The sequence below is a fragment of the Hippopotamus amphibius genome, chromosome 6 (assembly GCF_030028045.1).
Source record: "Hippopotamus amphibius kiboko isolate mHipAmp2 chromosome 6, mHipAmp2.hap2, whole genome shotgun sequence".
Lineage (NCBI taxonomy): Eukaryota > Metazoa > Chordata > Mammalia > Artiodactyla > Hippopotamidae > Hippopotamus > Hippopotamus amphibius.
Genome location: NC_080191.1, coordinates 119535514 through 119607602, shown reverse-complemented (window position 1 = coordinate 119607602; position 72089 = coordinate 119535514). Strand labels below are relative to the sequence as shown.

General features: G+C 39.3%; 2 protein-coding genes across 3 annotated transcripts; one reads left to right on the top strand and one right to left on the bottom strand.

Annotated features, from left to right (window-relative positions):
* The first annotated feature begins 22275 nt into the window (after positions 1–22275).
* Positions 22276–52760, top strand: COPB2 (COPI coat complex subunit beta 2). Its single transcript, XM_057738540.1, has 22 exons — positions 22276–22402; positions 26549–26686; positions 29898–29984; positions 30188–30314; positions 31181–31329; positions 35646–35792; positions 36611–36710; positions 37355–37497; positions 37724–37923; positions 39235–39345; positions 41688–41776; positions 41866–41972; positions 43029–43172; positions 43805–43935; positions 44196–44403; positions 48555–48665; positions 49683–49897; positions 51327–51419; positions 51509–51689; positions 51875–51943; positions 52097–52168; positions 52399–52760. Exons 1-22 carry the CDS (start codon positions 22400–22402, stop codon positions 52489–52491), a joined length of 2718 nt encoding a protein of 905 aa, XP_057594523.1. The 5' UTR covers positions 22276–22399; the 3' UTR covers positions 52492–52760.
* A 580-nt stretch (positions 52761–53340) lies between these two features.
* On the bottom strand, positions 53341–68076 carry MRPS22 (mitochondrial ribosomal protein S22). 2 transcript variants are annotated; one of them, XM_057738541.1, is made up of 8 exons: positions 67878–68076; positions 62569–62732; positions 60984–61148; positions 59002–59145; positions 58602–58685; positions 57229–57374; positions 54440–54548; positions 53341–53469 (listed from the first exon to the last, which is right to left on the bottom strand). In XM_057738541.1, exons 1-8 carry the CDS (start codon positions 68047–68049, stop codon positions 53374–53376), a joined length of 1080 nt encoding a protein of 359 aa, XP_057594524.1. In that variant the 5' UTR covers positions 68050–68076; the 3' UTR covers positions 53341–53373. The 2 variants fall into 2 exon arrangements, 1 of the variants encoding a protein (XP_057594524.1); XR_009054269.1 differs by lacking the exon at positions 53341–53469 and adding an exon at positions 54998–55152 and having other exon boundaries at positions 54456–54548.
* Between the last annotated feature and the right edge of the window lie 4013 nt (positions 68077–72089).

Here is a 72089-nt window from a genome sequence, read left to right as displayed (position 1 = left end):
AAGAATTCAACAAAAAAAACCCCTGATCTTTGGTGATTTCAAGGTCATGAAAGACAAAGGAAGTCTGAGGAACAGTCTGAGCCAGTCAGAGAACAGGGGGAAATAATAACCAAATACAATGTGGGATCCTGAACATTCATGAAAAACTGTGAAGCCTAAACGGGGTCTTGAATTTGGTTAACAGTATTGTAGCGATATTAATTTCCTGGTTCTGATAAACAACAGATGTTTTTACAGAATGCTAACAATTGGAAGCTATAGGTGAAGGATATACAGAAACTGTACTATTTTATGATTTCTCTGTGAGTTTGAAGGTAGTTCAATACAAAAATTTAAATAAAAACCTGCTTGCTTAAATTTCTAGGAAAGTAGTTCACAATTAATGTAAGTTGCTTCATAAATAATACAAAACATTACTTGAACAAAGTACTGATACTTTTAATTAAGCTTTTTAGTTTGAGGTAAGTGTAAATTCACATACAGTTGTAAGAAAGAATACAGAGATCTCATGTACTTTTGCTCATTTTCCCCAATGATAACATCTTGTGAAACTATAGTACAAAGTCACAACTGTACTGATACAGTTGAGATACAGACGTTTACCATCATCATGATTCCTAATGATGCCTTTTTAGCCACACCTCCCTTTATCTCACCCATGGTCCCCTTACCCCTGGCAACTACTAGTCTGTTCTCCAAGTCTACAAAGGTGTCGTTCATGCATACATACTGTAAATCATGTAGTGTGTAACCCTTTGGAGTTGGCTTTTGCACGCAGCATCATTCTCTGGCAATTCATTCAGGTTGTCATCTGCATAACCAATAGTGCATCTGGTTTTTTTTGTGTGTGTGTTTTTATAAATTTATTTTTATTTATTTATTGGCTGCATTGGGTCTTCGTTGCTGCACATGGGCTTTCTCTAGTTTCTGCGAGTGGGGGCAACTCTTCATTGTGGTGCGCAGGCTCCTCATTGTAGTGGCCTCTCTTGTTGTGGAGCACGGGCTCTAGGCGCGTGGGCTTCAATAGTTGCAGCACATGGGCTCAGTAGTTGTGGCTCACGGGCTCTAGAGCACAGGCTCAATAGTTGTGGCGCACAGGCTTAGTTGCTCCATGGCATGTGGAATCTTCCCAGGGCAAGGCTCGAACCCATGTCCCCTGCATTGGCAGGTGGATTCTTTACCACTGCGCCACCTAGGAAGTCCAGTGCATCTGTTTTTATTGCTGAGTAGTATTCCATGGTATGGATGGGTCACAGATTGCTTAACCATTCATATGTTGAAGGACACCTGGATTGTGTCCAGTTTGGGAGTTATTACAAATAAAGCTGCTGTATATATTTGTGTATAGGTTTTGTGAACTTAAGTTTCACGTCTCTGGGATAGAAGCCTAGAAGTACAATGGTTAAATTGTATGGTAGATGCATGGTTAGTTTTTTAAGAAGCTGCCAAACTGTCTTCCTGAGTGGCCTTACTGTTTTACATTTCCACCAGCAATGTATGAGTGGTCCATTTGTTCCACATCTTCATCAGCATTTTAGCCATTCTGACCAGTGTGTAGTGATATCTCCTTGCGGTTTTAATTTGTCTTTTCCTAATGGCTCATGGTGGACACCTTTTTATGTCTTTATTTGCCTTCTGTGTACTCTCTTTGGTGAAATTCTCTTCATGTTTTTTGCCCATTTTATAATTGAATTATTTGTTTGCTTGTTGAATTTTGAGCATCCCTTATATATTCTAGATACTAGTCCTTTGCCAGATATGAGGTACACAAATATTTCTTACAGTCTGTAGCTTGTCTTTTTATCCTTTTAACAGGGTCTAACAGAGCAAAAATTTTCAATTTTGATGAAGTCCAATTTATCAATTTTTCCTTCTATGGATTATGCTTTTGGTGTCAAGTCTAAGAATCCCTTGCCTAACTCTAAATCTGAAGATTTTCTCCTATTGTTTCTCAAAAAACTCTATAGTTTTATATTTTACATTTAAGTTTTGACTTTATTTTTATGCAAAGTGTGAGACTTAGAGTGAAGTTCTCTCTTTTCCCTCGATGAATATCCAAATACTCCACTTTCCTTTGCTGAAAATCCTGTATTTCTTCAATTGAATTCTTTTCGCGCTTTTGTTAAAAGTCAGTCCAGCATAGTTGTGTTCATCTATTTCTGGGTTCTCTGTTCTGTTCCACTGATCTATGTGAATATCCCTCTTCCAATACCATGTGGTCTTGTTACTGTAACTACATAATAGGCCTTAAAAAGATTATTCCTCTCACTTTTTTTTAATTGTTTTAGCCATTGTAGTTCCTTTGCCTTTCCATATAAATTTTAGAATAATCTTGTCTATATGTACAAAATGCTTTGCTGGAATTTTGATAGGAATTGCAACTATATACAAATCTGTGTATCAGTTTTGGGAAAGTTGGCATCTTCACTATGCTGAGTCTTCTAATCCTTGAATGAGGGCTGTCTCTCCATTTATTCTAGATCTTCTTTATTTTATCAGTATTGTGTAGTTTTCGGCTTACAAGTTCTATACATGTTTTCCTACATTTACATCTAAGTATTTAATTTTTAAAGCAATTGTAAATGCTATTGTATTTTTAATTTCATTGTCTACATGTCCATTGCTAGTATCAATATATAGCAATAAATTTTTTGTATGTTTATCTTGTGTCCTGCAAATTTGCTGAATTCACTTATTTGTTATAGTTCTACGGCGATTACTTGAGATTTTCTACACAGACAACCATGTCATCTGTAAATAGAGACAGTTTTATTTCTTTCCTTTCCAATATGTATGCTTTTTATTTTTCTTTTCTTGCTTATTGCTTGAATTAGAATTTCTATCACTACGTTGAATAAGAGCAATGAGAATGAACATCTTTGTCTTGTTCCTGACCTTAGGGGGAAAGTATTCAATCCTTTGTCATTAAGTATAATGTTCGCTAAAGGTTTTTACAGATGGTTTTTATTAAGTTGGGGAAATTTTCCTCTATTCCTAATTTTATAAGAGGTCTTATCATGAATAGGTGTTGAAATTTGTCACGTGCATCGATTGATACCATCACACACACACACACACACAAATTGATACTATCATGTGCTTTTTTTGGCTCATTGATGTGGTGGAATACATTGATTGACTTTCAAATATTGAACCAGGCTTGCATCCCTGATGAATAAACCCCACTTGGCTCTGGTGTATAATTATTTTAATGTATTGGTGAATTATATGTGGTAATATTTTGTTGAGGCTTTTTGTGCCTAAGTTCATGAAGGATATTGGTCTGTAGGGTTTTTATGTTTACTCTTGGTGTTATCTTTGTCTAGTTTTGGTATTAGGGTAACACTTGCTTTGTAAAATGAAATGGAAAGTGCACTATTTTCTTTTTTCTAGAAGAGACTGTGTAGAATTAGTGTTAATTCTTCTTTAAACATTTGGTAGAAACCATTTGGGCCTGGAGACTTTTCTTTGGGGAGTTTTAAAATTATAAACTCAATTTTCCTAATAGTGATAAAGCTATTCAAATTGTCTATTTAATATTAGGTGAGTTGTGGTAATTTGTGCTTCTTTTAGAAATTGAATCCATTTCATCTAAGTGGTCATATTTATGTAGAGTCTTTTGTAGTATTCCTTTATTATCCTTTTGATGTCTGCAGAGTCCGTATTCATTTCTGATGTTGGTAACTTGTGTCTCCTCTTGTGTCTCCTCTTTTTTTTTTCTTTGTCAGTCTTGCTAGAGATTTGTCTACTTTACTGATCTTGTCAAAGAATGAGCTCTTTGCTTCATCGATTTTCTCTATGATTTTCCTGTTTCATTTCATTGATTTCTGCTCTTATCTTTATTACAGTTGACCCTTGAACAAGGCGGGAGCTGGGGGTGCTGACCCATCACACAGTAAAACATCCACATATAACTTTACAGTTGGCCCTCCATATCTGGGGTTCCACTGCCACGGATTCAACCAATCACAGATCGTATACTACTGCAGTATATATTTACAGAAAAAAAATCCGCGTGTACGTGGACCCACGCAGTTCAAACCCATGTGGTTAAAGGGTCAACTGTATTTCTTTCTGCTTAAGCATTTGGGTTTATTTTGCTCCTTTTGCTAGGTTTCTAGATTCAATTTGAGATTTCCTCTTTGCTAATGTAGGCATTTAGTGTAATAAACTTTCTTGTCAGCACTGCTTCAGCTGTGATCCACACATTTTTATGTTTTATTTTCACTTTCATTCCTTTCAATATTTTTTTTTAATTTCCTTTGAGACTTCTTCTGTGATCCATTGATTATTTAGATAGGATTATTTAGTTTTCAAGTGTTTGGAGATTTTCCTTTTATCTTTCAGTTATTGATATCCAATTTGATTCAATTGTCATCAGAGAACACACTCTGTATTATTTCAAATTCTTTACATTTTTTTCTTTAAAATTTTTGTTCTATGGCCCAAGATATGGTTTGTCTTGGTGTATATTCTGTGGGCATTTGGAAAGAATGTGTATTCTGGTATTGAATGGTGGAACGGTCTATATGTTTTGATTAGATCCTGTTTGCTGATGTTGTTGTTCAGTTCATAGAGTTCTTTTATGTCCTTGCTGACTCTGTCTAGTTGTTTTTATCAATTGTTGAGAGAGGGATGTTGAAGCCGCCAACTATAATTTGTTTCTCCTTTCAGTTCTGTTAGTTTTTGCCTTACATAGTTTGTGGCACTATTTTTCGTGCATGCACACTTGGGATTGCTGGTCTTTTTTATTGCTAATATCATTATATAATTTCCCTTGCTGTCTCTGGAAATTTCCTTTGCTCTGAGGTCTGTTTTATCTGATATAATATAGCCATTTGTGTTTTCTGTTGACTAATGTTTTGTATGATATATCTTATTCCATCTGTTTCCTTTTAATCTGCCTGTATCATTATATTTGAAGTGAATTTTCTATAGATAACATATAATTGGGTCAGTTTTTAATCCACTCTGCCAATCCTTGCCTTTTAATTCATGTATTTAGGCTATTTACATTTAATGTATTTATTGAGCTGTCAAGACTTAAGTTTTTTTGTTTGTTTGTTTTCTATTAGCTGTTTTTTCTTTCTCTGTTTCCTTTTTCCTGCCTTCCTGTGGGTTACCTAAACTTTTAAAGCAATTCCATTTTGGTTTATCTATAGTTATTTTTAGTATATCTCTTTGCATAGCTTTTTTAGCAGTTGATATAGGTATTATATTATGTGATGTACACAACATCAAAGTCTACTGATATCATTATTTTACCAGTTCAAGTGAAGTGTAGAAACTTTACCACCCTTTACATATTTTTACCCTCCCTCACCTATGATATAATTTTCTTAAATACTTCCTCTACATACATTAGAACCATATTAGACAGTAGCCTTAATTATCAAACATACTTAGGAACTATAACAGGAAAAGGAAAGTCTATTGTATTTACCCATGTTTTTGCTTCCCAGTTCTTTTTTTTCACCCTGATGTTTCAAATTTCCTTCTTTTTTTTTTATTTTTTTTATTTTTTTTATTATTATTTTTGGGGGTACACCAAGTTCAATCATCTGTTTTTATACACATATCCCCGTATTCCCTCCCTTCCTTGACTCCCCCGCCGGAGTCCCCCCCACTCTCCCCACCCCAGTCCTCTAATGCATCTTCCATCCTGGAGTTGGACTCCCTTTGTTATACAACAACTTCTCACTGACTATCTATTTTACAGTTGGTAGTATATATATGTCTGTGCTACTCTCTCGCTTCGTCTCAGCTTCCCCTTCACCCCCCACCCCCCTAAACCTCGAGTTCTCCAGTCCATTCCCTGCATCTGCGTCCTTGTGCTTGTCACTGAGTTCATCAGTACCATTTTTAGATCCCGTATATGTGAGTTAGCATACAATATTTGTCTTTCTCTTTCTGACTTACTTCACTCTGTATGATAGACTCTAGGTCTATCCATCTCATTACATATAGCTCCATCTCATCCCTTTTTATAGCTGAGTAATATTCCATTGTATATATATGCCACATCTTCTTTATCGATTCATTTGTTGATGGGCATTTAGGTTGCTTCCATGTCCTGGCTATTGTAAATAGTACTGCAATAAACATTATGGTACATGTCTGAACAAGGACGCAGATACAGAGAATGGACTGGAGAACTCGAGGTTTTGGAGGGGGCAGGGGGTGAAGGGGAAGCCATTCTTTTATAGTAGGTCTGCTGATGACAAGTTTTCTTAGTTTTCCTTCATCTGAAAATGTCTTGATTTCCCCCTCAATCTTGAAGGTTATTTTTGCTTGATACAGGGTTCTGGGTTGACAGTGCCTTCTTTCAGGATATGACAAGTGTTTGCTACTTCCTTTGCCTCCATGGTTTCTGGTGAGATATCTACTGTCATTTAAATGATTTTTCATCTATAAGTGTCATTTCTCTTGCTGCTATCAAGATTTTTTTTCTTTGGATTCAGTTTTTAAAAGTTTGGCTGTGACATAGTCTTGGTATGGATTTCTTTGGGTTTATCATGTTTGGTGTTCTCTCAGCTTCTTTAATCTGTGGGTTTATGTCTTCTGCCAAATTTGGAAAGTTTCCAGTCATTATTTCTTTGAATATTTTTTCAGTCTTATCCTCTTTTTCCTCTCCTTCAAGGACTCTGATAACACAAATATTCTTCTTTATATATTTTGTTTCTTTACTGAGACTTTCTTTTTATTTTTCATTTGTTTCAAGCATGTTCATAATTGCTCACAAAGCATTTTTAAGATGGCTACTTTAAACTCTTTCTCAGATAATTCTGGTAATCTTGGCATCATGGTGTTGACATCTATTGATAGCATTTTTCCACTGAGTTCGAAATCTTCCTGGTTCTTGGTATGATGGTGATTTTCAATGGGAATCTGGACATTTTGGGTATTATGTTTGACTCAACCTTATTTGAATCTTCCATTTTAGCTGACTTCCTCTGACACTGCTCTAGTGATAAGGGGAGAAAAGGGGCAGCTCATTGTCAGTTGCACGTAGAAGTTCAGGTTCACTATTTAGCCTCCTTTGACACCTAAGAGCAAAATGGGGGAAGCTCCCTGTTACTGATAGGTGGAGGTAACAGTTACAGCTCCCCACTAGGCCTCCACTAATACCTCTCTAGCTGGGAAGAGTAGGAGTGTCTCATTGTTTATCCCCACATGGCCTCCACTAACATCATAGGGGTGGAGGGGCAGGTGGTCACCTTACTGCCCACTCTCCACTAATATCACTCCAGCACAATGGAGAGGCACCTCCTTACTGACAGGTGGAGGGAGAAGTCCAGGTTTCCCACGTGGTCTCCACTGACACTGTGGAGGGGTGGGCTTCTTTATCATCCAGTGAGGATGGAGGATCACACTCTGTGCTGGCCTTCTCTGATACCACTGCAGCAAGAGTGTAGGGACACGTCATCACAGTCTGGCAAGGGTGGAAGTCTAGGCTCACCCCTTGGTCTTTGCTGGCATGAGTGGGGTGGGGCAGCAATTTTTTCTGTGGTGTTTGGCTAGAGTAGAATAGTTATCATCTAAAAGTTTTCTGTCTTTCTAGACTGCCTCTTTCCTAGTCCATTGGCTATTAAGAACAGCCTCTGGGCTCTTTAGGCTTTTTTTCGTTTGTGCCCATTGGTGTTTCCAGATTGCTGGCTTCTTCAGCTCCAAGTCTGGGATGTATAGTACAAAAAGAGAACCGAGGGATCTCACCATTGTGTCGTTACTTGGGTTTTTGTGTCCCTAGCTGGTCTCTCATACTTAGGGAGAAGATTAGGGAAAAGTCCATCTGTTTTATTTTCCTACAAGAGGAAGTTAACTACTGATATTTACAAATTTTAAAACATCCAAATTGTTGAATTCTCTAGTCTACATCCTGTGTCCTTTCTTTTCTCACCTGCACCTACTCAGTGACTAAAAGGGACTTCTTTTATGTCTGTTTTTATACATCTCATCCCTGGGGTAGTAATCATAGAGTATATGAATAAGCAGATGAGCGTGGGGAATTTTAGGATACAAAATAAAAAGAAATATGAGGTGCAAAAAAATGGGGTTAATATTTTTTAAAATGGTATCCTCATTTCAAATGTATTATATTTATAACTCTTGCAGCAATCTATGAGTTAGGTATCATTATCAGTTATCAGTTAGGTTTATTATCATTGAAAAGACTGAGGTTGCTAGAGGTGGCAAACGTCCCCAAGGTAAGAAGAAGATGTGAAGAAATTGAGCCTGCTATACCTGTCCCTTTTATTAGTAAAAGCAAAGATTTTCCCAGAACCCTCACTGGCAGACTTCTATTTGCATACCACTGGTACAATAACTATGTAATATGGCCATTCCTCACTGCAAGGAAATCTGGAAAATCTAGTCAGTGTTTCAAGTGGATGCTATAAGGGGAACGTTGAGAATGGCTGTTGGGTCCACCACCCTGCAGGTTTGCCATAATCCATAACTGTTAAACAACGGCCTCTCCCTACGCTAGCTGACCCAAATCTCCAGGGAATCTACTTTATTTATAAAACGCATACTCAATATGCTTCCATGTATGGGAAGGGTTTTTTGTTTGTTTGTTTGTTTTTGTTTTTTGCTCTGTTGGGTCTTCATTGCTGCACATGGGCTTTCTCTAGTAGTGCTGAGCAGGGGCTACTCTTCGTTGCAGTGCATGGGCTTCTCAGTGTGGTGGCTTCTCTTGTTGCAGAGCACAGGCTCTAGGCATGTGGGCTTCACTAGTTGTGGCACATGGACTCAGCAGTTGTGGCACACACGCTCTAGAGTGCACAGGCTTCAGTAGTTGTGGCACATGGGCTTAGTTCTTCCATGGCATATGGGATCTTCCCAGACCAGGGATCCAACCCTTGTCCCCTGCATTGGCAGGCAGATTTTTAACCACTGCGCCACCAGGGAAGTTTGGGAAGTTTTCAAATAAATGATAGGTCTAAAGAATATTAAACCTAACATCTTCTTCACATCTGGGAATCTGTGAAAGATGTAATGACCAATACATGGTATGGTAGAATTTTTATATTTAACCAAGGGGGCATGAATTTAAGCAGGTTAAAAAGCATGATATCAGGAAGTGAGCACTATGGGCACTATTAGACACCACCTGCATTAGTCAGGGTTCTTCATGAAACAGAACAAATACGTGTGTGTGTGTGTGTGTGTGTGTGTGTACATATATATATATAATGTGGTTTATTATGAGGAATACAATTATGGAGGCTTAGAAGTCCAGTGACCTGCCATCGGCAAGCTGGAGACCCAGATTAGTCAGTGATGTAATTCAATCTGGATCCAAAGGCCTGAGAACCAGGGGAGCCAAAGGTCTAAGTCTCAGTCCAAGGGCAGGAGAAGATTGATGTCCCAGCTCAAACAGTCAGGCAGAGAGCAAATGCTCCCTTCCTCCACTTTTTTGCCATACACTGGGGAGGGCCATCTGCTTTACTCAGTCCAACTCAAATGCTAATTTCATCTGGAAACACCCCCACAGAAACCCGCTCCCCCCCGAGATGTTTAGTGAAATAGCTGGGCACCCGTGATCCTGTGAAGTTGACACATGAAATTAACCATCACATTACCCAATACCCTGAAAGTAACAAGAGCTCTAATGGCCATATGCAAAGATGGATTGACTGCCCTCTTTGTCAGCTTCAACTCCTCTATTGAAGGAGCCAGTGTGTTCTCTGGATCTGTCTAGAGTCAAGTTGCAAGTTGTCACAAATAGTTTGGTGACGATGTCATCTGTTCCTAAAGTGCAAGGAAGATCCACAGGGGTAGGGATAAAGGGAGACACATTCTGTAAACCATGGCCAGGGCTAAGTGCCTTGTTTGGCTATGTTTTCCTTCAAGGTCACTTGGCACATAGAGAGCAGTCAAGGTCAGGATTTGAGGAAAAGCTCTTCCACTCCACGTGATTACTAATTGCCCAAGGAGCAAATCACAGTAGAAATAACAGGCAGATATAAGACTCCAAATGTTGGTGATAACTGTATTTAACCTTTCCTAAAGGAACATTAGCACAGCTTTAATATTTTGATGGGGGGGATCCCCAACGTGTGAAAAAAGAAACAGCAGTTGCTGACAGAGTCACTTTCCACCTGAGGGAACCGTGCCAGAATCAATTTCTACTAGGAGAAAAGGGTAATGAGCGTGCATTGTGGATTACAGTCACATTCAACATCACATTCTACGTTTCTAAAAGCTTCTCTGGACAGACTGTAAATTACCCTGACCTTAAAGAAAATGTTCACACTAAGGCTTTGGTTTTTATGAACATTCCACCTGGACAGTCTGACCTGGCTTCCAATAACATAAGAAACAAGCCAAGAAACCAGCTGAGCCACACAGAGCCAAGGGTCAAATCTGGTTTGATGATTAATTCAGACTGTTTCCTTGCCACCCATATATCTAAGAGAGAAAAGAGCTTTATTTCCATAAATTATAACCAAAACCACACCTAATTTGGAATGGCGACTTGCTACCCCAAAATTGCTTTGGCTATCGTTAAAAATCGACGTGACATCTGGGGCTTTCTTTCAGGTTTCAAAACTACAGTTGAGAGCCCCATACCATCTTTTGTTTGTGGGCAGGTTGCTGGATACTATAATCAGCAGGGCTCTTGATTGAAAACAACAGGCACTAGATCTAAGTACGTATCAGATGCATATTGGCTGGGGAACAAGGCCCTCCCATGATTCCAGCAAGGATGTGGTGTGCGCAGCACAGTGCCATGGGCACTACATAGGCATCACAGCCCTGCATCCTGTCCATTGGTGCTACTGCAGCTCATCACCCTGGACATGCCCTCTACATGCTGGATTCCACTGCGAATGATCACCATTGACAAGTCTCTCAAGATTCAGCTGGGACAGGAGCACCATACAGTTTGTACTGAGGCCACATGGCCATGCTTAAGTTCAAGCTGCCAGGGGGTGGGGAAATCCCTCACATGGGAAGGATATACTGAGCAGCCAAACAATAACGCTTACTGTAGATGAGTTAGAAAAAAAATTAAAATAGCTCCTCTCACTTGATATCCAGATAGATAGATAGATAGATAGATAGATAGATAGATAGATAGATAGATAGATATGGTGTATTTTATATATACCATATATCAGTGGGGAGGGGGGAAGTGTGTGTGTATGAGTGTATGTATTTTTTCCGGAAATCAGTCAATAAGTATTTATAGATAGTAGGTTCAGGTGTCCTCATGAAGATTTTATTTTCAACTCCTTAGCAATAGAAGACCAGCTAGAAACCTTTACATGGGATTTGCACTCGGTGCTCTTCCAGTCTGCCAGGCCCAGTGATTTGCACCAGTTTCCTGCCCTACACACCTCAACCCCATCCTCCAACCCATTTCTTCTTGGCCCTTTTATTAAACATTTACTTCTGAGCTAGGTGCTATAAAGGGATACAATATAGAAAGATGGGAAGGGGACTAAAATTTACCAAGTGCTCATTTATTATTGAGTGTTCTGGGACCTGGCTAAGTTAACATTATCCTTATAATAGGTAGGGCTGTTACCTTACAAGACTCATCTGGATTTGAGGTCCAGCTCTTTTACATATTGTGACCTTGAGCAAGTTAGTTAGCCTTTGTAACCACCAGATTTCTCATCTATAAAATGGAGATACTTTCAGGATTGTTGGATGAAGCACCAAATTCTGTGGCACATGGCCAGCTGTTGTTACTAGCCATCAGTTGAAACCTGGACCATTCTTGAGTGCCTCCTCCTCCCAGAAGCCTTCCTCAATCTCCCAAGGCAGATGGTACCCCACACTCCTCCTTTTGTCTTTGGTTTTCACCTTCTCTATGGGGCTTAATACAGGCAGTTAAAACTATTGGATAGCAGGAATCTTCACCATATCCCCAGCAGCACCTAACAATGCCTTGCACACAGTAGGTCTTCTATAAAAAGCCATTGAATTGAAATAGTCTAAATTCTTCATGGCAAGCTATCCACTTAGCAACCTAAATGTGCTAGTTGTCTACATTGCTCTTTCTCAACAAAAAAAAGGAGATGATTTGCACTTAGAGTCACGCCAGCAAGGTTTGGATTCCACATTTAGCATATTATACAAAATCATGACAAAAATAACCCTTAAACACATCCTTAGAAAGGAGCCATGCTGGAGACTGACATACAGCCTTTCCATAAATCCAACACAGCCACTTCTCACTTTGATTAGTTAAGTACTGGAGGACACAGATGGATTGCATTTAAGGATAAGTGATAGAAATATCACCTGTTTTTAAACCCCAGCATCTCATCCAATGAGGGAACAGGTTCTCATCATGGGTGGTACTAACGAACTGACGTGTTTGGAAGGAAGAGCAAATTCGCTTCTAGTTTGTGTTCATTCCAAGAGGAGAGAGGTACTGCTAATATTATTTAAATTATTTCTTTATTTCTGAGCTCAAATAGCTGAACTTGTATAAATTTAAATGTATGATGCAATTTCACTATGTAGTCACAGGCTAAGGAACTCACTCTGTCTTAACTCACAGGTGAATCCTACTCAGGGTTTTGTTGTACACTTTAGCCTTCAGCAAATTGCAAATGAGAATGATAGGGAATAAGACAGAGGGAAAATACTTGATCTAAAAATGTTCTAAAGCTGCTTTAAGAGCCCTTTTCACTATAATCTTGACTGTTGAAAGATGTGGCTAAATTTCTAGTCTTTCTGCTTTCTCCCTTAATATCGAATACAAGATTGATGTTCCTCCTTATCCAGGGCTCTTAGGGGTTGTGTACAGCTTGCATTTCTCATTGGTGTTCCATAGATGCCCTCTTAGCACTGCCATTGGTCCCAGCTTCCTATGAGAACATGACCTTCCATGTCCAGAGTACAGGGGAAGGGCCTCTTGTGTAAGCACTGCCGACACCTGTAGGGTGACCACTGCACTCTGCCCTTCATTCTTTACTTGTTTAGCCATGAGGCTACAAGCCACTAAAATCTGTAGCTAGCCCCCTGCTCATTCTGCTGTAATTGGAATTTACAGTGCATTCAATTTTCCTGGGTTTGGGGTTTTTTTTTTAAGCAGGCAAAATAATTGAATAAAGTTCTTTAAAGAGTACTCACCCTGGATATGTTTGTGAAGACAATGTTTTTATTATATTATCATAAAATCTTTTTATGTTGAAGTAAGCTCAAGCACCTTTAGGCTAGGGTTGGTGTCTTTTTTATCTGGATCTAGAACGCTACATGATTCCGAGCAAATAATAGGTCATCAGGAAATGTTTATTAAATTTGATGACATTGCATCATAGGCTTGGTGCTTGGATTTTTTACAAGGGTTCCATGAAATCTTGAAGCTGTATGAAAAGTACATGTATATATACATTTTCCTCCTTGGGAGAATATTCCGCTCTAATCTGGGAATACCAGTGACTGCTGTAAACCTTTCCCTTTTATTCTGACCCAGGTGAGAGAGGCACCAGTGGTGTAGAGAATGGAGGGAGAACCTGAGACAGATGATTGAACAGAGGTTGTTGGAGAGTCAAGGCTGAGAGATGCTGGTAGAAAATGGGCACATGAAGGAATGTGGGGAAAATTCTTGCCAGGTATGTCAAAATGTTACCCACATCACCCATAGATGGGGGCAATTTTCAAGGGCACTGCAAAGGGTTCTGTCTCACCTTCTTTAAAAGCATAAAGTTGGTATGCTCCTTGCCAATTCCGCCTAGATCTCTTTCCTCCATCCTAAATCAGAACAACTTAACATCATTGTTGTTTTTCGTGCTCAGAATGCATCCATTAAGACCCAGTTATAAACTCCCTTGAGGCTTCTGGTTTCTGTTAATAGCAAGCTGGGTTACTCAGATCAAAACTCTTGCTGATATATCCAGAGAAAACCATAATCCAAAAAGAAACATGTACCATAATGTTCACTGCAGCACTATCTACAATAGCCAGCACATGGAAGCAACCTAAATGCCCATCAACAGATGAATGGATAAAGGAGATGTGGCACATATACACAATGGAATATTACTCAGCCATAAAAAGGAATGAAATGGAGCTATATGTAATGAGGTGGGTAGACCTAGAGTCTGTCATACAGAGTGAAGTAAGCCAAAAAAAGAAAAACAAATACTGTATGCTAACTCATATATACGGAACCTAAAAAAAAAAAAAAAAAGGTACTCATGAACCCAGTGACAGGGCAAGAATAAGGATGCAGATGCAGAGAATGGACTGGAGGACACAGGGTTGGGGGGGCGGGGGGCAAAGGGGAAGCTGGGACGAAGTGAGAGAGTAGCATAGACATATTTACACTACCAACTGTAAAATAGATAGCTAGTGGGAAGTTGCTGTATAACAAAGGGAGATCAACTTGATGACGGATGATGCCTTAGAAGGCCAGGACAGAGAGGGTGAGAGGGAGTCGCGGGAGGGAGGGGATATGGGGATATGTGTATAAAGACAGCTGATTCACTTTGGTGTACCTCAAAAGCTGTTACAAGAGTGTAAAGCAATTATATTCCAATAAAGAGCTTAAAAAAAAAAAAACTTGCTGAAAACAACAAAAAATACTGCTAAAATAGATTTAAATAAACATCACTCACTACCTTAAAATAATCAAAGATTTGAAAACACAGTAAAGAATTTCCAGGTCAATATCTGGATGAAAGCCTACTATCAAAATGGTAGGAAGATTGCTGTACGATCAAAACCCCTAAGATCGTCTATCATTACTGCTACGGCCACTAGGGGCTAGACGGGCACAAGCCAAGGCCTGAGATGCACAGAAACTGAAGAGTCTCATAGGACACTTTCCCCAAATTAATACATACACAGATTGAGGATAAACCAGATCAAAACCTGCCCCCCTTCCCCCTGCCCCTCAACCTCGGGGGACTGCAGGAAAGCCTGCCATGGTAATAAACAGGGCAAAAGAATTAAAGAGAAAAGGAACAAAAAGTCTTCAAAAAGTTGTAGCAACAGAACACCTTATCGTGGATTTGTCCTGTGGGTACACTTAGCCTGGGTGGGCCAGAGGCGTTCAACCCATGAATTTGGTGTGAAAAGATCTCAGTTGTTACCAGGTGCCTGGCAAATTCAAAATAAAGCCTCTCTGGAGGGGGGCACATTCAAACTAGGCTTCAGAGTACCCCATAAATAAAGACAGTGACCAGTTATCCAATCAAAGATAACTAAGCACCAAGGGAACAAGAACCAGCAAAGCAACAAAGAGAAGAAATATACCCACAGAGAGTTCTGCTATGAGAGCCAGGTTTAAAAACCCAGGTTTCCATGTTTATGGAAATAAATGACAACCTTGAAAATAACTGTAAGGAGACTGAAAGGTTACATACTATATCTGAAAAAAGAACCAAACTAAAGATATAGTGATTGAAAATTAAAACTTAATGATTACATTTGCAAAATATTGACACTATAAGGGAGAAATAATGAACTGGAAGGTGGGGCATAAGACCTTATATAGAATGCAGGACTAAGAGAAGACAATGGAAAAAATACACAAAAGTGTGTAGAAGATGTGGAGAATGTGGTACAAAGTTCTGACGTTGGCATGCCAGGAAGAGACAAAAGAGGGAAAAGCAGATAGGGGTTGAGACTTTTTCAGAACTGATGAAAGATACCTATTCACAGATTTAAAAGACTCAGTGGATTCTAAGCAGAATAAAATAAAACCCATGCCTAAACAACTCATAATGAAACTTCAGAAAACCAAGACATAGAGAAGATCTTAAAGCAACCAGAGAGAAAAGATTATCTTCAAAGGAGGAACTGACAGTGGACTTTAACAGCAAGTCAGAAAAGGGTAGACTGATACAGCTTTAATGCGCTGAAAGAAAATTAGTGCTAACCTAGAATTCTATACACAGTCACACACGCAAAAATCATTCAAAAATGAATTTGGTCCCTTTTCTTAGAGTGCAGTCCCCTAGAAAATTCTGGACACTGTGAGAGAAACTTGAAAAACCCATGTTGACTGATGCACTTTAAAGGGATGGGCTAGGTGATGAGTTTATGTTTGAGAAAGTCATAGAACAAGGCCCTGTAATGGCACACATAGTTGGTGGGAAAGGGAGTAGGGGGTACCTGAGAGGTTGGAGGTGATTGCCAAAGACCAACCAGGCTTACCTTATAATTTGCCCTACTGTGAATACAGCTCGTCGGTGTCAAATACCTGCATTCTCCTTTCATTGATTCCTCAAATAGATGCATCAAGGATCAGTTCATTATCCTTTCCTTACAGGCAGGGTAGATGCTCAAAATACTTAACAATACTAAGGCACCAGCACTCATCACCAAAAGAGATGCCTAATATCAGACTAGATGCTGGCTGTTGCACAAGATCAGGGACCTGGTGGTCCTATTGCATTGTAAGTTGTTACCCCTTTAGTGGCTACAATAGGGAGAAACCCAGGGGAGAGACCTGATCAGCTTCAGCTAGGATGGTGGAGACATTCAAGGTAGCCACTATCTAATAACTGGAATATTGATACATTTGGGGGCACACTAATACATACGTGCTAAACACGAGCCCTTCCAGCCCTTCCACCAGACTCCTTGGTGGGTCTCATCCTTCCTCTGTGCCCTGATCACTGCCTCACCCGTCCCCCTTGCAACTTTAAACCTTTCCACAAAGCTGCTTCCTCGTCTAGTTCTACCAGGAATACTCCTTAGCAAACAATCCTTTCTCAGAACCCTCAGACAGGGATTGCATATTCTACCTTGGCAACTGTTCACTCCTGGATATGACTGTACCATTTGGTTGCACATCACGTAGGCTTTATAAAATGAAAATCAAGATTTATGCAGAAAATGAGAGATATTTCTTTGCTTTATAGTCAGATTCAAGCTAAGCTTCCTTCAAATAAGTTCCTTTGCTACATTTTATATTTGTATAAGTAATTTATTTTCTTCATTACACAGCATATGTTTATAATAGAAAAGTTAGAAAATATAAATAACCAAAAGCACCTATAATCTTTTTCTACCTCCTTCAGGTATTTTTACCTATATATGTATGTATGTATGAATGGATATATACATGTGATCCAATTAACATTCATTTTATATATAAATCTCTTCAGGATAAAGTTATATCTGTATTCATTGTCAATGTCAGATGCACCAAAGTGTGGCCATATTTAGCAAAGAAAACACTTTCCTCTTCCTATATTTGGATTTTAGTGAATGGGTCAAGCACTATCAGTGTGAAGTTGCTTTGACATCAAATGAAAAGTAGTGTAGCAATGCAGCTCAATATGATTTGGATTATCATCTTCAGGTACAAAAGCACATCATGAGTTCAGAGCCCAAGGACTTCATTTTTAAACCTTGGGGCTTGAACTATATTTGAATTCAAATTCAGTAATGCCCTTAGATCAACCTGAGCTGACAAATTCTTTAGAAGAAAGTGGAATAAGGCAATTTGATGGAAATTATACTGTGCAGAGCCTTGTCACTCCAGATATTTCACTTTGACATTAAATTTATTTTCAGTTAATTTAAAAGTAACCACTATATGCCGGATATCCAGGCAATTTGTCATTATTATTCATTTATTTATATGCAGCACTATCATTTACAATGACATAATTCTTAAGGAAACATCATTGCTCTAAACCTATCAATTTGCCTATATAAAACTTTGTAAAAATCCTTTCTCTGGAAAGAAAGTTAAGCACTGGTTGTCAGACAATGTTTCCCGGGGACCTCTGCGTACCATGAACACGTGGGCCTCTGCTTCTGGTCCCCTCACACCCACCAGGATCCTTGCCCTGAGCCCCAGGACCCTCAAGTTTATACAGCATTTTTCCAAGCATAATAAAGCCTCAACAAAAATTTGCTGATTTAAGGTGGCTTCCTGAGGAAAAGAACAAAGCATGCTGTAAAATATGCAGGAAGAACTACTTCATCGACACATGAAAGAAAAAAAAAATTCTCTTAATATATCCTGTAGCCACACCTTTTGTCCATTTCATTTGACCAGAATACAGAATCACAGACTCAAAATTCTAAAGAAACTTGTAGAAAGGGAGTTTAAAGTTCATTTTTCCAATATTGTTTTGTAATGAAATTGAGACCCAGAGAATTCATTTCACAAGACAGCCCTACATCAAAGAAATCTCCAGAACCTACTGGACATGACTTAACCATGGGTGGTCTTAGCATCCCACACATGAAGAGCTGGATATAGAATGTTCAGGGTGTGGACCACTATGGAGAGTTTGGGGAGTTTTGTGAGAAACTCCCAAAACTTTGCTGCCATATTTACAATGTCTAGCAATTCCCGCCTATGAAATCACCTCCTTCATTTATTCAAAGCTCACTTTAAACTCTGCTTCCTCTAAATATGTTTATTAAAAAGATATGAAGTTAATGAAACTTTTAAGAAGGTAAAAGTATACTCATGTTAAAAACATGACTATTAATCTGGATATTTACACTTTCAGGTAAACAAAAGTGAATATTCCCTCTATCCCAAATCCCACATCAAACTCACATGGAGTAAATTTAACAAATTTAAAATTTTTAGATGGTAATCATACAAAAAGTGCACAGCACATTGTAGTTGATCGATGCTTTTGCAGTCAGTCAAGGCTTTGCTTCTAAGTGACAGGCAACCATAAGCTTCATTCTTCTTGGAAGACAACTCTGGTTCTCCAACTCAATTTAGTCTCCTGCTGGTTAGTATGTGATTATGTGGTCAAAACTCTCACTTTCATTCACTTCAGGCAGAAATCCTGCTGAGAACCTTAACATTTCCTTTAATAGGGAAAGTAACTGACATGCAATGATGAATCAGTAATAGAGCATGAAAATTACCCTACTTAACATTCTTCAGTGGTTCCCTAGAGCCTTCAGTGTAAAGTCCAGACTTAAACTGGCAATCATGGACTTTCTGGATCTGAGCTTCATCTATCTTTCTAGTCCCATTTCTCAGTCCTCCCCCTTCTTACTCTCTGGCCCAAGCATGCTAAACTGCTTTTAGCTCTCTGGAAAAACTGAACTCTCAAGTCTCTCCACTTAAAATGCCCTGCATATACTCTCTTGACATTTGTCTGGCTAGCTCCTACTCATACTGCAAAGGTCCATTTAGTTGCATACATCCACGTGGAGTGTTATCATGAATTAATGTCAACTACACCCCAAATACAGGAACAATCAATCCACTTTTCATTGAGACATCAACATTTTGTCTTCTTATGACTAAACTTTTGGTAAAATAGTTTATACCCACCAGTTCCACTTTATCATCCAATCATTTCTTAATCCCTTGTAAACCTGCTTCCTCTAGCATTACTCAACTGAAAAAAAAATTTTTTTAAGGCTACTAGTGTCCTCATAAATCATCTAATTCATTGACAATAGTTTTTCCCCCCAAATACCAAGTTTCCTTATGTTCTCTAAAGCCATCTCGACTGCTAGTCACCCTGTTATATCCTAACTCCCTTTCCTTCTGTGGCATACATTTTTCCTTGCCGTCTTATGCTAATTGTTCCTTTTCTGTGTCATTTACTGGCTCCACTTCTTCCTCTAATTAAAGATATTCCTCTGGGTTCGCTAGATTCAAAACATTAGCATTAGGATGCCTCCTAATCCCTTAACTCACAAAACAAACTCAAATTATTTGTGTATCCTGTTGATCCTAGCTTCTTAGTGAAGTAGGAAGAACTCACAGTTCAGTAAAGAGAGCACTTGTTTTTTAGATAAACTTGGGTTCAGATCTCAAGTATGCCACCAACTCTTGAGCAGTGTGGCATGGAGCATATCACATAACCCCTATGGGCCTCAGTGTCTCATCTGTAAGTTGAAGAAAATAATGACTATCTTTCAGTGTTACTAATATGAATTGCAGTATGCAAAGTGCATATTTCAATGCTAGATACAAAATTGGGCACTCAATGAAATCTATTCGTTATTACTGGTATTTCCACACCCACTTCTCCCAAACTTGTATACTATAGTATCTCACTGCTGTAACTGATTTCTTCATACCCATCAACAAAAGATAAATCCTTTACAGTGCATATATGAACATGTTTCTTTTCTGACTTAATTGTTCCCAACTGCTTACTGAATCAAAGCCAATTCCTTCCTATTTAAGTAAAATTTCAGATTTTAGCCCCATCCTTCCTTTCCCTTCTCCCTCATTACCCTTGTAAATGAATACCACTCTCCAAGCAAACTGGACTTTTTGTCGTCCAAAGGTCCAGCTCAAATTCTGTCTCCTTTATGAAACTTATCTCCCCAGCTGGATACTGTATCTTGAGTATTTTATTGGTACGTCTTATAAATTGTAACCTCTTTGAAGGGAGAAACTAGGTTTTTATTCATTCTCCTACTCACCACTTCGCTAAATGATGAGACATATATATTCAAAAACTACCAACTAGACTTTTCCTCAAGGAATTATTTTCACTTCCTCAACTTCTCATGGAGGGGTGGAAATAGAATAGGGAGGGAAGAGTGTATGCAGGGTACTGACAGAGGCACTGCTGGCTGAACTTCCACTTGGAATTCTCCCAGCAGCAGCAAAAAGGCACCGTTGAAACAGTCATCCTAGAAATTGACCATATAAGACTTTAAGATCTGTTGATGACTTGCAATCAAGTTCTTGGGAAACCCTCTACCAATTGGCTAAGCTTGTCCATATTTTTTTTCTTCCCCAGAGTCATTTTTCTAACCTTCTAGTCTTCTCTAAACCAAAGAGTAAACAAAAGATTTTATTTTAAACCTACAGTTGAACACACAGGAATATACACACATATATTTAATGTTATTTTATGTACTAGTTCATTTTCGAGAATCTTATTTCTTTAAAGTGAAATTTCTTTCAACTCAAATCCAAGACTAAATTTTTATAGGTATAACCTTCAGGCAGCACCTAGTATAGTGCTTTGGATATAGTACAAATTCATTATGTAATGGTTGAAAGAAGAATGAATTTAAGTGGACAGCTCCAGAACTTAACGTTGGTTAACTGCCACAGAAAAACTGAGAAAATATATAGTCAAAGTGAGTGTGATACTTAGGGGTTCAGCATCTCATCAGTGCCAACTAGGTAAACCCTTGGGTGCCTGGTTGTGTAAGACCCACAGAGGTTACACTGGCAACAAAGCTCCTGCTAAAAGCCAAATTACCTGATGTAGAGTCCTTATGTCTCCTTCTGAATATTACTTTGTACAAACACACACACACACACACATTTTTTTCTTTCCTTCTGATAATCTAAGAAAGGAAATAATAATCTAAGAGGTTTAAGAAATCTCCAAGGCTACTCTCAGGCCTGAGGTACACGTTTACATGTAGCAAAAGGGCAAGTGTTATTTGGCTCACGGTGTTTGAAAAATAAAATAAAATTTAAAAATAAATTCATTTTAAAAAGTTGTAAGTAGGAGGGTGGTGGTAGGCAAATGATCTAGCACTTTATTTTGCAATCCCTATGGCTCAGGTTCTCATTCTAGAGTTCAATGACCTTAATGAAGACGGGACTTCGAGGAAATATCAGGGTGGTATCAAATTCCGACTCTACTATTTACTATGCGGCTTTGTGCGGGACACTTTAACTTCTATGAGCCTTAGTTTCCTCATCAGTAAAACGGAAATAATTCAGATCTGATGTGAAGATCTGAGAGGAAAGTATCCTGGCACGCAGCCGGAGATCAATAAATAGTCACACATGAATGAATAAAGCGGTCGATGCTCAACAGAAGGAGCTCGTGCAGGGTCAGATACTCCCACCTTCTGGGGAGCTCAAGAGCTGAAGGCTCTTCGCCGCCCTTCGACCTCCGAGGCCTGAAGCTCAGCCCGTAAACCGGCCCACATCTCTCCAGCCTCAATCAACACCCCGAGCAGGGACCGCAGAGGACCCTCCGGGCCTCGTTCTCCGGCCCGCCAGGCCACAGTGGGCGTAGAGCCTCGCTTCGCCTTCCCTTCTCTTCCCCTCCCTCTCCTCAGAGTCAGGATGAGAAGCAGCCTGACAGCGCTTCCCAGCCCCTGCGACGCAGCTCCGCTATAGGGGAGTTTCTCCGGCCGTTAGCATTCGGATTAAGCATTTCGCTCTTTCTCATCTTTTCAAACTCTCGGTTTCCCAACTCTCGTCCTCGCTCAGCAGCCCTGGGGCACCGCGTGGGGTAGCGGAGGCCACACCCCACCTACCACAGCGGCGCCGGATCAGCTCTGGGCAATTTGGAGGCCTCGTTGCCTAGGAAATTGGGGCGGGGCTTGGGAAACGACAGCCCTGCGCCGGGTTTGCGCAGGCGCTCGGGCACCTGCATCCACTCTCGCGAGAACTGCTCCCGGAAGTTCCACGTCAGTCAGTCGGCCGGTCAGCGGGTCGGTGGGTCTCTCCCGGACCACTTCGTCGGTAGCAAGTGAGGGCGCCCGAGTTCGGACCGACGGAGCCATGGTAGGTCTAGGCCCTGCAGGAGGGAGTGGGGTCGCTGCGGCCAAGGCCAGTTCCTGGGGCTCCTGGCCTGGGGACCGCAGCCAGCAGCGGCCTGGGCTCCCGCTGCTGCCGCCGCCGCCGCCTCAGGCCTTGCGGGGTCCCGGTCCAGTTTGAATTCTGGGAGGGAGGAGGCGGTGGTTGCTCTGGGGGAGGCAGTGCCTGGAATTGAGGGGTCCCCAACTCCTCCGGTGCTTACGGCGTTTGCCAGAGTTCCTGCGGTCTGCAGCGAGGTCCTTGGTGTAGGGAAATACGAGAGGCCGAAACGTTGAATTCCGTAGAAGGCTTTGACGAAACTACCTCATTGAGCCTTTAAAACGGTGACAGCTGATTGTGCACTCATGTTGGGCTTGTGGTGGTATCGTACGTGCTGACCGCAAACTACGAACTTAAACAGGCAAGCCCCCCGTCCCCCCCCAGGAAAGTAAATAAAGTGTATAGAGTCAGAAGTGGAATTTCAGATGCTTTGGGATCCCAGCGTAAGTTTCTAGGGAGAAACGGAGAGTTGGGGAGTTGTTTATAAAACTGGTTGGCGTGCTTTTCTGCGTTTGCAAACATAGTGGCTGATAAGAATGACAGCATATTTTTTATTGTCACCCCCAAATATGCGCTAAAATACTTTTGCACAAGAATTATAATTGTAAGAAAAACAATACGATAGTGTGAGAATTTCTTTCCAGAAACATGTAAGAAATTCAATATTTTGTATTTAGACATTTTCCTACTTTTTTCACTTGTTAGGAAGCACAGGTTCAAAGATTTTGGAGCTTGAAGACCTTAGGGATTAATAAGTCCAAGTTCCTTACCTTGCAATTAAAGGGAAAAAAAGAAGACTTAAAATTAAGGTAGTTTAAGGCTAATTGCTGCAGAGTTTTAACTACAGCAGAATTTGATTCCTTGGGGAAACTTGTGAGCATTATGGATACTTCCAGGAAAATGCATAGAGAAACACAACGTTGCATAAAATTTCGGTGGGTTCACTCCCAGATACCACCCTCCTCCCCCATCCTCATCCATGAAACTTTCTTGGGTCTCCAGGTTAAGAGCCCCTTAACAATACTCAAGTCACTTAATTATGCCACCTCCTGTTACCAGCCATCTGCTGTGGGATGTGCTGTGCTTTCAGTAATGGACATTTTTGGAAACAGCCCGTGCATCTGCTAATTTAGTTTTCTTTTGCAATCTTTAAGAAGATTTTTATAAGTATTTCATTCTTGAACACATTTAAAATCTTTTATGTAACATACAAAATGTGAATTTATTCATTTACCATAGATTGTTTACTGTGTGCCATGGATTTTGCTAACATTTGCCTCCTGATTCTCACAACAGCTGGAGAGTGAGTTATAAATGCTTATGGAGTGGTTACAATAGGCCAAGCACTGTTCTAATTGTTTAACACTGAATTTAATTTTCATTATAGTAAGAGGTAGATAATTGTCAGTAGTTTTACATATGTCAAACCTGAGAGAAGTAAACTTGCTCACTGTTGTACGTTTGAAATGAGTGGTGGAACTGAAGTTTGAGTCCATCATGATTCTTTAGACCTCGATTATACTATCTGTCCTTCAACCCCTAAACCCAATTATATAAGGTGCTTTGAAGATAAACACATGAATACGCAATGACCCTGCCCTTAAGGAGCATCTACTCTAGAAATCAAAAAGAGACATGTGCACAAATGTTAAATGTTAAAATTAGATCCTGTAGGAAAGGATACTTTTGGTAGGGTAATCTGAAAGCTTATAGTAGTGGCAGTAGCATTTAAGTTGAGTCCTAAATGCATCCAGCTTTTGGGAGATACAGGAGACATTTAGAGTTGAGGCTGCAGTATGAATACCTTACTCATCTTGGTATTCCACAGTGCCTAGTATAATGTCTCATTCAAAGTAGGCACTAAGATCTTGGGAGAAACACTGCAAGAACTCTTGACGGTGCTTTTTAAACTTAGATTGTGCATTGGGGGTATGTAGAGTTATACTGGGGTCGCTCAGTCCCCTGGGCCACCTTCCTGAAGCATCATTTTTACTCAGTAATCAATATTTAAAACATTTTTTTAATGGTAAAATATACATAGTTTATAAGTGTACAGTTTCCTCATTTACTAGAGGAAAAGTATGAGATGTGCTGGCTTACGTTATAAGCCCCCGCCATGGTTTCTGGCATATAATAGACACATGATGTTTGTTGACTCTGTAAAGACCAGAAAAAAAGTTAACATTTGTGATGATAATTAATGGGGCAAAATTCAGAAATGGATGAAGTAAAAGGTCCTGCTTCAGCAAGGAATGTGAAGATGATGGTTTGAAAGTAGAAAGTTTGAGATGGAGAAGAAGTTATGACAGTGGGAACATTTTTGTTGTGATTGTAGAGAAGAGTGAGAACTTGTATCTTTTAAAGGAAGGTAAGAGATATAGGTTGTTGCCAAAAGTGAGGGAGGCCTGTATAGAAGTCAGAACAAGGTTCAAAGTAGTGACCCAAATTTGATAGAGATCCAGGACGCCGTGTAAGGTGTTTGCTTTGCCTCAGGAAGTTATCTCTGCTGACATCATCTCGCAGTCTTCATTTGTGTAGACAAGTAACATTAGACTTCTGTCCCATTTATGATCATCACGGAAGACTGCAAAAATAAATTTGCAATAACTCAACTTGCCAAATAAACTTTTAGGTTGTGTTTAAAACCTGGTGAAGGAGAATCATATTTTAAATCGGTCTTCCTCAGATCTGCTTCCAAGAGAGAATTAAGACTACTGCCCTAAGTCATCATTGTATATAATGAATTCACTTTTCTCCTAGAAAGGTATCCTTGGAACAATTGAGAAAATAGTTATTCAGATCATTTTCTTTCTGTGGTTTAGATGAGGAATCCAGGTTGAGAAAGGCTGTTAAAAACTATTAGTATTTTATGACTCGAGAGAGTATTTTAGCTTTGGTTTAACATTGTTCCAATTTCCTTTTGGTTCTTGTAACTTGAATACATTATAAACATTCCGATTTGGCTCCAAAGCCCTTCATGGACATGGATATAACCCGAATTGATTCCATATTACATTGCCTAGCATTTACTAATATTATTGCCAAAATAAATCTATTACTTTTCTCTGGAGAACTCAATTTTTTAAAAATAATTGAGGTATAATTGACATATGACATGATATTGGTTTTAGGTGTCCAGTATAATAATTTGACAGTTGTGTATATTGTGAAACAATCACCACAATAATTCTAAACATCTGTCACCATATGTAGTTACAAAAATGTGTTTTTTTTCTTGTAATGAAAACATTTAAGATCTACTGTCTTAGCAGCTGTCGAATATGCAACACTATTGTTAACTACTGTGCTGTACATTACATCTCCATGACTTATTTTATAACTGGAAGTTTGTACCCTCTGACCCCTTCGTCACCCATTTATCCCCCTTCCACACTCAACTCTGGCAACTACCGATCTGTTGTTCTCTGTATCTGAGCCAGGTTTTGTGTTTTGTTTTGTTTTTTGCCATATACATCAACCAAAACAATGTATCACAACATATCGAGGGCTGAAGCAGATGTGAGAAACTGTCTTCTATTGTCAGAATTTAAGTAGAGTTTTGCAAAAAATGTGAAACATTGCTACTCTTCTCACTGAATTTCTTTTGAAACTGTAGTTAGCTTTCATAACAATATCTTTTTTTTATCATAACAATATCTCTTAAGTTAACGTGATGGGTTTAGTTTGTTTTTGAAAATGAATTAATGCATAAATATTTTAAAGTTTTCTCAGTTTTAATTTTTAACATGGTAAATATTAATAAATATAATCTACCTAAACAGAACCTTTTTAGTGTCCTCAAAAATTAAGACTGTAAAGGCATCCTAAGACCAAAAAGTTTGACGTGTGCTGCTATAAATTAAAATTTTTTAAATACTCATATTTTTTGTATATGTGAGTGAATAAGTGGATGCTTTAGACTTCAAACTGTGTCTACAGTTTAGCAAAGTAGAAACTGAATTGTTTCGTAGGCATGTTAATGCACTGTTTTTAGTTAAGATCTCAAACATGTTTTATTTGGCATAGCAATTTAATGTTTGTTTTTTGTGTGTTTTTTTGTTTGTTTGTCCTTAGCCTCTGCGACTCGATATCAAAAGAAAACTAACTGCTCGATCCGATCGAGTTAAGAGTGTGGATTTGCATCCTACGGAGCCATGGATGTTGGCAAGTCTTTACAATGGCAGCGTGTGCGTTTGGAATCATGAAACACAGGTGGGAATTTTTAAGGACTTTATTAGAAGTACTGTGTTAGACTATTTATAATGAAAGGGAAGAAATATAACAGAGTTCGCTATACTCCTATATGCATACTGCTTTCTCAGATAGCTTGGTACAAAGTATAAACTAACATTTTTGAGGGTAGAGCTTGTGGGAGAAACTGGGGCTCATTATATCCAATATTTAAGTGTTAATTAAGTTCTGGTGGAGGTAGTATTAACTCTTCTTTGAAATTAAGGAAACTGACACCAATATAAGATCACTTGCTCCAGATAAAAGTATTTAGTGGTATTTAATTTTCCATTCAGTGAGTATTCTAACAATCTTAAGAATGGGATTTTTACTTGTATTAATTTTTCCCCAAGTGCTCAGTATAATGCATGATGCAGGTAACTTTGCAGCCATACAAATTATAGATTATGTCAGAGAGATTTGTAGTCAGCTTCTCATTACATGTGAGAATATGCCTTTTACATATTATCTGTCTAAAATCTTTCATCTGAGTAGATAATAGGTCTTTCAACTTTATCTTATCTTTTCCAGTCTTTCTTGGCCATCCTTAATCTTTTTCTTTCAAAGTACAGAACATATAGCCAGCACTATACCATACAGTTTTGTGTTCATTTATATGGCAATTATTCCCAACATCCAAGGTTAAGTTCTTAAAATCCAGATAAAATTCACATTTGAGGGGTTTAAGATGGCAAAAAGAGGCCTTAGGGAACCAAGTTCAGGAGTAAACCTAAAAACACCCTTGCAGCTTGTATCACTCTAATGAAACAGTTAGGACTGCACACTCAACCAAGACCCCACCAGTGACATTTTATTCTTATTAACACTTTGTTCTCTGTGGTACCTGTGACCTTATGTGACACACAGTAAGTGCTCAGTAATTATTGGTTAAAATAGTGAATAATAGACTTCCCATTTATCAGTATATCACTAATTCAGAATTTCTGTCTTCTGCAATTTCAGATCTTTATCTTGTGAATTTCTTTTGCTTTGATGTGGATAGCATGCTTGCTAACTACTTTTCGGGGTGGGGGGAGATTTACTGTATCCAGATGTTTAAAACCTTTCTAGTTTAGGCTTAACAGATATATTGGTGCCTGCCCCACCCCCACCATGCTTGCTAGTGCTTGCTGGATTCCACTCTATCAGCTCCATTTAACCATCTCTCAGCTCTTGTCATTTCACTATAGTTTGCTCTAATGCCTGGGTGTACTTCTCTTATCTTTCTCCAGGCTTTACTGTAACATAACTCTGCTTTATGCGGGTCATCTACTTTACTTCATTTTTCTTTTGTACCCATCTGTGCCCTCCTTCAGGGCCATCTACTTCCCCTTTCATAATTCATCTCATTGGTAATTTTTTATTTAATTTCTTTCTTTCCTTCAAGAATGGAGGTTCTGTGAGGACAGGGATTATTCTAGTGTTAATTACCATTGTTATTCCAAGTGGGTACCTGGCAATCAGGCTCATAGTAGATACTCAGTCTTTGTTGAATGGTTGATCTGTTTTTGGTTCTCCCTGCTTTTCTTCATCTATTTATCACCAACAGAAGTTACTTGCCACTTATGTATAATGAAGCAAAGTTCTTGAAAGAGCCAAAAAGTTTTTTGGAAATAAATTTAAGTGTACTTGAATTTCAGATTAGGAGATATTATATACTCCTTGAAGTGATGGGTGCAGTGGTTAAAAAAATCAGTATGTTGGAATTTGAAGCCATCCTGCCAATTAAATGATGTGGGCCCACAAGCCTTTTCACTACGTTGAGGCTCGGTTTACTTACCTAAATGAAGATGGTATGTTGCCTTCCTTACTTTGCAGGATTGTCAGAAGGATTAAATCAAATTAGATAAAATTGTGTACAAGACCTATAAGGCACCATGCAAGTGTTTCATTGTTTTCTTGCGTTTGGTAGGTGGTTTATATGTTGAGTGTGTAGCGTTTCCTCCTCTTTAGCTTGTTTAGCTTCTGGAGTGGGAAGACCATCCCTTAGGTCATTTGTGTCAGCCACAGTACTTAATGTGGACCTGAAACATGACTGTTAGTTCTGTAGCTGCTTTATTTTTTACTGCTTAGCAGGTCCATGAATTTGTTGGCTCCTCACGAGCTTTCGTGGATTTTTTGTCCTCTTATAGGTTGCGTGTTCTGCCTGCTTTCAGTGTATCACAGTCAGCTGGTAGTGGTTGTACAGGCTGGAGCTGATGTCCCCACTTGTTCAGTCTTTGTCTGAAGAATCTTTGAAGTTTTGCTCAGGAAGCCAGAGTGGGCTCAGCAGTTCATATGAACCAGTCCCTGTTTTTAAATTTGGTACACATGGTTAATCAATCAGAATATGTTCTTTTCATTATTCTCTGGTACAAAAAGAGAGATTGAAAAGTGCTAGTTTGATCTTCAGAATTTTAAAGAACAAGGCATCAAAGTGGGAGTACAAAGAGATGCAGTCATCTCTGCTCTTTCTAGAAGGGTCTCCTAGATTTCCACCTTTATCCTGTGTATCTGATTCTATTCTGAGCAGCTTTAAGGGACACCTAAATCATTGTGTTCTTATACTTCATTAAAAAGAAACAGCATCTGTATGGAAGCATATTGCTGAAGTGTACAAAATAATTGTATCTTGTTTATAAGTTTATTTTTTGAGTTCACGGGTTTAATTTTTAAAAGAGGAAAACTAAGCGCTAATTCGTTCAACAAGTACTTATTACACATTGGTTGTTTTTCAGCCACTGTTCTAGGCTCTAGGTATACGGTGGTCAACAGGATTCCCGCCCTCAGGGGGCTTAGCAGGAAAGATCGACATTAAACACTTAATTATGAAGGTGCTATGTTGTGAAAGTGGAGTATAAGGTTCTCTGGGTGGCTTTTCAGGCAGAGGGAACAGGAGCAAAGGTAAGGCTGGGAGTAGCCAAGGATGAAGCTAGAGAAGTAGGGAAGAGCTGGAGCACAGAGGTTGGGGAACGTCATCTTGTGGACGTTTGCTTTCTTTTATCTTTTATAAGTATTTTAATTTTGAATCTGTTAAAGAAAAACTGATTGGCCTATTTTTTTCCATTTGACTGTTGAGCTTTTATGTTTTAACCTGAGAATATTTTAAGATTAGTAGTGATCTAAATAATTGGATGTTTTAAATATAACAGAATAGAATAGATTTTTCAGTTTTCTCATAACTCAAAGTGTATTTTCTTATTAAATTTTTAAGACACTGGTGAAAACATTTGAAGTATGTGATCTTCCTGTTCGAGCTGCAAAGTTTGTTGCAAGAAAGAATTGGGTTGTGACAGGAGCGGTAAGTAATTATATGAATTTCTAATCCTGTTTCTGAATTGGCCAGTGAATACTTAAATGTATTGCAGAACTTTGATTCTTCCTTTGTTTTGTTAATTAGTGCAGTGTTTTGAACCCTGGACTTTGTAGCTTGAGCCTATAATATACTTTTTTGTATAATCTACTTCATAACAGTAATGATGGTTTTTAAATTTCCATTTCTAGGATGATATGCAGATTAGAGTGTTCAATTACAACACTCTGGAGAGAGTTCATATGTTTGAAGCACATTCAGACTACATACGTTGTATTGCCGTTCATCCCACCCAGCCTTTCATCCTAACTAGCAGCGGTAAGAGATGCGCCCTTTTGGTCGTGTGCGTCTCTGAGTAATTCATTTTCATTCACTGAGACATGTAATTCTTTTACTGCTGTTACAAGTAGAGTTCTAATTCCAAGCAGCCTTTAAACTATTTAAATCCATTCATGTGCTATCAGTGCTGCTTGCTTTTGTATTTTAGTAAATATCAGCTCTGTTTAGGATTTGTATAGCAGTTGCTCTAATTCCTGTTAGGGAAGACCCGAAGGTCTAGATGCTGAAACATCTGCTGAACAGAAAGCTAATTTACATGCTGACCGGGTGAGTTTTTGGCAGATTGCCATATACCCTAGTCAGTTTTATCTTTATATTCAGACTACTTTGCTCTTTGGTATTATGTATAAAACAGTGGAGCTTTTGGAAGGCAATTAAAACAAGTTGCACTGAATTGATAATAGCTCTTTGAAACATTTTAAAGTTAGAAATTGAGAAATAATTAAAAACTTTTTTTTAAAACCTACCTTGTGTTAAAAAAGAAATGCTTATTTCTGAAATAGTCGTTGCCTTCATTATTCAGTCATACTCAGACTCTCATCAGACTTCCTTTACTCTTTCGTCATTCTGTAAAGCCCATTGAGTCTGTCTTAAATTTTTTCCATGAAATTTATATATTTGCTATTAGTAATCTCTCTTATCTCCACCCTTTAGAGAGTTAAATTTATTCTTAGAATAAATAAGCATTTTGAAAAATCTATTCAATTCTAATTCTATTTCTGTAAGTCATGAAATATATAATTTGTGTTAGATTTGCTGCCTTAAAAGGCACAGAGACTCTGCACCTTAGTTCTGAGTGAAAGAAATAGAAATTGCAACTAACTGGAGACTTTCTTTTGGTCTAGATGACATGCTTATTAAACTCTGGGACTGGGATAAAAAATGGTCTTGCTCACAAGTGTTTGAAGGACACACCCATTATGTTATGCAGATTGTAATCAACCCCAAAGACAACAATCAGTTTGCCAGTGCTTCTTTGGACAGGACTATCAAGGTAGGGGGTCCACTGTTTGTGTCAGTTATGATTGTTGGTGAAATATAGTTGTATTACATATTTTACTACTGGCTGCCCAGAAAGTTATTCCTGTCTGAGAAGTTTCTCTCAAAAGCTCATTTTGAAGCAAAGAAGGACTTCTCATTTTGATCCAAAAGGGCATATTCTGTTTAGAAAAATAATGTGGCAACGTGGTGCTCTTAATAGAGGAGTATTTTTCCATGTGGAAGCAATATGGTGTAAGACTTTAAAATCTCTGCAAACCCAGGAGAAGAGAATGCCCGTATCTTCTCTAGGTCACTGTTTCCTCTCCTTTAGTGTATTTGTTGTTGACTTCTGCTGATTATTAATCTATTTTATATTTAAATTTCATCTGCCTCCATTCTCTTTTTCTTACTCCATTTCACCATAGTGCTGCCAGTTATCTTTTTAAAACATGGATTCCATCTTGTCAGTTCCCAGTGGAAGGATGAAGTCCAGATGCCTTGGTGTGGTATACAAGGGTTTCCAAGACTAGCCTTAGCTAATGTTACAAGATATCTCCTGTAACCCTGGTCTGCTCACCATTTTCTAGAGAAGCCATGAGTGTTTACAGAACCTTAGCTAATTCAGCTGGTCCCTCTGCCAGCAGTATTCTTTATTCTCCCATTTTGATTTCTTTTCCTCTGGAAAATTACTCATCTTGCAAGGCTTAGCACAGTTGTTTACTCTGAGAAGCTCTCTTCAGACATCCATTTCACCTCTAAACAAAGCCAGTCATGCTCATCCTATTCCTTCCATTGCTTTTTGCTTCTCTTATGGCCTTCACGTTGAATAATAATGAATATGTCTCTGGAAATCTTTATCCCTGAAATGATGTTTGGGGTAGGAACTGTGTTACACCCCCACCCCCAAATGTCAGCAAGCAGCACATTGCATTGCCTGTACTTGATTAATACTTGTTGCAGTAAGTGCAATTCCTTTTTCTACTGTAATATTTAAAATATTTCTGTGCACATAGATTTAAAATTGTACATTGTGTTAACTTTTGCTTACATGTATAGGCTTACATCTATATAACATTTTTATTCATTTTCCTTTAACTTATATGGAATGTTATATGCTATTTGTCTGACAAATTATTATTATTTATTTTAAAAACTTTTATTGAGATACAGTTAACAGACAATAAACAGCATGTATTTAGAGTGTACAATTTGGTATCCCAATCTCCCAATTCATCCCCCCCTCAACCCTCCCCACTTTCCCCACTTGGTGTCCATATGTTTGTTCTCTACATCTGTGTCTCTATTTGTGCCTTGCATTTCCTCTTTCATAGTTGTTAGCATTTGCCTTATGTATTGAGGTGCTCCTATATTGGGTGCATATATATTTATAATTGTTATCTCCTCTTCTTGGGTGGATCCCTTGATCTTTAATGTCCTTTCTTGTCTCTTGTAACATTTTTTAAAGTCTATTTGATATGAGTATTGCTACTCCAGCTTTCTTTTGATTTTCATTTGCATGGAATATCTTTTTCCATCCCCTCACTTTCCGTCTGTATGTGTCCCTAGGTCTGAAGTGCGTCTCTTGTAGACAGCATATATGTGGGTCTTGTTTTTGTATCCATTCAGCCAGTCTGTGTCTTTTGGTTGGTGCATTTAGTCCATTTACATTCAAGGTAATTATCGATATGGATGTTCCTATTACCATTTTCTTAATTGTTTTGTTTTTGTTTTTGTAGGTCCTTTTCTTCTCTTATGTTTCCTGCTTAGAGAAGTTCCTTTAGCATTTGTTGTAGGGCTGGTTTGGTGGTGCTGAATTCTCTTAGCTGTTGCTTGTCTGTAAAGCTTTTGATTTCTCCCTCGAATCTGAATGAGATCCTTGCTGGGTAGAGTATTCTTGGTGGTAGGTTCTTCCCTTTCATCACTTGAAATATATCATGCCACTCCCTTCTGGCTTGCAGAGTTTCTGCTGAGAAATCAGCTGTTACCCTTATGGGAGTTCCCTTGTATGTTATTTGTTGTTTTTCCCTTGTTGCTTTTAATAACTTTTCTCTGTCTTTACTTTTTGTCAGTTTGACTACTATATGTCTTGGCATGTTTCTGCTTGGGTTTCTCCTGCCTGGGACTCTCTGTGCTTCCTGGACTTGGGTGGCTATTTCCTTTCCCCTGTTAGGGAAGTTTTCAACTATAATCTCTTCCAATATTTTCTCAGGTCCTTTCTCTCTCTCTTCTCCTTCTGGGACCCCTATAATGCAGATGTTGGTGCATTTAATGTTGTGCCAGAGGTCTCTTAGGCTGTCTTCAGTTCTTTTCATTCTTTCTTCTTTATTCTTTTCCACATGAGTGATTATCACCATTCTGTCTTCCAGGTCACTTATTCTCCCTTCTGCCTCAGTTAATCTGCTATTGGTTCCTTCTAGTGTATTTTTCATTTCAGTTATTATGTTGCATATATCTGTTTGTTTGCTCTTTAATTCTTCTAGGTCTTTGGTAAACTTTTTGATCTTTGCATCCAGCCTTTTTTCAAAGTCCTGGATCATCTTCACCATCATTATTCTGAATTCTTTTTCTGTAAGGGTGCCTATCTCCTCTTCATTTAGTTGTTTTTCTGGGGTTTTATCCTGTCCCTTCATCTGGTACAAAGTCCTCTGCTATTTCATTTTCTCTGCCTTTCTGTGGCTGTGGTTTTCAGTTCCACAAGACGAAATACTGCTGATACTGCTTGATACTGCTGTCTGCCCTCTTGTGGAGGAAGCTACCTAGGAGGCTTGTGCCTGCTTCCTGATGGGAGGGACTGATGGTGGGTAGGGCTGGGTGGGCAGAGTTCAGTAAGACTTTAATCCAGTTTGGTGGGTGGAGCTCAGTAAAACTTCAATCTGCTTGTCTGCCAATGAGTGGGGCTATGTTCCCACCCTGTTGGTCGTTTGGCCTGAGGCCACCTAGCACTGGAGCCCACAGGCTCTTTGGTGGGGCTAATGGTGGACTCTGGGAGGGTTCACGCCAATGAGCACTTCCCAGAACCCCTGCTGCCAGTGCCCCTGTCTCCTCGGTGAGCCACAGCTGCCCCCCACCTCTGCAGGCAACCCTCCAACACCAGCAGGTAGGTCTGATTCAGTCTCCTATGGGGTCACTGCTCCTTCCCCCTGGATCCTGGTGAGCACACTTTTTTGTGTGCCCTCCAAGAGTGGAGTCTCTATTTCCCCCAGTCCTATGGAGATACTGCAATCAAATCCCGCTGGCTTTCAAAGTCTGATTCTCTGGGGATTCCTCCTCCAGTTGCTGGACTCCCAGGTTGGGAAGCCTGATGTGGAGTTCAGAACCCTCACTTTATTGGGTGGACTTCTGCAGTATAACTGTTCTCCAGTTTGTGAGTCACCCACCCAGCATTTATGGAATTTGATTTTAATGCGATTGCGCCCCTCCTACCGTCTCATTGTGGCTTCTCCTTTGTCTCTGGATGTGGGGTGTCTTTTTTGGTGAGTTCCAGTGTCCCTCTGTCAATGATTGTTCAGCAGTCAGTTGTAACTCCGGTGCTCCTGCAAGAGGGAGTGAGCGCATGTCGTCCTACTCCGCCATCTTGATCCTATCGCGATCCTGACAATTTATTATTAAATGTTATATGTTGAATATCTTAGGGCTTTGACTTTATTTTTTTTCCTTTCAGTGGATTGTCTTTGCTTTTTTCATAGGTTGAAAACATTGAAATTAGTTTTAAACTTTCTTCACTAAATTAGGTGTATCTTGAAGACAAAAATTGTCTTGTCTTTGGCTCTAGTAAAGTTTGTTTACATATCTTTATACTCCCCACAGTGCCTCCCATGTAGTATTCATACAAAGTAAATATTTGTAAAGATAAAGCTCAATACCAGTACTGTAGTAATATTTGACTACTTTCCCATACTTTTAAAATTGTGGTTAAGCAGTAACTTTCTCTTTTTAATACATCTTACTAAGTCCACTTTCATTAGCTTTGTATTAAATCTCTCATAAAGTTATTTCCTAATCTTAAAGTAGCATTTCTTAGAGTCAAGATACCTGGGGTGTCTGTTAAAAATCTAGGTTCCTGGGCTTCATTGTAGATCATTGAATCGTTACCATAATCTCTAGGGATAAAACCTGGAAATTGGCATTTTCAGAGAATGCCATAGTGATTCTGCCCCCTAGAAATTCAAGTAAAGTGAGAAAGAACAAAAACCAGTGCGTGAAAAAATGAGCGTTCTTCAGCTTCTCTTGTGGGCTTTGGCATGTATATGACCTGTCAGGGGTGCGGTGGAGCTGCCTTCTGAAAAGCAAGGCCCCATATTGACTGGCAGATGCTGTTGCTCTCTGAAGGTGTGGCAGCTGGGCTCCTCGTCACCAAACTTCACCCTGGAGGGACATGAGAAAGGCGTGAATTGCATTGATTACTACAGTGGTGGCGACAAGCCATACCTTATTTCAGGTGCAGATGACCGTCTTGTGAAAATATGGGACTATCAGGTACAGTTTTTTCATAACTTACTTGCATATGTTAGATATGTTTCTTACAGGATAGTTAAAGCTTGGGCTGTTGAACTCTGTTTATATGGCATAACTTACAGCATTGGCATTTGCACCTAAACTGTGGTCCCAGAATCCCCTGTGAAAATGACAACATATGCCTATTAAGATTTTAAAAATAAAATGCCATCATGTTTATTTTTCATTTACTACTAGAAATTAGAAATTTCAAGATTTTTATTAAAATGACTTCTTACATCCTCTAGTATCCTCATTGGCAGACTTCCATTTACATTTGAAAAGTAGCAGACTAATGAGTAATGTCATGACATCACTAAGGTACAGTCATTTTTATAGACTCCTGTAAACCTGGTTATGAACTTGTTACTACACTTTTTATCTCCAAGATTTTGTTAATTTTTTTTTTGTTTCTTACATCAACATTTCCACAGTTAATAAAATGAGGCCTAGAAAACCAGTTGTACTGAGATACTCAAATTTGTGTTTAAGTATAGGATAAAAATATTAAAGACATTATCTTAGGAATTTGGGAGAATAATACTTAGATGAAAACCAGATCTTTCAGGGTGTGTGTTTTCTTCTTTAAATGTGATAGTTACATTTACGTCTGCCTGTACTATGCAGTAATTAGAGAAAACATGTACACAATAAGATGATTCTATTTCAAATATCTCTGTATTGAATACTATTTAGATTGTCATAACCCCGATCATTTATTATGTATCTGTGCACTGGGAAGATTAAGGATGAGTTATTGTTTTCCACTAATACAAGTGTTTTCTGTGTATTAATTACAGAATAAAACATGTGTACAGACACTGGAGGGACATGCCCAAAATGTGTCTTGTGCCAGTTTTCATCCCGAGCTGCCAATTATCATCACAGGTTCGGAAGATGGTAAGTTAGAAATGCATGTTTGTTCCTGTGTTTATCATTACTCAGTGGGTATTTCAGCCAGCTAATGCCCTGCATTTTCATTGGAAGTTTCAAAGGATTTTGATGTTTTTTATTAGAGTAGAATACTTAAACTGTAGAAGAGTAAAGGGGCATTGTCACCATCATCATCATTCTAATGTGTCTTGACTCTGCTACTTCAGTGAGAGGACACCCAGAGGAGCTAGAGAAAAACTGAAAAAGCCTGTGCTTTGGAATCTAAAAACCTGGAGTCAGATTCGGGCTCTGCCACTCCATAGTGTGTGATTTGGATACATTATGAAACGGGAATAAATATATCTACCTCATAGGATTATAGTGAAAGGATGTGAAGAAATCATGTATAGAAAGCATCTGACACATAGCAGGCACTGTACCCAGGATTCCTGTCTTAATTTCACACCTAAAAATCACATTTCTTAGTTTTAGTGTCTTATAAATTTCATATTATTTATTTATGTTGCTTTATAAAATCACTTACAGGCCATAGATCAAAAACTTAAGCTGCCAGGAAGTGTGTTCTGTTTGAATATAAAGACTTCCGTTCACCTGACAGTTCATTGTTGGATGTTCAAATCAAAAGGGCGTATTCACATGGTTCTTTTCAGGAACGGTGCGTATTTGGCATTCAAGCACCTATCGCCTTGAGAGCACCTTGAATTATGGAATGGAGAGGGTATGGTGTGTGGCCAGCCTGCGAGGGTCCAACAATGTTGCTTTGGGCTATGATGAAGGGAGCATCATTGTGAAGGTAATCTCATTACACAGTCTCTGAACAGATGTACATAGGGGAAGCAGTCACCTTCCAAGTCACTAGTTTTGTTAAACTGGCACTTCTGTCATTGAGCTCAAGAGATTAAGCACTGGAGATTTAAATTGGAAGAAAGGAGCCCTCCATTAAACGAAAATAGGAAATGTCTATTTTGTTGTGGTTTTCTTTTCCTTTCGTTGCTAAGAGTCATTTGTCATTCCTCTAGCTTGGTCGGGAGGAGCCTGCCATGTCCATGGATGCCAATGGAAAGATAATTTGGGCCAAACATTCAGAAGTCCAGCAGGCCAACCTAAAAGCAATGGGAGATGCCGAAATTAAAGATGGAGAAAGATTGCCACTGGCAGTAAAGGATATGGGCAGTTGTGAAATATACCCTCAGACTATTCAGCACAATCCTAACGGGCGGTAAGCCACCACCAAAATCTCTCTCTGGGCTTCTGTGTGTTTGCGTACCCACAGCATATCCCACCCCTGCCCTGTGGTGGGCCTTCCTCATTGACCTGTTGCCATGGCCTCACGATCCTCAATACAGCAGCCGGCAGCCATGCCAGCTGATCGGGTTGGCATGCACGCTGAAGCATAGTTGCCTTCCTGGCATTATCCCACCACACAATTTTGAACAGTTGAATAGTTTTGTGAACAGTTTTATTTCAGACCCGTTGGTATGTGCCCTTATGCTTCTTTGAGGGCAAGAATCATGTCTTATCCTGAGACTTAGTAGGTGCTCTCTGAATACTTGCTGACTTATTGCTCTTAAGAAGAAAAGTTGTGAGGTCCTTGTCTTTTGAAAAAGTTTTGGGACTGCTAATAATTCTGCTTCTCCTCTGCAATTTGAATCATCAGCTCTGTTTCTCCCTTACAATTTGGAAAGCACTGAACATCTTGTGAGAGGAGAGTTTCCAGTACTATGAATTTAAACTTGTGAGCTTTAAAAATTATTTTACAATAGATCTGGGCATTTTATAATGCTGTTCTGAGTATTAAAAAAGACAGAGTATATAAACCAAGTACATTGCCTAGTTCAGTAAATGGTATCCATAATTACCTGTAATAAAATTTTCTTAAGATTAAGAACACATTACATATTTTCCCCTTAATATCATAAAACACTTCTTGCTTAAGTTTTACATTTCACCTTTGGTAATCCAATAATAGCCAATATGTCTATTGAGGAAACTTTGACTATGCAACATTCTTTTGTTCTTATTAAATGTTAAAATATCCTGTTTATTTTGATAAATTTAAGTCATTAAAAAACTGGGGTAAGATATTTTTATTCATTTGAATGATCAGCTTTGAAATGAAGGTAGCCAGCCTTGCAACAAGATAGCTCCGTCTCATGGTGTGGATGTAATGAGCAGAGCGCCAGGCATCTCGGTGCTCGAAAAGTGCGAGTTGAATTAGGGGAATCCTCCTTGTGTGCTCCAGCTGTTCTCATCTTCCTGACCCTTTGTTTGTAAAAGAGGCCATTGCAATAGCATTTTCAGCAGTAATCCCATCTTCCTAATTTGCTTTTGATTTGTTGGGTGGAACATTTATGTCTAGCTGTGTATTCAGAGAACTATAACTTTAAAAGATATTAGGTTCGTTTGTAACAGTCAACTGAAATAATGTTTGTTATTAAAAATATTTTACCATAAAGATGAATTATTGTTCCTTAACTTTTACATGTCGTTAATTCTCTGTACTTCCCTCTCTGGCTTCTGTAATTTCTAGGTTTGTTGTGGTGTGTGGTGATGGCGAGTATATCATCTACACAGCAATGGCACTGAGAAACAAGAGCTTTGGGTCTGCCCAGGAGTTTGCGTGGGCGCACGACTCTTCAGAGTAAGTTTTGGCTGTGTCATATCCAGCTTGCCCTGATTGCCAACGGGTTTTCTGTGTGCAGCTGTATTAAAGAGGTTTGCAAGGGTCAGTGTAGGCTGTGTTTCTCCATGTTAAAGAACAGTTCTCACCAGAGCTGTGCTGGAAGAGTGTATATTCAGTATTGAGCTGGCTCACTCAGTCTGATCTAATAATCTCATTAAACCAGGGACCCAGCACCTATTTCCTTGGTGGAGCCCACTGCAGGGCCTGGTACTTATGGGCTCAAGGCAAAGTAGGCCCTCAAATCAAGACCGTGGCAGGCCCTCCCCAGGACCTGGCATCCTGAGCTGCGGCTGCCCTTTTCTGAGCTACTTGGGAGAGGTGCTAGATTATGATGTAATCTTGAGAAAACTTCAGTGACTCTGTTTTAAAACTCATTTCTCATTGTGATGTTACCTTCCATCTCCCATTCCTTTTTTTTTTTTTTTTAAACAATCTTAGGATCCATTTAATTTTATTTAAATATATCACCATCCTTGAGAATCTAAATCAAGGACTTGGGATCCTAATTTGAAAATCAGAACAGAACAACACAGAGGAAGCTGTATCCTCAAAACAGTAATGGGCTTACAGAATTCCTTTTAGGAACTTATACTTAATTAAGTCTATTCATTCCTTGTGTAAACTTTAAGCATCCTCAAATTGTATACATCTCTAAATAAAGTGGAGAAAAGAGGAAAAACTACATTTAGCTGCCTAATTCAAATGAATTTCTTTACTCACCTCCCATTCTTAACAAAACAGATTCTGTCTGAATAAAGAATGTTCATAAAACAGTCTTATTAAAAACAGGAAAAATTTACCTCTCAATTATTAGATAGTCACTGACCGGTTCCTTTTTTTTTTTAATAGATTTTATTTTATTTATTTATTTTTTTCTTTAAGAACTTTTATTGAGATACAATTGATATACAATAAATGTGTATATTTAAAGTGTACAATTTGATATTTTTTTCTGATTAGTAATATATATATGGTAATCCCAGTCTCCCAATTCATCCCACCCCAACCCCACCCCCGCTTTCCCCACTTGGTGTCCATATGTTTGTTCTCTACAGCTGTGTCTCTGTGACTGGTTCCTTTTTGATTCCTGTTTGGTGCGTGTAATAAACATTGGGGCTTTGGTTGTTTTCAGACCGCACACTGAATTACATCTTCACAGTTTTCATAGTTTTGTTTTTCCCATATTTTGTATTGCCCCTTCCACCAGCAGTGGGTAACTTAAGCCTCAGTGTTGCATAATAAGATGCATACTTTTTATTTTTTAACAAATAGGTCACCGAGAGGTAAGATCTTTTCATAAATTTCCTAAATAAACTCATTCAGGCACAGTTTCATATACTAAAAGGTACTTTGTTGCCATCTTAAGCAAAATTATGCTTCATGAGTCACGTTACTTCTCTCAACATATCTCTCCCTCCACTTTGATAGTTTCCTCTTTTCAGCTTTATCCAGCCCAGACCGTGTTTAGCACCTTTCCTGTCCTGAGCAAAGCACTTGTCAGATCACTTCCTCATATACTCTCTAATATCCAGCCACAGCCCCTTTTCAAGGCAGAGGCCTGAGTATACACAATTTATTAAGCTATCACCAAACATGGCTAACTAGTGAGCCACTAATAAAATTTTTTTATCATTTTAGGTTACTTCTATTGAGGCATAATTTATACAAAATAAAATGCATTGTTTTAAGTGTATATTTCAGTGAATTTGGACAAATGGGTATAATCCGTAACAACCAGCACAGTCGAGATACATAGAACATTTCTGTCACCTCAGAAACAATCCTCTTGTTTCCCTTAACAGTCAGCACCCCACCTCCACTCCCCAGTAGATTAGATTTGTCCTCTTCAGGGCTTCATGTGAGTGGAGGTGTGTGGTACGCACTCTCACGTCTGGCTTGTCTTGCTCAGCATAATGTTTCTGAGATTCACCCATGTTGTTGCATGGATCAATAATTGGTTCCCTTTTTTGCAGAGTAGTGTTCTATTGTATGCAGAGACCACAGCTGGCTTAGTCATTTACCTACTGAGGGTCATTTGGGTCTTTTCAGCTTCTAAAATAGTTTGTAAGCCCTAGTAATTTGTGAAATAGACATTGTGAAACCCATTCATTATTTGTCCAACTGTAAGCGGTTCACTGATCTCTTAGGGAAAAATAATATTAGTAAATTTTCAAATATTAATTTTATATTTTTGCATCATTCACTACTCAGATATATTTGAAGATATTTGTAACATTTGATGGAATTACAGTTTAGTATATATGTAATATGCTATGTTTGCTTTCCTTTTCTCCCCCCAGATATGCAATAAGAGAGAGCAACAGTGTCGTAAAGATATTTAAGAACTTTAAGGAAAAAAAATCATTTAAACCAGATTTTGGAGCTGAAAGTGAGTGCTGTTTATATATGATACAATTTTAGAAGCTTCATAATGGCTCAAAAACATCTAAATATCTAATTTTTTGTTGTTTTTTTAAGGTATCTATGGAGGCTTCTTATTGGGAGTCAGATCTGTAAATGGCTTAGCTTTCTATGACTGGGACAATACAGAACTCATACGCAGAATTGAAATTCAGCCCAAACACGTGAGCTCCCTCCAGTGCTGTTTTTGGAATGTATATCTTTGTGATAGGCTCTGGGTTCCTGAGGCTAAGAAACGTCCTTGTACCCTGCTATCCCTGTTTCATTGTGCTGGATACAGTGCCATTTACCTTAGGATTGCTTAGAAAAGGAGAATCATGGTATTTGAATGAGGCAGTAGATGTTGGGCTTTTTGAAAAGTATAAAAAGTTATACAAATGTCAAGTGCTATTCATATTTTAAATGGCTTTAATGCTTTGAAGATAAGAAGTCAGGGAGTTCTTGACATGGAAAGGCCTGCAAGTCTCCCACACAGTTCAGAAAGCCTTTTCATACTTTACCTGTTAAAATGGCTGTTTCAATTTTAGGTAGCCGTTCTCCCGTGACAAAGTTTACTACCATTAGATCTGCCTGTTTCTTTGACAGCTTTCATTGTCAGGAAATTATCTGTGGAGCGAAATCCACCTCCCCAGGGTCCTGGTTCTGTCTTCTAGAGCGTGCACTCTCAGCAGCGGGATGTCGTCCCCAGGAGGGCAGAAATTGGTTCCTGAAACCAGTTGATGTAAAAAAGTTCTCTATCTGTGAAGCATAGATGCTCATATATTTATATGGATTATGTGTTTGTGTACCATACGTATGTTTATGTATTAACATACATATAGACATACCATATCTGTGATATTAAAACTTCATAGGGGAAGGCGATTGGGAAAAAAATTCCTAAAAAGGTTTGGGGTAGGGGTCATAATGGGAAAAAAAAAGAGTGAGAAATGCTATTCTAGAGCAATAGGGAATAGGCTGGTGCTCCTCTGAATCTCAGCACACCCGGCACTTACTGCCAGTGCTCTTTCCTGCCTCCCCTAGGTCTTTCCATTTCTATAAATAGAACAGCGGTGCCCTGTCCACCCTCCCAAATATGTGTATATATACATGACATAAAATTGTTACATGCATACTTATTAATGTAAGGAGGTAAATCTTTTAGGAAACAAAGTGTATGCAGTTTGTTATATCCACTCAGAAATCCAAAATTATCTATGTTTTTGTTTGTCATGTTGCAGATTTTCTGGTCTGACTCTGGAGAGCTAGTCTGTATTGCCACTGAGGAGTCATTTTTTATCCTTAAATATCTGTCGGAAAAAGTTTTGGCTGCACAGGAAACACATGAGGGAGTTACCGAAGATGGCATTGAAGATGGCTTTGAGGTAATTGCATCAGTACAACTTTATTTTTAAATGATTTATATTCTTACAGCAGAACTTCACTTGTAACATTTTATTATAAGTTAGGTTTGAGGAAACTAATAAGCATTTAAGGAGTTATGGTAACGTGAAAATTAAAATCTTGGCTCAGAGATCAGGGTCTGAAAGTATTTGTTCAAAGAAATTTGTGGCTTGATTTTAGGAAATCTTTGGACTAACTTTATCTTTCAGTAAGGAAATTAGAAGGCGTTTTGGTCTTAAGACAGTTTAGCCAGAGTTATTTAAAATGAGCCCTCAAATATAAAGATAAGTCATCCATTGTGGAAGTGTCTTGGAAGATTTTATGAAATACTTATTATGCCAGGCTCATGTATGTTAGGGGTTTAGATCAGCACTCTCTTAGATTAGAGCTTTGACGTAATAATGAGATTTTACATTACAGATACTTATCCATGAAACTGTTCTTAAGTGAAGAAAGAAGATAGAAATTCCAAGGAAAGATTTTCTTTTTTGAAATAGGATTCTTTGTTTGCATTTCTTATTCTACCTGTTACCCCTAATTATATTCAGTTTTTTATTATTGACAGGATTTCTAATGCTGAATAAGATAATAGACTTTATTTTTTTTCCTGCAGGTTCTTGGTGAGATTCAGGAAATTGTGAAAACAGGGCTGTGGGTAGGCGATTGCTTCATTTATACAAGTTCCGTGAACAGATTAAATTATTATGTCGGAGGAGAAATAGTCACCATTGCCCACTTGGACAGGTAGCTGAGTATCGTTTTGCTTTTGTCTTTAGCATCCTAAATTTAAAAGTGTACTTTTTAAACAAAACCAATTGCTGGCTTGTAACAATGATAGGCCTGATTTTTCAGTGTTAAAGTTTTAGTAGGTGGCAATTGCTAACCAAAATTGCGTCAATCAAATGGAAAGATTTTGAGCAAGAGGCAGAGTGAGTGAGAGAGAGAGTGAGAGAGTATGTACTGATTTGGGCTTAGTTCTAAATTAGTTTCTCTTTCTCTTACAGGACGATGTATCTGCTGGGCTATATTCCCAAAGACAACAGGCTTTATCTGGGGGATAAGGAACTCAATATCGTTAGCTACTCCCTGCTGGTTTCAGTGCTGGAGTACCAGACAGCTGTCATGCGGAGGGACTTCAGTATGGCTGATAAGGTCCTTCCGACCATTCCAAAAGAGCAGAGGACCAGAGTTGCACACTTTTTGGAAAAGCAGGTTTGTTTTTTTTGTGGGGGGGGAGGGGTGGGGGGAGGTGGTTAAAACCAGCAATTTGAAAGAATGTTAGTATGAATTTGAAGAACTTTATTTCGTAATTGCCACTGATTTCCTTATGGCAGCGGTATACTCTTGTAAATCTAAGTCACTTATACTCTTCCTTCTCCTTTCTCATTGCCCTTTGCAGCCCCTTTAAATGTTGGAGGTGATTATTAGTCTTCCCTTTTTGTAGACTTCTGTTGCACACTATCAATATTTTCATTTCTATGCTGCATTTTTCTCTGTCATAGCTGACTTCTATCTCCCTTACTTCCTCCATCTCTTTCTGTAAAATACACATAAAATTTATTGTAAGTGATAAACCTTTTCCTTAATGTAGCTTATTTATTTATTTTTTGGCTGTGTTGAGTATTCGTTGCTACACGCAGGCTTTCTCTAGTTGTGGAGAGCGGGGGCTACTCTTTGTTGCTGTGCACAGGCTTCTCATTGCAGTGGCTTCTCTTGTTGCGGAGCATGGGCTCTAGGCGTGTGGACTTCAGTAGTTGTGGCACGTGGGCTCAACAGTTGTGGCTTATGGCTCTAGAGCGCAGGCTCAGCAGTTATGGCACACAGGCTTAGTTGCTCTGCCACAGGTGGGATCTTCCCAGATCAGGGATTGAATCTTTGTCCCCTGCATTAGCAGGCAGATTCTTAACGGCTGCGCCACCAGGGAAGTCCTAATGTAGCATTTTTAAAACCAAAGTTATACATGTGCACAAAGCATGAAGTTTTGCAAGGCTTGGGAAGAAAACAGCTTTCCATTCTCTGTCTCATTTCTACTCCCTAGTGGTAATCACTTTTAATTCTTTTAGCTGACACTGTTGGCGTTTATTTCCACATGTGTAACATGCTTATATTGCTGTTTTTCAGCTTTAGGCATTTCTTGGGACTTTCTACTCTATACAAGATGAGGAGTATATTTTTCTTTTACTCCCCCTGCTTCTCCCACATACATGCCACTTTCCTGTTCCTTATCCTCCCAATACATTTACATCACAGTTTTGATTAGATTGGTATTGTTTGTATCACTGTGGCTATGTGAACACTGTTCACAGCTGAGCCATGTGGTATATTATAGCTTCCCCTTCTTGCAGTTTCTTGTTTTTCCTGGAGCTAATAATTGTTTCTTTTTTTCAGCTTTGCTTATTTTTCTATGTGCTTAGGGTTATTCTCCCTGCTCTGCTGGTTCTCCAGATTTCCTTGAACTCTCCTTTCAGTATGTTCAGTCTGCCTCAGGCTGAACTGTTTTTTGCCCTTATCATGGATATCCCCTCACCATCATGTTAGGATTTCGCTTTGGCTGTCTTGAGTTGGATCCATTGCTTCCTATATCCCCTTTTTTCCTGGTTTACTCCCTTATTTTGCTGGAGTATGTCTTTCAGTAGTTTCCTGAGAAAAGGGTTATTTATTAATAGGATGTAAATTTTTTTGTGACCTTGATTATCTGAAAATGCCATTGTTCTACCCTGAAACATATTTGGCCATTTAACTGGATGTAGAATTCTAGGTTGGAGATAATTTTCCCTCAGAATTTTGAAGCCAAAATTCTGTTTTGCCTTCTGCCTTCCAGCTTCTAGTTATTGCTGAAGTCTAAAGCCATTCGTATTCCTGACTCTTGGTACCTAATCTGTTTTTTTCTTTTTGAAAGGTTTTTGGGTCTTGTCCCTATTGTTCTGTGATGTCATCATGATGGTAGGCCTTGGTGTAGGGGTCAGTTATCATTCATCCTGCTGGGCATTAGATGAGCTCTCTTAATTGGAAACTCATTCCTTCATTTTTGAGAGATTTTCTTGAATGTCTCTGTTGATTTCCTTCTTTTGTTTTTTATATTCTCTCTATGGACCTGTTATTCAGATTTTGGACCTCTTACACTGGTTTTTCATTTTGTTATTCTTGGACTTTTTAAATCTTGTTTAGGGATCACATCTTCTCTTCATACCCCCTCTCTAAGGATATGAATGATAGTTTTTGTTGAAGTTTTCTTTTCCCCTTATGTAGTATAGTTTCCTCAAATTGCTGTTACTGGTTCATTTTGAACTCTGTCTTTCCTTTGAAAGATTTTCCTCAGGTATGTGATGATCTTTGGCACTCATTTAAGAGTGGAGGTCTATGAAGCAGGTCAAAAGATCTGAGTTTACGGGTGAACTTACTGGCTGTAGACTTAAAATTTGTGATGTGGCTGGACCTTTTGATTGGGGAGTCAGTATCAATGTCAGTATCTTCAGCTAATGAATTTAAGGACTCTCCATTTATTCGTTTAGTGAACTTAATGAGCACTTAATATTGTACCAGGCACTGTTCAGGCTGGCATATGGCCCTCCTTGACACTTTAGTATTTTTAAGTCTTATCCCTTTGGCTGGTTAGTTTACAGAGATGCTCCCCAATCACCGTCATTCTGTGGGCTGAATAGAGTATGGCTTGGTGTCTCAGTATTTAGTAATTCAAATATATAGTCTCAACATCCATTCTCATAACCTCCTGTTTTCCTTTTGCTACTCAGTATTCCTTCTGGGTGTGCAGTGATCCCTCAGACTGGAGACCCTCTAGTTTACCCTCTCCAAAGAACAAGTCTCCTGTCTTGTGTGTGTGTCGAGAGCGCGGGGGTGAGGAGGAGAGAAGTGGGGGACATGGGGTATCTAACTGCTTCTTACACAGACTTTCAGGCAGTTTTATGTATTCATTGGTTTCAGCACTACCCTTCATGAGACACCTCTGGGGATTCTGAGGTGTGAATCAGGTTGTTTCTATGCTGTCTTCACTCCAGATTTAGGGATTAGTCTTCTCCAGTGTTTTAACTTGAATGTTTATACTCCACCAGCTTTTGAGCTTCCAAAATGTTGTTACTAATGTCTCCTCTGCCTTCTGTGTGTCCTTAGGAGTTTATGCTTTTAAAAAAGAACCCCTTTAGTGTCATTTCAGTGGGGATTTGGAGGAAAGCAAAAGTAAGAGTATATAGCCCACATCATTTCATCTGCTTTGCCCTCACCTGTATCTGACTAGTTCTGTAGATTGTCTGTCTCCCACTCTTGCATTTCATATTGTCTGCATCCGTCCTCAGGAAGAAAGGGAGTAATGCAGGTTATTCAGAATGCCTTGTTACACTGTCCTTATGGGAGAATGGAGGGAGGGGCAGCTTGTATAGTCTGGGAAGTGGTTTTAAGCACAGTGATGCAGCCATGCTGAGTATCTAGCGGGACAGGACTCAGAAAGCTGTCCAGCTTGTCTGTCCTGACCGCCCCCTAGCGGAGCACTCATCCTTAGTCTGAGGAAGTCTTCTTCAGCCTGAGCTTTTTGTCTCATACACCACATCCCTGGAGCTGAAGAACTCGCCCATAGGGCAGACTCCATCAGCACTGTTTGTCTGGAGGGAAAAGCTAATATGGTAATTACAGTAGTTGATTTAAAAGCTTGTTTCTGATGACTGACTGGAGCATGGCAAGGCGGTTTTAGACTTCTGTGCTCTGGAATACTTGCTGATGATTAAACCGGACCTGAGACCAACAGGAAAGGCATAGGTAATGACACCTGATCAGTGTCAGGACCTGAAATCAAAATGTTTGCTAAATGACCTGCAGATGATAGCAAACTGGAAGGTTTTACATTTGACTTCCTTTTCTCTGAGGCACTGGACTAGATCTCTGAGGCCCAGCTCAGGAGATTATGGACAGCTAGGTCTACACCACTGTGCCTGTCTTTCATTTTTTGCAATGGCTCTTGTTCAAACTTTCCAAAATCCTTTTTTTTTTAAGCTCTTTATCCTTTTCTTTTTGACATTTATTTTTACATTTCTGAATTTTACTGGTTGTTGTTTTACTTGAGTTTATTAAGCATTGGTCAGCTTAACACTGCTTAGAAAATAGTAGGCGTTGTGTGACTGAATTTTGTCTTTTTTTCTTACCAGTTAATTTAACAGCTCCTTAATTCTTCTGTCTTCTCATTGAAGCGTATCTTTTTTATCTGTTACTCTTGTTTAAGTAATAGAGCTTTCAATGTCAGCAGCATATTTAGTTTGAGAGGGCAGTAGATTATTTGCCGTGTGTGCACTATATACATAGGCTACACACACAGGTTCTTCTGTACATAAACACACACACACATTTTATCTGTTTAGGGCTTCAAGCAGCAAGCTCTTACAGTATCCACAGACCCTGAGCATCGCTTTGAACTTGCTCTTCAGCTTGGAGAACTAAAAATTGCTTACCAATTAGCAGTGGAAGCAGAGGTATGTACTAATTTATGATTTGTTGTAACTGATGGAAAGGTCAGTAGGTACTTATGTGTGTTTAGTATAAGGTGTGTTTCAAAGCTTTCTGAAGTGCAAGTTAGTGACTCATTTTGGTGAGGTTATTGCCTCTCTTTGGTCATCTTAAAAAATGAATTGTTTACCTTTGCATAAATTAAATGGATTATATTTATATATTACATTCTTATTAATATATTCTTAGCATTCTAATTCATTTAAGAAAAAGTGGTGTCTTTTATCTTACATGAGATCTGCTTTGGAAGAGAAGGAAGGCTAGAAGATAGTAGATAAAGGAGTCTAGAACTCTGAATGCAGCCACAGCAGTAATTTGCCAATATCCCAAACTAGTGAGGAAGATAAGATGTTGGTTTTAAAGAAGGGTCTGAATTTTGAGACAGTTTAATGACATTTTTATGGATCTTTGTCTGTTTTGTATCTTGAGGGCTCCCAGTTGCGGTTTAAGTCTAGCACTTACTAGTAAATTCATTTCGGATGTGCTAAATAAGTTTTAGCCATGTTAAGATCATCCAAATGAGCAGCATTTTATTTGATTTCTGAGAAGCTACAAATGACAGAAGTAATATTTATTATTAAATATTTAAGGATATAAAAAGTTTTTTCTACTTTCAAAAAATGGTATTAAATCAGTCCTTAAAATAATTACACTCCAAGTTAAAACCCATTAGTTTTAGTTTCACTATGTAATTACAAAATAAAAATATAAGGGGCTGATGATTATTCATGCAGCATTAAAATTGATTTGTGTTTGAATTAATTTTATATATGTGAATAATTTCCATTTCCTCATTATACATTTTGTCATTCCGTTCTTGATTTGATAGAACCAACTTAACAAGCACAGCTCAGTATACATAAAATATAATTATAGAAAACATAAAATTGTTAGTAATGTTCAGATTAACAGAATAATGTTGATGTTGGAAATTCAAATGTTTATTTAAAAGATATTTTAACGTGGAGTCTCTTTTCTTACAGTCAGAACAGAAGTGGAAACAACTTGCTGAACTTGCTATTAGTAAATGCCAATTTGGCCTAGCCCAGGAGTGCCTGCACCATGCACAGGATTATGGGGGTCTGTTGCTTTTGGCCACTGCCTCTGGAAATGCTAGTATGGTGAACAAGCTAGCAGAGGGTGCAGAGAGAGATGGCAAGAATAATGTGGCATTCATGAGCTACTTTTTACAGGGCAAGTGAGTATCAACCCAAGGTCTAAAAGATGTGAGCAGTCATGAAGCACTGACTTCTGCATTGACTTTTGGAGGGTGGTCTTTGGAGGGGAACATGAAGAAGGAACCCTCAAGACATCACGGATGCCTGGCCAAGTGGTTGCTGGTGGGAGCAGGCAAGCGGACAGTGCTGCTTTGGTAGAACTCAAAAGATGCTCTAGCAAAGGATGCTCTTACCACATCTGGTCTAAATGTATGAGCAAAATGAGCTATTCAGGGAGGCTCAACTGGGAGAAATGTTAAACCCCTTTCTCAACAGCCCTGCCACTTACTGGCTAAGGTATTTTATTTAATGAAGGCAGTAGGCTGTTGGGCTGCTTGCTTCATTTGGTATCTGAATGGCAGGCGATTTTTATCCCAAATTGAATAATTCTGATCTGTTTAAAACAAAAATAAAGGGGATGAGGATGCCAGTTACTTTTAAATTTGAGTTCAACTATAAAGCATAAAAATGTCATATATTTTCAGAAGTCTAGCAGTGCATATCAGATCATTTCATTAGTTGACCATATTATGAAATAAAACACAAAAGTATTCATTAACTTTGCCCCACATACTTTTTAAACCTCACACTTAATCATAAAAACTTTGTATGTATATTTTATAACATGTATGCATAAATTTATATACCTGTAAGAATAGGTCCACTATTTCTTATCAATAATTCAAAACCTCAAAAACATTCTGAAAAGAATATTTTATTTGGTGGCAAAACCTGACCTGAACTCTGAAGTATTATTAGTTGCTCTTATGCTACTTGGAATGTTTTTATTGTATTTAGTATTCATGTGTTATTGCAGAATATTAATGTTTGTGAATTCGATGCTGAGGATGTTACATAATGTATGGTATATGTGCTTTCTAAAATCCAAAAAGTATTACCTTTTTAAAATCCAAAAAATTCTGAATTCTAAAACACATTATCTACCTTATCAAACTTACACAGGAAAAAATTAAAATTAAAAAAAAGGAAATGCACACTTGGATATTTTCCCACTAGGCACCACGGGCTTGTCCAGCACAGTCCTCGTTAAGAGACGCTGCCCTCAAAATGATACTTGTGAAACTGAGTTTCTGCTCTGTATCTTTGGAAGCCCTTAAATGTGCTCATCTAAGCTGCCTTGTCTTAAAAAGCCCCTTTAGATTCTCCTTAGGAAAGTTAAGGAGCTTGAAAATGGTCACAAAAGCTGTCTTCTCTCTCACACTCCTGGAGTCCATTATGTAACCCACTGGTGATGACAAGTAATGGCTCAGTGACAGAAAAGAGGTGTATGTGTGGGAGCTGGAGAAGGGAATGTGACTCACCACCAAATCCCCCTCTTTAATGTAGTAAGTGCCATTATTACAGCGTTTATTCTTGGTAACAGTGCCTCCTCTCCTTTTTAATCTTTAGGCTTGATGCTTGCCTGGAGCTCTTGATTAGAACTGGACGACTGCCAGAAGCTGCCTTCCTGGCACGGACTTACTTACCCAGTCAAGTTTCAAGGTACAGACTTCTCATTTTAGGAAGAAATGTTTCAGATAAAAACAGAGCCCTTAACAGTTCTCCCTGTGGTTCTGTGATGTCTATAATAGGGTGGTGAAACTCTGGAGAGAAAATCTCTCAAAAGTCAATCAGAAAGCAGCAGAATCCCTTGCTGATCCAACAGAATATGAAAACCTTTTTCCTGGATTAAAAGAAGCCTTTGTTGTAGAAGAATGGGTGAAGGAAACACATGCTGACCTGTGGCCTGCCAAACAATACCCCCTTGTGACGGTGAGTGCCTGGGGTGCCTCATTTTGTGTGACTACTGGTAGAAGGGCATTCACAACTTAAGGTTTTGAAATGCACTACATACATTATGGTTTGATTAAGAGCTAGTGTCTGGGATTTAGGCCAAGCCCATAGCTGAATTATGCTTTCGGAATATTTAATCTCATCATTGCTTTATTCCCTGATAGCCAAATGAAGAACGAAACGTTATGGAAGAGGCAAAAGGCTTTCAGCCCTCAAGATCTGCAGCTCAGCAGGTCAGTCAGACATGATAGTCTGGTTTAGATTTGTTTTTTTTTTTTTAAGTTCCATCTCCAGTTTCCTAATCCTGATCTGCCTTCCCTTTGGGAAAAAATTCAAATTCCTGAACAAATTCCTTTGTTTTCATATATTTCTACTTGGGTTTTCAGGAACTTGATGAGAAACCTACTTCTCCTACCCCTGTTATTGTGGCCCCACACACAGGCAGTAAAGAAGAAAAGGTACAGACATCATACCCAACTTCCCCCTGGCCCCAGCCTCACCCTCCCTCCCTGTGAATGTCTGCAGAATGTCTGCATTTTAAGTGATGTAATCAGTTTCAGAGCAGGGGCTTTGAAATGGGAAGATGCCCCCCCTTTGACTATTGTTTTAGTTCTCTTTGGATCATGAATCACAGGTAACTTTTCTTTAACACAGTACTTTATAGTCACCCTCTTCCTTTCCTTTGCAGAGTCTACTTGAACTGGAAGTAGATTTGGATTTGGAATTAGAAGATATTGACACAACAGATATCAACCTGGATGAAGATATTTTGGATGACTGAATAATGTTTCCTATTTACTCAACTAAACAGATCATTATTATGGACAGGTATTGATTGTCACCCTGACCACAGTGCTTTGGACTCTGAGAAACTCCTTAGATTTTTATATGTAGGTGCTGTGACCCACTTGGGAGCACAATGTCCTTATCTTCGGAGGAGTTTATGTGCAGCATCTAAATCACCATGTTTCCCTGTTAACTAAAACAGCTGTGGGCTTTGATTTTTTTTTTCATACTGTCATTAGACTATATCTCATAAAATCTTTTGAATTAATGAAGATACTTCACAGTTTCCTTTGTGCATAAGGAAAACAGAATTCTAGTTTTAGAAGGCTGAGCCAAAACTACACCTCACCTGGGGATCAGCCCACAGTCTCTTTTCCTTGAATAACTATTTTCAGATACCATCAATCACATTTCTCTTAGAATTGAATATCCATGCTATAATTCACTAAACCATTTTCCTTGACCTTACTGCATTATTCCTCTCAGTCTATGTAGCTTTCTTATGCCTTGCCCTGACTTTGTCTGGTAGGTACCTGTTTCTGGAATCAAGGTCTGAAACTCAAGCTCCTCTGACCTCCATTAAGCTGGACTGTATTTAAATTACCGCTTGGCTCATTTGGTAACAGTACTTTTTTTTTCTCTTTCTTTTTACACTGTACTCATCTATTCATAACCAGGAACAAAGATATACTTCTCAGCCCCTTGTAGCCTAGGAAAGTGAGTGGAGTAAAAAGTTTTTCTTTAAAAGTGCTATTTGGAATTTAAAACACAATAATTCCATAGGGAACTCCCAATTTTGACATTTTTAAATAGCTCAGTATTAAACAGAGAAAACTAGCCAGTATTTAGTAAAATGAAATTTATTTAAAAAATATTTTTAGGAAGCTGCAGAACTGCTAATGAATGCTTCTTGATAAGCTTGCAGTGTTAATTCTATATATGCTCCCTTCTGTGCTTCTGTTTTTGCAAAGACCTGTTTAAAGTTGGAAAAAAAAAATTTTTTTTAAATAGAGCATATACTACTGATAGCTTTTGAGACATCACTAACATTTCTGTAGTAGCAAAGTTCCAATGTAGAAAAACCTTCCACATTTCACAATATTTTTCTGATTACCAAACAATAAGCATACTACACAGACAGAAAAACAGTGTCACAGTTAAAGCAATACTAAAGTATCCAAACGTGGCTGCCATCTTTCAGGAAAAAATTAAGAAAACCTGACACTGCTGGATCAAAATGAAAACCATTAGGTTCAAGAGAAATCTGGAGGATAGGAGTTAGCAAACTGATTTTTCACTTTAAAGGATGGTTTTTTTCTACCTCACCTATGATGTCATCACTGGTTGTTTTTGTCCTTAGTAAGCTTTATAACTGATTTGCAATATGCATAAAGTAATATTGGGATAGAAGCCAGATCCACAAATATATGTCTATCCTGAGCATTAGAAGAGATGAAAATTATACAATGGTCTCCCCCCCTTCCCTTCCTGAAGAAAATCATCTCAACATTTACACAGATATCTGTGTTAGCCCATAGTTTTGAGAGGTATGCAGTTCCAAAATGATAGCGCAGCTAAGGCTTGGTATTAACAAGCACTGCCCTCCCCGCTTCTGGATACGAACAGGAATGTGACCGAAATAGAGGACAGGAAGCTGCACTGGGTACATGTACTAACCAGCCCCCCACACCACGCCCTGCTGGTGACTTGACCACTCAGTTGCCAGTACTCCAAAGAATAAGGGGGCTACTGCCCCACTACCTGAACTTCTTGGACTCCAGCAGCAGCTCTGTTTCTGCTATCCCGGCTAAAGAAACAGGGGGGTTCTAATCACTGTGCTTCAAGACCACAAATATGTTTAGTTACCATTAAATAGGACCCACTTCAAAATTCTTCCTAACTCAACCACCACACGATAGCCACTGTGAAAAAAGTCCCTTTACCTTAATTAAATGTAATCCCTCAGCAGCCTGCTCTCTGGCCTCTTGAGCTGACTGACCGTCTGGATGGAGGATGTGATAGAGCTGGACCAAGCTGGTGGCATCGTCGACTCTAGAGGAAAAGGGTTTACTGTTTTAAATTTTTTTTGTTTGTACTGCTTTCTTCTTTTGCTTCACAGTCCTATAGAAGTGTGTGCCACACTTTAAATTACACTTCAAACTTTCCTTGGGCCAGAAAAAATTTTTGCAGCTTGAGTTTCATATTTTCAAAGGCACTTTAGGAATACTGGCTGATTCAGGCTTCATACCAACTCTTGAGATAGGGCAGAAGTCAATACAGGCAGTGCCCAATTTATGACAGTGAATATATTCTAAATGTGGCTGTATTCTTTTTGGAAGCAGAACATCATTTCTCATAGAACACCTTTCTACTCGTAGATGATTTCTAAGCCAGCCTACATCACCAGCAGATAGTAATGTAATTCAACTCAGGGTGGGACTCTATCTTCACCCCACATAAGTCAGAGGCTGATGGTCATGGGGATGCTCAGTGCCACTTGCCTTTAGGTGCATTAGCAGTGACATCTGCTGAAGAATTTTCATCGAGACTCAATTAGTGGATAAATGCCTCTATAAGAGGCATCCCAGGAGTCCAGGGAAAGACTCCCAGGCTGCCTGTCATATTCACAGGAACCCATTCGTTAAGAATCAGCATCCTAGGGGAGCAAATTTGAAATTATGCACATCAGACAGAAGGAAAGTCAGGTTTTTACCTCAGCAGTCTGTCTAGTGTCACACAACTATCTATGATGAAGCCAGAACAAGAGCTCAATACTTATGGTTTGTACTTACCTCTTGAAAAACGTATAAACAATTTTTAGCAACATTAAAACTTACCTACCCTTCCCAAACTAAATAATCTCTATGCTCTCACATAGTCAATACCTTCCTACCATCTGCCACCTCAAAGCTGAGAGGGTATATAAAAATAACCCTTCTAGAGTGGGTTGGAAGTGGGGTAAAGATTTCTTATGCCTTGGTGATATCAGAGAGATGCTCTGAGCTCATCCCAAGGCCCATACACCCTAAAGGCCATCTCTTGGTAGAGCTGAGAAACCAAAACTTTCCAGAGGAAAAAAAAACTTAATGCTCATTATAAACCTGTTATGTTTGTTGTAATCTAACAGTCCAATAAACATGGCAACAACAGACAACAGTAATTCTCTTTAGAGCATAAGGATGTGAGCACATAAAGAGCTTAACCGGGTTTCTATACCTCAGTCATGGTTAGGGCTTCTTTACGTTCTGTCTCTCACAGAACAATTCAGGCTTCACACCCAGCCCATATTTGAAATTAAAAGGAAATAAATTTACACGTAAAAAAGATTTTAAAAGCATCTCAGTACAAAACCAACAGTGGGACTTGAGTGTGAAATAAATGTGTGCAGAATCCCAATTTCGGCCTGGGCTCCATTCACTGAGGACATGCACCCTCTGCTGTTTAGCCTGGGATTTGCAGCAAACTGTCCTGTTCAGAATTCCCACAGGAAGTTTTATTTAAGCAGAGCAGGAAAGGTTAAGTACTCAAAATTACCTCCCAGTATGCAAATGAACTGCTTCAGATGTAAAGCTTACATGTGGTGAGTATTACTATAATATCACTTATTAGTACACCTTAATAACTTTAATTTTCAAAGAAATACATTTCTGTGTTGCTCTAATTTCTTACAAAAATGTTAAATTGTTTTTATAATAAAATAATTTCAGAATATGTACATCTAAGCTTTATATAAGAAAGTTCATTCACAGGAGATGTCACTGCTAACACACCTAAAGGCAAGTCATTTTTGAGCATCTTATGACTACCAGCAGCCCCCTGCTTATGTGGGATGAAGGTATTCCTGCCCTCTGAATTGGATTATACCACACATGCTGGTGAAGAAGGCTGGCCTGAAAATCACTTACCATTAGGAATGATGTTTCTATGAGGGCTGTCCATGTGAGCTGTATTGCTTAGACAATATGGAAACCTTCTAGTTCCAAATGCCTTACCTTTGTGTGAATGGTTCAGATTATGGAGTATAGTCTGAGGCAAAACTCCTTACATTCAAGATGGCAATAATTACTAAGCCCTCTTGTGACTTTATTACTACAGCTATGTTGGTTTCTTTTCCTTGTCATTTTGGCCTTTCTCTAACTCAACCAATGGAAAGATACTCAAAAACAGTTTTCTCTTCACTTTCATCACAAGTTGTAAAGTATTATTTCAGCTAGAAGGCTGGGTGCACAACAGTTGCATGCTAAAATACAATAGACATTCTTTGTTTCATGCAACTTTGAAAAAAAACCCTTGTAACCTTTTTAATGCTTTAAAAACCTTGCAAAAACAAGGAGGGTCAAAAGCAAGAGTATTTTTGTAAATGATGACTTTTACTGAAAAGCACTCATCAGAGCTTATGTCTATTTCTTTACATTTCCTATTTAATCCCCTTTGAGTATATGGAAAGCTCACTGGTATCCAGGAGCACCAGTGAGCCAGGGATAAGTCAATATCCAGGGTATACAGCAGAGATCCAAAGCCATTTACTCTTTCAAAGTATCCAGCCCTGTTTACACAACACAGAAGCAAAGACTGAGAAAACTGGATTATATTGGAAAAAGCAAACCCATAAATAAACTGAGGTAAGTGAAAGCTATCACTGGACAGTACACTGTTATCACTGGAAAAATAACAGATTAAATACAAGTTTAATGGTAATAAGAATTTCTTTACTTATTAAGATCATACTTACAAATCTCTCTGAATCTGGTCAATCAGTAAACCATCAATCTTTTTCTTATTTACAAAATACCAAGCCATTCCACCGAAGTGTCTTGTTGAACGTAAAAGGTCATACTTTCCATATTTATCTATATCTTCGTAGGTCTGATGATGAATCTATCCACACAAAATGCAATTTTTCAGAAATAAGAAAATACACAGAAGTGAGCAACGTTACTGGGTATACATCTACTACCATGCGAGCTGCCCAAGAAAATATCAGTAAACCAGTTCTACTTATACCTGCCTCCACTATCACTACCCAGCATATATGATTTAGACCAGCCCTCCACTGTAGAAGTATCTGGAGCCTGGGACAAGTCTGCCAAACATTTATAGCCAGATCACTTACTCTTCAGCAACCACGCACTATTTATGAAGTACCTATTTTATATATATATATACACACCACTCTCTCCTTTTCCCCTATCCAATCAACTACCCCATTCCATCTTATTAACTAAGGTTCCTTCAGTTCTTCTTTTAGAGTTATCTTCCTAAATGAGGACTCATGAGGGCATTCCTGTGTTCAAGAGGCTTTCAGGCTGCTGATTAAAGTCTGCCTAGCATCTGAGGTCACCTGTGATATGGCTCCATCCACCTTTCTAGCTTAATCTTGAACCACTCCCCTACATATACACTGCATGTACAAGCAAACCAGATGACTAGCTGTTTCTTGAGAATACCTTGTTTCCTGCCTGTTATTCATACTTTTCCCTCTACCTGAAACACCCCCCTCACCCAACTCTACCCGCCATAATGTCCCTGCCCTTTTAGAACCCTCTTCAAGAACCATATGTCACCTTTCCTGAGACCACACTGAAACCTTCTCTTAGCACCTAATATCTTAGTCCTACAGTGGTAACTATCTGTATACTTACCTAGCACTCTTCCCCACTATCATTTCTGGACTTCAACAGGGTTCCCTATCCTAGTTCATGCCATCACCTATACCTCCACAATAATAATTATTAAATTAACTGTAAGACACATACATTGCATTTTGGCAAATTTTAGTAAATAGCTGTTTCCTGTGTGATAAACTGAAAAAAAGAATAGTCTTTGATATCAAGTTTGGGTCTTATCTCTACCACTTACTAGCTGTGTAACTTTCAACAAGTTACTTAACTCTCCAAGCTTAAGTTCTCTCATTCTTAAGTCAACAGTTATTGTGAGGATGAAAATATCTATCTGGTGTACAGCAGGCACTCAACAGGTGTTCAGGCATTTCCCTTCTCTTCCCCCTGGATCAAAGCTTATAACCTAACTCACTGTGCTGGATTAAAAAATCGTACTCATAATCATACTTAAGCCCATACTTTAGAAACTATAAAATATACTCACTTTGATATATTCAGCAGAATCTGGCTCAAACTGGGCAACGCAGAGATTGAGGACATCAACATGTCTGTCTTGGCTGTACATGGTCTAAACCAACACAGCAGAGTTGGAATTAGATGAGAAGAACAGGAGAGTGCAACACCTGTCCTGACACCGTTACAGGGCTGCCCATCCACACACAGGCCACATCTGTGCCCAGCAAGAGGGATGCAGAAAAAACAGAGGCTTTGTAACTGTCACACCTGGATTCAAATCCCAGCTAAGCCAATTACAAGATAAATAACCCTACTTATCACTAGAAATGTCTACATGTTTATGAAAGCAAAATGTCCAGCAGCAAAGAGCCAACTGGTTCAACAAAGAAACCATCACTGTTGCCTCTATGAAACCAAAGTCACCTTACCTGCAGATTTTCTTCCTTGAAAATTACTGGTGTTAAAATTCTACGACCTTCTTTTGGGAAATAAATTTGAATCATCCGGTCCCGTTCTTCCCAAGAGGCTTTGCGTAGTGTGCCACTTGGTTCTCTGACAACAATAAAACGCTCCTGAAATAGAAAACATAATCAAGGATGAGTCTGTGAGGACTTATTTTTACTTCCAGTATCCCACTAAGCAAGCACCACTATAAGAATAACTTGCAATCAACAATATAAAATGCAACTGGGAAACATTAAATGCAATCGTGTATTCTTTCAATGATAATATTAAACCTCAAAGACTTGACAAGATTTGATGCTTCCTTCACTAATCACTGCTGTGCCTCTGACAATCAGAAATCTAAATGAAAGTACTTACTAAATGTGATCTGTGGTCCTAAAGTGGGTTCAATACATAAAATGGTTCAACTACAGAAAGTTGATTTGAGATTAATCTAAATCCATTTCAGAAGGAAGAAGTGCTATAAAACCTTTTTTGAATTGTTTCATTTCCCCATCCTAAAGTCTCACCTAGACAGACTTTACTACTTTATGATCTGTGTTTAAAGTCCCACGGACAAAAGGAACAAACCCAAGAATATGGAGTCTTAACTCCACACCTCTATGATTCCTCATACTGGCAGGAGACAAAAGTGTCAGAGAGACTGACTGGTCCACCTGCCTCTGGTCTCTTCACTCTTTCAACTGCCAAATCCCAGGCCACAGGACTGCATCCTCCACTGAATTCCACCCACTGTTTGTACCACTCAATTGGCAATTTATCATGTGCGACTCTCAGATACTGTTAATACTGTTATAGAACTGGAAAAGGTCAGGAACTGTGGACTATAATTCTTTGCAACACCAGAGTGACTTACACAGAGCTTTGCACATAGCAGATAAATGATACACATCTGATTAATGTTTAAATTAACCAGATGGTACTGACTCTCAACTCTTCAAAGATATGAGTCTCTGAATGTGTTTTGAGGATAATTAAAACTTTCATCAAGCACTGAAAATAGAAAAAAAAAAAGCAGATGGCAAAGAAACACAATTGTTCCTCAAAAGGATTCCGTTAATTTGAATTCCAAGTTCCTCTCTCCCTTTTAGGTTATAGAATGCTCCCACAACCAGCCTTCACAGCACTGTAAACATATATAAAAGCAAAAATTCTAATTAAAATGAAACTCTGATCCCTGTTCATTATGTCAGATATACAGGTGACTGACATACAGACATGGACATTGCTCAAACTGTCTTCTAACCATAATCACACATGACAAAAAGATTAGTATCGGGTGGCCCTTTTCCCAACCCTATCACTATGTAATATTCTACTGCATTTTGTGGGCTGAATTATAAATTACTCTTACTCTTTACTTGAAAAGGCTCAAACACAAAACTAATATTTCATAAGCGCCAGAGTGTTCTTTTGGAAATGGCGATCAGGGGAAGACGAGCTAGACAGTAACTACAACAGATGAACTCATGCCTGAAAATTATCTGGGGAAATCTACCATTTTTACTGCAAATTCTGAACAGTGAAAATCGTTTGGGAAATCTGAGTTTTTGGGCATCAGCAAGAATTTCCATCTTAAAAAGCTTCAGCTAAGGAAGTCAGTCTAACTTGGGCAGAAAGAATCTCCCTTCTCCCACTGCCTTGAAGATTTTTTCCTATTTGTGGTTTGAAGTGGGTTTCTGTCTTGTTCTGTCTCAGCACACCTGTCTCTTTCTCTGCAGTCAATCTGGAAATACTGTGTCCATAATCTGTAAGGAAATGGTGATATGATGATGTGGTGCTGTATTTTCTTTATGCTGTGTCTGCAGGTCTCACCTAGTCGCAGAAATTGTGGTTTGGAAGATTCAGAGACAGCTGGGTTACATGATGTTGACCCTCATCCCTTAGGCCCGTCTCCACACAGTATTTCAAATAAAAATCATTTTGCACTTAGATATATACTTACCCGGTGTGGTATGCTGTATGATATATCAGTAAACACATATTTGGCTGTTTCTGTTCCTTCCAAAATCTTATCTTCAGCTAACACATCATTTATTGGAGCTCGCTCTTCCAGAACTGGTGGCATTTTTAATCGAACTTTAGCTGCCTCAACTGCCTGTCTTGTAGCCTAATGAAATAAAATATTTGTAAGGGAAAGCCACAAGGTTACAGACCAAAAGGATCATCTGACAAAAGCAGACACTAATCAAAAATGCTAAAGACTGCAAAGAGAAGAAGCTGTAGCCACAAATAAGTGACTAAAAAGCCAAACTTGAGGGACTTCCCTGCTGGTGCTAGTGGTTAAAAATCCACCTCCCAGTGCAGGGGACACAGGTTTGAGCCCTGGTCCGGGAAGATCCCACATGCCACAGAGCAACTAAGCCCGTGTGTCACAACTACTGAGCCTGTGCTCTAGAGCCCATGAGCCACAACTACTGAGCCCTTGTGCCACAACTACTGAAGCCTGCGTGCCTAGAGCCCGTGCTCTGCAATGAGAAGCCCTCACACCACAACGAAGAGTAACCCCCGCTCACCACAACCAGAAAAACCTGTGGGCAGCAACACCACCCAACGCAGCCAATAAATAAATAAATTTCTATTAAAAAAAAAAAAAGCCAAACTTGGGCTCCTGGGCCCTGCCCTTTGCCTCTGTGGTGTGGCTGAGAACACCAGCAACGGGCTCAACCATTCTCAGAACAGCAATGGGATGCTCTGAGACAAAGCCAGGCCACAGAAGCTGACTGAAATAGGACAAAGGATGTCACTTACTGGGTGCTTACTATATGTTCAAATACTTTGAATATTTGGCTCATTTAATGCCCATAACTACTTTATGAGCTAAGTGCTACTGTTATGTCATTTTATGAGAGAGAAAATAGAGGCACACAAATGTTAAGTAAATTGCTAAGAAACTGCAGGACTAGGATTTGAATCCAGGCAACCTAACTCCAAAGCCCATGCCCTTAATCACTGAGCACACTGCTCCATGCCACTATTAACAGTGGTTACCTCAGAGGTAAAAGGGGGACATCATGTGATATACTATTGGGTATTTGAATTTTTTTGCTATGACTCTCAATTATTTCTGAATTAGAAAGAAGAGCAATAATACTTCACATCAAAGCATTTTCCACAAAGCACTCAATACCCATGACTCCGGGAGGACCCTTGCCTGGAGTACGATGCTGTTCGGAAGGATCTCATAATCTCACTAAAGCTTTAGCCTCAAAGCAGCTCACAACAAATGTTTCTCTGGGGAGGAAGCTGGAGCAGGCAGGAGAGAGGGAGGACGCTCGGGATGGTTCTGGAGCAGAGGCAGCTCTGCCTGATCGTCAGACCTGACCCACATGCCCAGTCTGCCTAATTCTGGCCATACCCCCTGCTCCTCTCTGCCTGCCTGCTCACATTTCTTTTCTCAGTTCTGTGCCTGCAGTTCTCCCTCATGAACACCTGTGGGATCAGCTGCTATCAACATCTGGAGGAGCCCTAGAAATCTTGTTTAATCCTTTAAAGAAAGGTATTATACCAATACTCCTGCATTCACATACCTCTTCCAACTGTGCTTGGGTCATTAGCTTATAAGTTGGTGGCTTCACTTCTTGTACAGCTGGCTTAAAAATCTTCTGCAAATCTAGGCCTGTCATCTTGATGAGTATGCTTTGAACTTCCTCATCCATAAAGGTAGGTTTCTTTATCTTTGGGCTACCAGATTCTGTTAAAATGAATTTTAGTAAATAAGATGTCAAAAAAGACAAGACCTCTAAATGGAAGTCAACATAAAAATGATTAACACAATGTCTACCTCAGTATGCATAATGCTAACACCTGCAAGATTTGTTCATTTATTTAAAATTTACTGAGCATTCACTATGATAAAGATTCAGTTTCTGCCAAAAAGGCACTCAAAGTCTAGTGAAGGAAGCAACATGAAAAAAGTAGTTAATGTAACATTAATATAATGGTTACTACCATCTACAAAGTTGTCTCCTATATGCCAGGCATTACATACATTTCCAGGAATGCTTACAACACCCCACAAAATACATATTGATATCCCAGTTTTGTAAATGAGGATACTGGAGTCTTCCTAAAGACAACTAGCTATTAAACGATAAAGCCAGGATTTAAATCGAAGTTTATCTGGTTCTAGAGCCTAGATTAACTCCAATCTACCATCACGCTCCTTGGAATAAGTGCTACATACAAGAGAGATACACGGATTATGTTATGTGATTACAGAGGCAGAAACTAAACATAACCTGGGAGCAGAGCAGAGCATGGCAGGATCAAAGAAGGCTTCCCAGGGGCCTGAATAGGGCAAAGAAAAAAGGGAAGGAAATTCTAGGCTGAGGGGTTCCAGCTAGGAAAAAGAGGCCTGGGTCACTGGACAAAATACTGAAGAGGTCATGTGGTATCATGGAAGCAAGCTGGACAGTAGAGGAGACCCATATCTCAGCTCTGCCTTATGCAGTTTGCCTATCCCTTTGCCCAACCTCCATTTCCATTAGGGAGGGGAGGAAAAAAAAAAAAGCCATTCCTACCTAACCACCTCTTCCTCTGCTAGTCCTATAAATGCTGGTGTCCCTCAGGATTCTGAACTGCATTCTTCTTTTCTCCTTTCTCACATTCTTGATAGATAATCTCCTAACTTCCTATATTTACTTCCGTATGCCAGAGACTCTAAAACATAAATCTCCAGCCAAGATCATCTTCCATCCAACTACCCAATGGACAACTCACATGCACTTCAATATTGCCAAAGCAGAACCCATAACTTCTTTCCTGTCACAAACCTGCTTTTCCTATTATCCTTAGCACCATCCAATAGGTTAGTGGGCCAGAAACCTAGTCATTCCTGACTTCTCCTTTACCCTCCACATCCAGCCAAGAGCAGGAGTAATGTTAACAGCTGACATTTGTTAGATATTTACTACGTGCTGATACTAAGTACTTTACATACTTGGCACGTTTAATCCTCATAACAACCCCATAAATACTATGATTATCCCCATTTTACAAAAGAGGACACTGACACAAAACATACTGCCTGTTATACCTCATAAATCAGTCTTTAATCCTCCACTTCCCACTGCTACTACCCTAGTCAAGGCCATCCTATCTCTTGCCTTAGCCTCCTAACCAATCTCCCTGCCTCCATTCTGACCACTCTCCACAGAGCAATCAGAATCATCTCTTAAAAACGTAATCAAATAGAAAAGATTGACAAAACAAAAAGCTGGTTCATTGAAAAGATAAAATTGACAAACCTTTAGCTAGATCAAGGAAAAAAGAGGACCTAAACCAACAAAATTATAACTGAAAAAGACTGACACTACAGTGTTACAAACGATTGTAAGAGGTTACTATGAACAACTATATGCCAACAAATTGGACAACCTAGAAGAAACAGAAAAATACTACAGGTGCCACCAATAAACTGTTAGATCTAATCAACAAATTGAGTAAAGTTGCAGGACACAAAATCAATACACAAAAACCAATACCATTTCTATATACTAAAAACAAATCATAGGAAAAAGAAAGCATCAAAACAATAAAATATTTGGTAATAAATTTAACCAAGGAGGTGAAAGATCGCTATACTGAAAACCACAAAACACTGATGAAAGAAATGAAAGACACAAATAAACAGAAAGGTATCTTGTGTTCATGGATTAGAATAATTAATATTTTGTTAAATGTCCATATTACCCAAAGCCATCTGTAGATTCAATGAAATCCCTATCGAGTGTCCAATGGCATTTTTTTTTTTACAGAAGTAGAAAAAACAATCCTAAAATCTGTATGGAACCACGAAAGACCCTGAATAGCCAAAGCAGTCAGGAGAAAGAACAAAGCAGGAGGCATCACACTTCCTGATTTCAAGCTATATAATCAAAACAGTATGGTACTGGCATAAAAACAGACACATAGACCAAGGGAACAGAATCGAGAGTGCAGAAATAAACTCATGCATCTATAGCCAACTAATATTTGACAAGGGAGCCAAGAATACTCTAAAGGAGAAGGCAGTCTCTTCAATAAACAGTGCTGGGAAAACTGGATATTCACATGTAAGAGAATGAAACTAGACCCCTAGTTTACACCATTCACAAAAATTAACTCAAAGTGAATTAAAGATTTAAACATAAGACCAGACACATAAAACTCCCAGAAGAAAACACAGGAAAACAGCTCCTCAATATTGGTCTTGGCAATGATTTTTTGGATATGACACCTAAAGCACAAGCAACAAGATTAAAAATAAACAAGTCAGACTATATCAAACTAAAAAGCTGATGCACAGCAAAAGAGACACCAACAAATGAAAAGACAACCTACAAAATGCAAAAAAAATTTTCAAACTATATATCTGATAAGGAATTAATATCCAGACTATACAAAGAATTCATACAACTCAACATCATAAAACCAAATAATACAGCTAAAAAATGGGCAAAGGACCTAAATAGACATTTCTCCAAAGAAGATGCATGAAAGGTACACGTAAAGATGCTCAACATCACTAGTCCTTAAAGAAATGCAAATTAAAACCACAATGAGACATTATCTCATACCTGTTACAATGGCTATCATCCAAAAGACAAGAGATAACAAATGCTAGTGTGGAAAAGGGAGCACCTGTACACTGTTGGTGGAAATGTAAACTGGTACCGCCACTATGGAAACAGTATGGAGGTTCCTAAAAAAAAAAAAAAACTACCACATGACCCAACAATCCAACAATTCCACTTCTGGGAATAATCTGAAGGAAATGAAAATACGATGTTGAAGAGATACCTGCATCCCCATGTTAATAGCAGTATTATTTACAATAGCCAAGACACAGAAACAACCTAAGTATTGACAAATGAATGGATAAAGACGTGAGATACATACCCATTAATTCGTATTTTACATATATGTGTGTATATATAAACACTGTGTATATGTGTGTATGTATGTTTATGTATACATAAAAAAGTGAGGTGTTTATATATTTATATCTCACATCTTTATATATACATAAATATATACACGTACACACATGTAAATATAGTAAATAATATAAATTTTTTTTACAGATACTTCTGTATTTTTCCAGAAAGTTTAAAAACATGTGAAAGATGGTTCTGTTAGAGTAGGCACTCTTGATAGCATCCTGTCTTTACAGTTACTGAGAAAGAATATTATTGGTGAGAAGAAAAGCATCCCAAAGATCACTTACTAGTAGAAAATTATGGCTGCCAGAGTTTAAAATTTAATATGTAAAATAATACACACACACACACACACACACGGATTATTTTCCAGCCACAAAAAAGGAGGAAATCCTGCCATTTGTGAAAACATGGATGGACCTTGAGGGCATTACACTAAGATAAGTCAGTCAGGCTGAGAAAGGCAAATACCGTATGATCTCAATTTATATGTGGACCCTAAACAACAACAACAGCAACAAAAACTCATAGAAAAAGAGACCAGATTAGGCTGGGGGGGGGGGGGGATGGTTCTGGTAATTGGATGAAGGTGGTCAAAACGTATGAACTTTCAGTTATAAGAAATAAATTCTAGGAATGCTGTATGGTATACATGAAAGTTGTTAAGAGAGTAAATCCTAAGAGTTCTCATCGCAAGGAAAAAAAGTTTTTTTTTATCTCTATGAGAAGATGGAGAACTTAAGTTATTACGGTAATGATTTCACGATATATGTATATCAAATCCTTCTGTACACCTTAAACTTATGCACTGCTGTATGTCAATTACACCTCAATAAAACTGGAAAAACACTTTTAACAATGTAATCAAGATCACTCCCATACTTAAATCTCACCAATGGCTTCCAACATCACTTAGAAAAAAAAGTTAAGGTCATCTGCTTACTGCACTGTGTCCCCATAGACTATGCTCTTCCAAGGCCACAACCCTGTCTTGTACTCGTCTTTGGCACCCAGGGTCTCTTACAGTGCCTGGCACACAACAGTGCTCAGCACTGCTGTCTCCTCAATCTCACCCATTCCCCCAACTTCAGTTAATATTCTTACTCTAACGCTTCTCAACTTAAGATATAACTGCATACCAGACACCTCCACTCGAATCTCAAAGGCACCTCAAATTTAATGCGTCCAAAACAGACGTTTGCTTTTGCTTCCCTTCCCATCGCCTTACCTCATCTACTCCTGCCTTTTCTCCCCCACTTCTCCTCCTCTCATTCCTCTCTAAAAATTCATCTTCTGTGTCTCGGTATAAGGGGGACTACTCTCCACACAATTGTTCAAGCCAGAAACTTGAGAAGTAACACTGACTTTTCCTTGGATATCCAGATTCAAAGTCATAACCAGTCTCATCAACCCTACCTCCAAAATGGGTTCCCAAACAACCTGTGTTCTGTCTCATTTCTGCACTTTTGTTTACGCTGTTTCCTCCGCTTGGAATGTTTCTTGTTTTCTCCCTAGCACGGTTAATCAGGTCTCAGCTTTGGTCCTATTTTCCAGGGAATCCTTCCTTGCCCTCCCAACCTAGTGTGAGCGCCACACTTCTCCGCGTCCCCCAGCACAGTCCGGGTCACACTGCACTGCCACCTCCCACTGGGCCACGAGTTTCCTCGGGGCAAAACTCCGTATCAGTCTCGGTCCGCCCTGTCCCCTAAACTCAGCTCGGTGCTCTGCAAAGAGCGGAGCACAGGCACTGCTGCTGAAGTGAGGGAACGAATGACCAAACATAGTCGACGAGAGCCGCCTGAGTGTAAGGGCGCGCGGCGGCAACAGCCGGGCAACCCGCGTGGGTCTCGCCAGCCTGAAACAGGCTCTAGGTCTCCCAGGAGAACGCCCCAGCGGATGCCCTGCAGGTCACTTACCGGCCTCGGAGCCGAGCCCACGGCATGGCGTTCCTACCCCGCAGACCCCGGGCAGAGGCCGGAACAGGGCACCGGACTGGGGAGGAGCGCGGGCCCGGAAACAGACCCGCCTGGTGCCCTGAGAACCCGCCTGGACGCTCCACAGCGACACAAACGCTCTGAGAGTCGCCATAATTATCCGGGCCACTTACGCAGGAAGCGGCTGAGAGCGATTCCGGGTCTCGCGCGGTTCGAACGGGGCATTCTGGGAAATGTAGTCTGGAGGAGGGAGGGGGGAGCGGGAAGCGAGGCAATTTCTATTTACAAAACAATAAATTTCTGTTTATAAAATAGATTGTTCTTGTAAACCGCTTGTTCACACGTACAAGGTGTTTATGTGCTCTTTTTCCTAGACATGTCCTTCGTTTCCGTGACTCCAAATAACAAATTTCCTACCCAAACCTTTTTCCCCAGCTCCGGGCTTAAATCCAATTGCCTGTTCGACTTCTCCAAACTTCTCACGGGGCCCCACCCACTACGCCAGCCAAACAACACCTAATTCCGAGCCACGATTCCTACCACCACCACCACCATTCTGCATCAATTCGCACACCTTTTTCTGTCTTGTAACTTTAAGTCTCTTTTGTAGCTTTCTCAATTTAAGCCCAGTTTTGCCCATTCATCTGCTTGCTCATTTTTCTCTCGCCATGAAGACAATGACCTTACATGCTGTATATAATGTCATCTCGCCTGGCACATAGGTACACAGCAAACATTTATTAAGTGACTAAACGAACGATTAAAGCAGCGGCCCCGAACCTTTTTGGCACCGGGGACTGGTTTTATGGAAGACAATTTTTCCATGGATGGGGGTGGGGGGGATGGTTTCAGGATGATTCAAGCACATTACATTTATTGTGCATTTTATTTCTATTATTATTACATTGTAATATACAACTCACCATAATACTGACGGGAGGCGGGGCTCAGGCGGTAATGCGAGTGATTGCGAGCAGCTGTAAATACAGATGAAGCTTTGCTCACTCACCCACCGCTCAACCTGCCATGCAGCACGGTTCCTAACAGGCCATGGACCATGGCCGGGTGGTTGGGGACCCCTGGATTAAAGGATCCTGTTATGTTCTTCCCAGCTCTCCGGGATGTGCAGGTTTTATCCTAGACCATAGGTTGGTGCCCATTCTAACTTATCCCAGTGCCTGGCTAAAGAAGGGTATTAAGTAAACAACTGTTTGAATTGACTAGACAGACACACTCATCTTCTAACCTCACCTTACCCACTGCCAGTAAGAGCTCTGTTTATGAACTCACTCCCTATGTGGGTGAGGAAGGAGAGAGCCCATGACTGCTGCCCACTGTGTCCCAACACTTCCTCTCACACCTACAGCGTAAAAGGTGTCAAGGAGTGGTAGTGGGATGCATGCAAGTGTCTCCCAGCCATGTCCTTTCTCTGAGAATATGCCACCTACTTTCCCAGAGGACAGGCCTCTGCAGTTGTTTGTCCTATTAACATCCCCCCGGATGTAGCTGGTTGGACAATGAGTGGACACCTAATGCAGGAGAAATCAATCCATTGGCTGCTGTATCAGTTCCCTGCAGCTTCTGTAGCAAATTTTGACAAAATGTGGTTACTTAAAATAACAGAAATTTATTCTCTCGCAGTTTTGGATGCCAGTAATCTAAAATCAGTATCACTGGGCTAAGGTCCAAGTATTAGCAGAGCTGTGCTCCCTTTAGAGGCTATAGGGGAGAAGCTGTCTCTTCCAGATTCCTGTGACTGCAAACATTCCTTGCCTTATGGCTGCATCACTCCAGTCTCTGCTTCATATCACCTTCTCGCCTGTGCTCAATCTCGCTTTGCCTTACTTTATAAGGTTATACATATGACTGCATTTAGGGACCACCCAGATAATCCAGGATAATTTCTCCATCTTCAAATCCTTAACTTAATCACTTCTGCAAAGACCCGGTTTCCAAATAACATTCACAGATTCCAGGGGTTAGGAAATAAATATCTTTTCAGGAGGGAGGACATTTTTCAGCTGACCCCAGCTGTCCAGGCACCAAGCAGATTTTATCTCAATATTTCAAACTAAGAAACACAGAAACTATAGTTGATACTAGAAGCTTGAAGTGAATAACTATTCCGAGTTAGGTTTGGAGCAGCCTTTTTCAGCAATATGCTCACTAATGAGTGAGCAGAGAAAGCCAGTCTACAGAGAAAGGCAGGAAAATGGAGCAGAGGCAGAAATGGCAGAGTAGAAGGTATGAGAAAGAGAGAGATGGAGGAAGGTGCTACCTTGGCCAGAGATGCTCCCACTTTCCTTCTATTAACCACTTTTCTTAGGCTATGTTAAATTTTACTAACAGAGTGACCAAGATTCCTGGTCCCAGCTTTAATCCTGGGCAGATGCCCACATCTTTCAGAGCCTTAGTCCCTCACCTAAAAAATGGGTATGATGATAGTACTTATCTTGCAGACTCTAAGGATAAAGTACTTTCAGGATCTAATGCCTGGTGTTTCCAAAGGGGGTGCAAGAAGGTCATGTGATAGCAAGTTGGTGGCTTTCTAAAGATCTTCAGAGGGAGAGCTTTACGGAGTTATACGCTTATTGGTTAAGATTCTCTGGTTGCAAGGGCCTGAAATCTTTCCTATAAAACAGAGATGGAAGTGATAGGAAGGACGCTTAATCTCTCACAGAGTTAAAGGGAAAGCTGAACAGCCAAGCCTCAAGATGGACTTGAAGGATGGAAGCTCCAGGGTCCCCAGAGGCAAGAACCGAAGAGAAATCTCTCAGGAGGCTGCTGTCAGAATGACTTGGTTCCAACTGCAGTTGGCCCTTTGAATCCACAGATTACACATCCATGACTTCTGCATCCACGGGTTCAAATCGTGGATTGAAAATATACAAAATTCCAGAAAGTTCCAAAAAGCAAAACTTGAATTTGCCATGTGCCAGCAAATATTTACATAGCATTTACATTGTATTTACAACTGTTAACATAGCATTTACATTACATTGGGCATTATAAGTAATACAGAGATGATTTAAAGTGTAAGTGAGAATGTGTTATAGGTTATAAGCAAATACTACACCATTTTATCTAAGGGACTTGAGCATCCTTGTATTTTGGTATCCAAGGGAGTCCTAGAACCAATCCTCTGCAGATCTTGAGGGATGACTTTACATGCTTTCCATCAAACTCAAGTTCCTGGTAAGAGAAGCTGATTGGCCTGGGTGGGGCCCTATTTACCTGTTGGAAATGGGGAGAGCTGGTCCACTGACTGAATTCCAAGGCAATTTGGCTGCATCTAGTGGTAGGATTCATCAGGTCAAATCTGGGAGAGGGATCCCCAGCTCTGTGGAGAAAAAATGAGTCCTATTACTTGTAAAAACAAAAGTATAGTGATGTTTCAATTACTCAACTGTCAATGATTTTACAAGGTCTGAACTTTTCATTATTTCCCCAAAGGGACTAGGATTTTGCCCTGGTCTTTTAGAATTCTTCAAGATGAGGGAGTGAGGACAGATGTCAGGGAGAGGGATGGAGACAGAAAGAACAGGGAGTCAGGGAGAAGGGTGACAGTCAATCTGGACAATCCAAGAACTCTTGCAATTTTCAGCAACACCCTTGCAACTTTCATATAGTCTTAAAAACCCTATTTTTGAAGCCTTCCCCAAGGGCCACATCTGCCCCATTTCTGTCCTCATCCAGAGTGTTTTTCCCCTGCTCCTGTTCAGGGTCCAAACCTCCAACAGGTTCCTACACACATGAATTCCTTGGTCAAAGCCCCCTCTGTGCACTGAGAAAGGATCGGTAGCAAGAGAAATAGTAAAGTGAGAAGGGATACGTGATGATGGGAGGTTCCCAAGGAAGTCTCAGGAAATAAGATCCTAAGTGGGGACAATGGCCATTGATGAGAAGGGGCCTTTGTACCAGAAGGCAGGGAGTTAAAGATGGGTAGAGTGTGGACAGGTTTTGAAGAGAGAATCAGAGGGCCTTCCAGCCTCTTGGCATCTCTCTTCTCTGAAGGTTGAAAGCAAAGTCACTGGCTGAGAAAAGGCAGGGTTGTGTTGGAAGCTGTAGGAGTGAGAAGTCTGAAGTAGCTGCTGGGGGCTGTGCACATGGTGGTGATGCTAGAACTTGAATCCATGTAGCCCACCGAGTAGTGGCACAGTCTGCAGCAATGCCAGAGGGGAACCAAGATCTGGA

Excerpts from the sequence above, each read along its gene's own strand:
- COPB2 (XM_057738540.1), top strand. Across the intron at positions 43,173-43,804 it reads GCATTGAAGATGGCTTTGAG|GTTCTTGGTGAGATTCAGGA; the intron begins GTAATTGCATCA and ends TTTTTCCTGCAG. Across the intron at positions 51,690-51,874 it reads AACAATACCCCCTTGTGACG|CCAAATGAAGAACGAAACGT; the intron begins GTGAGTGCCTGG and ends ATTCCCTGATAG.
- MRPS22 (XM_057738541.1), bottom strand. The coding sequence starts at position 68,049 with ATGGCGACTCTCAGAGCGTTTGTGTCGCTGTGGAGCGTCCAGGCGGGT. Across the intron at positions 58,686-59,001 it reads TCAAGGAAGAAAATCTGCAG|ACCATGTACAGCCAAGACAG; the intron begins GTAAGGTGACTT and ends GTGTTGGTTTAG. Across the intron at positions 57,375-58,601 it reads ATTCTGCTGAATATATCAAA|ATTCATCATCAGACCTACGA; the intron begins GTGAGTATATTT and ends TTGTGTGGATAG.